A 72,089-nucleotide genomic window follows, 5' to 3' on the forward strand; every position below is an offset into this window, starting at 1 on the left:
ACTTAGACAATTTTGTCTCTCTAAATGCATAAATGAAAACCATCAAGACATCTATTTGACCATATTTCTAACAATATACCCCTTTGGAATTGATGATAAAATTTTGAAAAATTGACCAAGTCCCAAAATGATGTCATGCATAGTAACTACACAAAGTTGCTTTCAAAACAAAAAAAATTATTCATGTTTTGATGGATCATTACATTTATTATATTTGCTTTACATTGATACATAATTATACTCCCTGTTACATATAAAATATACAAATTACAACTATACAATTCTCTTTTACATATTGCTCCCCCTTTGACATCAATGGCAAAGGCATAAAAAACTATATCAACAAAAATTGGGTGGCCTATTACTGATCAACTTGATACTCTGGAAATGTAATTTGAATATACAAATTTCAATCTTTCCACTTCCTTCTTCTAGTTCTCCTTCACTATATATGAAACATAAATTAGTGTGCATGGTTCATAAGATTCCACTTCAATTGTGCTTAAGTCAGCATAGGAAAATTTTTCATAGGAAGTCATTGCTACAAGACATTCCTCTAATTGCCTCTACAAAATATTAATCTTTTCTAGAAAAAATTACCTATGAATAGTGAATCTATTTGCTTCCTGCTCCTTATTAGATTCCAAGCCTTTGATCACATCATGTATATTTTCAAATTTGGCTCCACATCATCAATATTGGTGTCTAGGAGTTGTAACTTAGTAGTGAGTGTTTCAAATTCACTCAACTTACCCTTTATTCAGCTCTCAAAATTATTTAGGTACTTGTACGACAACATGCGCTATCCATATAACCTTTTTTCCTTCATTAACATGCTTTCTCAATTCCTAGATGCTTCCATCAAGTGCCTTTAGATCATTCCTCACATTGGTGCATACTGTATTAAATATTGTTGGATCATGTTTTTCCCGTGCTTCCATTGAAACAAATCCAGCTGGAGTTGTGAATTCCTCATCAAATAATTTCACCAAATCCTTAGCCTTTAAATGCAAGTCTTGATTTTCTATAGTTGTAGTAACTACCTTCTACATTCCTTGCAAGACTTTAGTTAATGTCTTCTCCAAAGACTCTACTTATTTGTTCTTCTCAAACAACTTTCTTAGTGAGCTCATCAATCCTTTCTGATCTTTATCATCTGATATTGTTGTTGATGGGCTAACTAGTGGTACTGAAACAAACATAACTATTCAGGCTATATAATGTATGTTAGCCTCATGCTAGATCACTACCTTCCCAATTCATGAATCTAAATGTTTTAGATTGGGCAAGAATGACAATTTTCCACTTATGCTTGAGTTTAGAATCTTCCTTTTTCTTCTCTTTTTCTTATTTCTTCTCCTCTTCTTCTTTATTTTTCTTTTCTTCTTTCTTTCTCTTCTCATATTCTTCCTTTATTCTATTTTCTCCTGCTAACCTTTCTATTTATTTCTTCTTCGCTTCTTCTCCATCATCATATGAACTAGAGTATGTTATAATATTACCAAAAATAGTTTGGCCATAGGCTACAAATGGGTTTTATTTTGTGTCTGGAGTTATGTGCGTACTATCCATTTGCATGGATTTAGTACCCATAACAATGTGTAGTGGTGAAAGTTCCTATTGTGTCTCCTCTACTTCTTCCTCTTTAGTAGAAGGCATACTTTCTTGTACATAGATTTGGCTCATAGGTTTGGACTCCACACATACCTCTAGAACTATGGTCATGTATTTAACAATTTTTTCTTCAATCTCCTTTTTGACATCCTCATAATTTCCTCCTATTAGAAGAATTTCTCTTCTTTGGTCCTTAGTAAGGGCTTAGTACCCTTCAAAATTTTATCTAAATCCTCCTTGGAATCCACTTCACATAGTTTATCATAGTGATTCTCATGTTCATACCCTCTTCCAATACTCTCTTCTTTCTATTTATAAACCTATTATACATATCTTCTAGTATCTCATTCTATATATTCTCAAATATCTTATGTTTTATAATCATATTTCTCACTATGGAATTTTCTAACTACCTTCTATCCATATTAGTATACAATTTATAATACTTATTCAATTGTACTAAATTATCATCACTTATTATCCTCATGTTAAGGTTCTCTAGCTTTTGTTTCCATGCTCTTTTTCCAGCTATAGTTTTTCCTTCCTGCACATCTTGCACTACAAGCCTAGCTCTAGCTTCATCCTTAGAACTCTTGGATTCACTTACTTGCATAGTCTTCATCCTCTTGCCTAGTCCAAAAGTGGTTTTCTTGATGCTTTCCCTTGGTAATGATGCAGGTTCTTTGTTCACCTTCACCAATCTCTTTAATTTTCTCGGCACAATAGGTGCTTCCACCTCTTTCTATGTTCTTGGCTACTTGCTTCTTATCCTTACAGGTTGCACTTCCACAACTATTACATATGGTTCAATGGGGTCCTACACACATGGTTGCACTATTGTCACACCTTCTAAAGGTTGTGCTACAATAATTGGAGTTGCTTCTATTACTTTAGACTACCCACTTGCTCTTATTTTCATTGCAATGCCTTTTACCTCATTGAATTCCTCGTGACTCATTCCTGATTCCTTAAGGATGGAATCAATTAATTTTTATACTTTCTTCTTTCTCTCTTTTTTGTGTAGTTCAAAGTGAACTATTCTCATCATTTCTTCATAGGTTCCCCATCTAGGGCACTCTATTTACTTCCTCGACTAGAGTATGATCTGCACATGCACTTCTATGAGCTCTGCACTCATCTCATATCCCATGGGCTTTATGAACTTTACCCTTGGTATCACAAAATTCATACAAGTATTATTAGTTTCCACCATAAAGCATATTTTATCCTTACATTTATTCAACATTGGAGGTATTCTATACCTCTATTTCATTTCTATCTAAAAAAAATTCATCACCCTGTCTATGTGATTATCTTTGACCTTACTTTAACTTGGATCTGTAGCGTTGAGTCACCATTTTCATTGGGCACTGGTTGCTATCCCAATTTTTCATTCCAAGATACTTCTTTATAGCATAAAAGACTAAGTTAGTTAGTAGGGACTCAAATATAAAAACTATTCTCTTTGTCTTCTTCAATTTTGCAATGTTATCCAAAATAATCAATATGATAATCTCACATAGAGTAACTTTTCTCTCCTGAATTATTGTTACGTAAGTTGCATGTAAAAATCCAACTGGTATTGAGTTAACCCTTGATCCATGGTTAAATTTCTACCCTAATATATTGCTTAGTAGCTTTACTCCTTTTTCTTGAATATAGTTTACCTTCATGTTTCTTCCATCAAACTTGTCTAAAACATCTTAACATTCTTCTCATTAAGAGGATTACAAAATTCATTACTCAATCATGTGACTTTATTAATTAGTTTTTTTTCAATAACTATCAAGACATTGCCTACCCACAACATATCATCATGTACCCTACTCAGAATAATTTAGGTCTAATCATGATAATCAACCTCTGTATAAAACATATACTTCACTAGATTTAAGCCATCTAGGTGCACATACTCATATTCAAGGTTGGGTCATTGTTACACATTTTCCCCTAATCCTAATGAATATCATCATTAGCTATACTTTCTATCTTGCAATGAATATAGCTTCTAATATCCTCAAAATGAAGCACTTTCTCTAGAACTTGAAAAAATGCTCCCAATAGGTCATCCAAAAGAGAAACAAATGGATGTTTCTTAAACACATATCGTGGTATATCACTTAAATCATAGATGGTCTGACTAGACAAATAATGAAAATCTTGATTCAAACTTAGTAAAATACCTTTAAAATGTGATTTAGGGGTTCTGCAACTTTATGCTTCACAAACTTATCATTACACTTCAATTCACTGCCAAATCTCTCTTTAACTCACTCAAGACACTTCACATGAACAAATGGTACACACAATCTTGCTTGAAATACTTAAATCATTTCAAATCACATTGTTCACTAAATAGATATCAACCACAAATTAAAATATTGTCTTTATTTACTAGTAAGCTTATTTTCTAGATTCTTTCTCACTGAGATCATATCTATACTTGCATACTTGACCGTAGCTTTCTCTTTATGTCCTTAACCTTCTATTAATTGTGCAACTTCCAACTCTCTCTCTAACAGTAGTTCTGCCAATCTAATGCACTACCTCTTCTAAAAAAACTTAATTCAGGTCAGATGAGTCACCAAAAATTTGACTTCAATGTCTTGTTAGGTGTATCAAGATACAGTTCCTCCAAAAATGTATAAGAGATTTTTGGATCCTTAGCTATTACAAATATTTCTTTGAATTCATAAACATGTTTGTTAATTTCTTCATTCTGATTATTGCACTATCATTATCATTCCTTTTTTCATTTGGGTATGTGCAAGATCATGGTGTGCCAAAAAGTGGCGATCTGCAAATTTTGTAGTTCTAAAATATCTCAAACCATTTCAAAATCTATTCCAACTTTTTTTCCACCCACCCTGATACTAAATGAAAACAATTAATATCTTTATAAGGTCTACTGTATCTTTTTATACCAAAACTATATGGTCAACTTTAAAAACATCCTTAAAATGTGCTTTTGGCCTATTTTTATGTGATTTTTACTTCAAACATGTAGTTGACGATTTTTTTTTCACCAAAATTTGATGAAATGAAAAGCATTTCATAAGAATGTTCTTATCTTTCCATAAATGGAAGGTTTTTCAAATTATGATTTTAGTAAGTAATTATTACTTATTTTCTAATAGAGTTACGTATAAAGTGCTGACCGACACACTACTTGAAAATCAACTATAACTTTCAAATGGTACAACATTTTTTAAATCTAAAAGATGCATCACATTCTATGTTTCTTCTACTATAAGGAAGAAAAGTGAAAAAATGAATTTTGTAGAGTTTTGAATTAGTTAAGGTCATCAGACATGAGACTTTTTTTTTCCAAAACTACTAAAGTCAAAAATTTATTAATTATTATTTATTTAGAATAAAATAACCAAAAATATGTGTCACACCCAGGCATGAGTCTACTACTTATATCTAGAATATTATTAAAAAAATATTATCATTTCATTTTGATTAAGGTGGTCAGAGATACTTCTACTTCTTATTTTCATTTTGAATTTTTTGTAATATTACATTAAAATTCAAAATTTTGACAAATCACTTTTTATTTTTGTGAGATAAGTCCTAGTAATTTAGAAACTAGATTCAATTTTCTTTCAAATTTTTGATATAATGTTAATAAAATGTAGAAAATTGCACATCAATTTGACATAACCCTGATTTTCTGATTTTTTATTGCCACTTAAGAACATAGTTTGGTTGACCATGATCCTGCACATACCCATTTGTGTTGTTCCTTCTATTATTAGGATTCCTATTAAAATTCCTTCTCATTCTACAATATCTCACTGTGTTTTCGAATTTATTACATAGTTGACATATTGGTACATTTTTTCTCTAATTAGTTTAATTCTGATTCTTAGGTGCTCTACAATTTCTTGCAATGTGTCTAGGATTGTTCCACTTGTAACACACAAATTGGTTCTTCTCTCCATTTGATTTCTCCCCATCATTGGAGTTTTCCTATAATCTTCTTTCAATACCTATAGGGTTAGTATTGCTAAACAATCTACTATTTGAATTATTACCATTGAACTTAGGTTTCTTATCTTCTACTACTTTATGTCCATAACAATGACAATTATAACAATAGAAATTAGTAATAGGTAAAAAAGACATACCTTTGCAATCACTTTTCATAGGTCTAACTTCATTACATATGAAGCATCTACCTCTAAACTCACATCTTACTTCCTTGGATAGTTCTTCTTTCTTAGGTTTATCAACTTTCTCTATGTTCCCACTTTTCATAGGTCTAACTTCTACATATGAAGCATCTACCTCTAAACTCACATCTTACTTCCTTGGATAGTTCTTCTTTCTTAGGTTTATCAACCTTCTCTATGTTCCCACTTTTCATAGGTCTAACTTCATTACATATGAAGCATCTACCTCTAAAATCACATCTTACTTCCTTGGATACTTCTTCTTTCTTAGGTTTATTAACTTTCTCTATGTTCCTAGGTTCATCATGTTTCTTTAATAAATCAATTAATTCCATTTCTTTTACTTCAATAGATGTATTTGATTCAACCTTACTTACATCATATTCCTTAGGGGATTGAAAAACTAGATCTAGTTCTATTCCAATTTCAATTTTCTTGACTAATTTCTCTTTAATGAAATAACCAAGTTATATCTTGTCATAAGAAGGTATTTGGTAAAATATCTATTGATCTCTTTTCTCACCAGTGAAATAAAGTTTCTCTAACTATTGCTTAGCTTGTGTCAATTCTCCTTTCACAATGATATTATACTTTTCTAATTCTACATGCTTAATCTTGATAGTATCTAGTTCAAATGTAACTTGACTTAACTGGGATCCAAGGTCTACATTCTTAGTTTTCAATTTAGGTTCATTGTTGCCACCATTTTTCTTAACGCTCAACTTAAGCTCAATGATTTTCAATTCATGTTTCAAAATTTGATTTTCATTTTGAAGATCTCCTACTTCATCATTGTCACTAGTCTATGCAGTTGATTCCTTGCTAGATTTTAGGTCATCAATATTATCTTTCAGTTTACCAATGAAAACCTTTGCATCTTCATATCTATCTTTTAGGTTATCTCTTTCTTTAGTAAGGAGGTCAATTTGCTCAAGAGCTTCTTCAAGGTTTTTCTTTAACTATTCCATATCTATAGGGATCTTATTCAAGCTATTAAATTTCTCCTGAGTAACTGTTCTCTAATACGAATTGTTAGAAATAGATAATACTAAGGGGGGGTGAATTAGTATTCTAAAAAATTTTGCCCACAACTAAATATTTTTAATTACTTTATAACTTGTATATGGAAGTAAACCAACAATGCTGAATAATATATATAAACATGCATATAAAGAAATAAAAAAACCATTATTTGTTAAGTAGGGAATCCATTGCCAAGGGAAAACCTAATGGGGACGATGCCCACCAGATGATTCACTAAACAATAAGATCCTATCAAGGGTATTGACCTTGTTAGGTGTCTATGAAGTACATATAGTGTCTTGTGTCCTTGTTAGATGACTAGGCCTTGTTAGAAGCCTTATCGCTATTAAGAGTTTCTTTAACCCTATTAGGAGTTGGTGGATAAAATAAAATGTATATAAGTGTTAGAAAGGTTAATCTTTCCTTGGATATATTAATTGGGATATTCCAAGGGTCCCTAAATGTAGTTTTTCCTCTTGTACACATGTGGAGGACATGTCATTGTTTGTCCTTTATTCCACATGTAAGGACAACTCTTGTTTATTTCTTTATTTAGTTTATCCTCCTTAAGAGGATTGTGACACTTTGCACAAACCTATTATGAATGTGGCATTCATAGAAATGGGAGTTAAAAATGCAACTCCTCTCTCATCTCTATATAAGAGATGCTCCTCCTTCTTTCTTCTACACTCTTAGCACTTGATGTTATTGTATTGAGCTACTTTTGCTCCAACACTCTCTCTCTCTCTCTTCTCTAGGCATTTTCCTTCATTCATAATACTCACAAGGGGTTTTCTTTGCTTTCCCCTTATAAATCCTTGTCTCCATTGTTGAACCATCTTGGTGTATGCTCTTGGAGTTTGCTTATCTTATGGTAAAATTGTTTCACACTTTGTTTCTCGTTCCTTGCTCAACATTATCATTTCTTACATGGTATCAGAGCTTGGCTATCTAATCCTTGTTTTAAGTTTTGTGTTGAAGGTTGCCATTCATTGGAGCACACCTTATTTGGAGATGTTATTGAGAGAAGAAGTTTGTGTTGTGATTTTAGCTCTTTTTTAACATATCTTGTGTATGCAGGTTTCATATTTTTTTTACTAACCCTCTTTGGAAGGCTTTCCGCCAAAGGGTTTTCTTGTTAAATTTCAATTTTTTTTCTTGTTTTGGAAGGCATGCCGCCAAAACAAGAAGTATTACATGAGTAAATTTTTCAATAATTCTCTAATTTTCTTACTCCTTTAAATTTTTTTTTTTCGTTCTCTTTAAAAAAACTTCTAATATATTGTTCTATATCTATTTGTTATATGCTCTTGAAAATTTCAAACATAGAACATAGATATTTTCATAGGATTTTAATCCTTATAAATCTATATACATTGCATTTAATTATTTTTTTAAAATCACGCATTCACATTTGTTTGGGTGGAAGCGCCACTCGCGCGCCACCCACGCACCGCCGCAAGCCGTCAGCGCCACTGTGCACCATTAGCGCCGCTGCGCGCCGCCGCGTGCACATAGCTCTGTCGCATCACCGCCACGCGCAACCTGCGCCCAACACTGCGTCCTCTGCCGTGCACATAAACCTCTGTCATTTTTTTTTTCATTTTTCTTCCACCGCTGATCCACCGCTTCCGCCGCCCCCTTCTCACCCGCGGTAAACCCTAAGGCACGGCCTGCGTTCAGGCCACGCGTCAACCGCTACCTATGTAGCCACGCCAGCGGCTTCATCCATATCTTCTTTGAACCATTTTTTAAAAACTAAAACTCCACCCTTTTCCACCGACCAGGGCCAACCAACCACCTCCACCGCTTTGACCATGCGGCAGCCATCCCCTGCGCTCCGCTCCCCTGTCATCCTCCACATGCGCACTACGCATTTTAAAAAAAAAAAACTCCGCCTTCTTTGCCCGCCCTTTCACCGACATTTTAAAATCTTGTTTCATTTCTTAAAAAAAAACAAAAAACCATACAATGTTTATTATATCACATAATTTTTTATTCATTTTGTTATTAAAAAAAATAAAAAAAATAATTTTTTTTCATTTTATAAATTTGTTTTGTTTTCTTTCAAATAAATAATTGAAAAAAAATATATTATTAATTTTATATATAAAAAAAAACAAGATTTTTTTTCTCAATTAATTTGATTTTCAAATTAAGGAATTTTTTTTTTAAAAAAAAGGGAATCTTTTTTCTAATCATGTTAACCTTAATTCCAAAAATAAAACTTAATTATTCTAATTATCATTCGTGGAGAACTCATATCTCATTTATTTTTCATTTTAAACACCTCTTCGAAATAGCCACTGATCCTTCTCTTGAACTCGGTTCAGCGGCTACCCAAGACGAGAAAGATACTTGGAAATCTAAAAATGAAGAAGCTTTAGGGTTAATTGGTATTTCCATTATTCTAGATTTATATGTGTTAATTGCTCACTGTTCTAAGGCTCATGATGCAGGGTCCATCTTGAAAACCAAGTATGATAGTGGAGATGAATACCACAAAATATAGTTACAGGATCAACTTGAAGATCTCAAGTATGCAGATTTTAAAAGTATGGATGAATTTCTATTAAAATTTGATTCTCTTAAAAGTCAAATTATTGCCTTAGGTGTTCAATTAGAGGACATTCGTTTAATTCATCTTATTCTTAAAAAGTGTCTTCCTAGACAATTTCAACAGATTATAACTAATATTCATGCATAGCTTGCTATTCCTACTTTAACTTCTCAGTTAACTTATATTATTTTTCAAACTTTATTAAGACAGGAAGAAGCTAAGCTAATTCAGTTTGGTACCCTTAAATCAACTGAACATGCATTTGTGTCTAGAAATTCAAATAATAATTCTCGTTCTAATAGTAATAATAATCACCACAAACAATATAATACTAATTCACATAATTCCAAAAATAAATTTCATGCGAAATATAATAATAATACCAATCATCCTAATAACACTCGTAATACTAATAATCAAAGGAATCATTCCAATTCCAAACCTCATTGTTCTTATTGTGGCAAAGATGGTCATATTGTCAATAACTGTTTTAAAAAGCAAAATGATAAAAAACCTATGAATAATAGTACCAATAATCAAAACTCAAATCATAAAAAAGGTAACTCTACTGGTTTTAATCCTCGTCATGCTTTTACTTGTAGATTTAATCTTTGTAGACCTTTAGAATGGATTGTTAACAGTGGTGCATCACATCATGTCACTTCTCATAAAGAAAGTTTTGATTCTTTACAACCTGATATTGCTAACATTCCTATTCAGTTAGCTAATAATCAGACTTGCAAAGTTGAAGGATTAGGTGATGTTACTATTCCTAATGGTAAATTGCATGATGTATTATATGTACCTGACTTGAAAACTAATCTGGTTTCTATTTCACAGTTATGTCAGGACTATAAAGTTGAATTTTACAAAGATACATGTTATATCATAGATCCTCAAACTCTAAAAGTGATTGCTCATGCTAAAATGGATAATGACAATTTTTTTAAATTCCATGAATTTGCTAGTTCACGATATTCACTACATACTTCTATTGATTTCAATATATGGCATGAGAGACTTGGCCATTTAAATTCTGATTATATTACTTTCATGCAAAAGTATAATATGGTTGATGGCTTGCCTCACATTATTCCTTCCAAGATTGCCTGTACAGGTTGTATGAGTGGTAAGATGCATAGGGAGCCCTTTCCAAGTGGAAAATCATGGCAGGCAACTCATAAGTTGCATCTTGTCCATAGTGATCTTTTGGGCCCCATGGAGAATAACTCCATCCAAGGTTCTCGGTATGCACTTACCTTTGTTGATGATTTTTCTAGATGAACTTGGATTTATTTTTTGCATAGCAAGGATCAAGTTCTTGACATATTTATTGAATTTCAGTAATATGTTGAAAGGCAATCTGGTTTTAAACTTAAAATTCTTAGAACTGATAATGGGAAGGAATATGTGAATAATGCTTTTCATTCTTATTTGAAATCATGTGGAATTAAACACGACCTTACTATTTCTTATACACCACAACAAAATGGTGTGGCGAAAAGAAAGCATCAGACCATTGTTGAAATGGCTAGAAGCATGTTGCATGCTAAGAATTGGCATTATAAATTTTGGGCTGAAGGCATGTTTTGTACAACTTATATCCTTAATCGGACTCCTACCAAAGCTCTCAAGCTTATCACTCCAGAAGAGGCTTGGTTTGGTAGGAAACCTAATTTACATCATTTACGAATTTTTGGTTCTATTTCTTATGTTCATACTCCTAAATAGAAAAGGCATAAATTAGATGCTAAGTCATCTCCTTATATGTTTGTTGGTTATGATGAAAACACTAAAGGTTATCGTGTTTATGATTCCATTACTAACAAAGTTGAAGTTGCTAGAGATGTTTGTATTGCAGAAAATGGAGTCCATGATTGCTCTACTACACATGATGCAGAATTCAGTGGCACTAAAATTGTGCTGGTGGAGGACCAACCTCCTTCTCTCAACCTTACTCCTCCTCTTAATCCTTCAAATCAAGTAACACCTATTATTTCTGCACCTACACCTCATGATATTCAAGTAGATACTAATGATACTTTTATTACTAATGATTCTTCCTCTAGTGATAATTCCATTACAACTAAACGTAAACCTAAATGGGCTCAAAACTTAATCAATGAAGGTGATGATTACATTTCTAGATCTGGTGGAATTAAACATAGAAGGATTAATTATTGTAATTATGCTTTGATGACTAGTATTATGAATTCTAACGATCCTAAGTCTTTTGATCAAGCTAACTCTCAACCTCATTGGCAGAAAGCCATGCAAGAGGAATACGATTCTTTAATTGCTAATCAAACTTGGGACTTAGTCAAGTTACCTCATGGAAAGAATATAGTTTCATGTAAATGGTTATATAAAAAAAAATTCAATACTAATAATGAAATTAGTAAATTCAAGGCTAGACTAGTTACTAGAGGTTTTTCCCAAATTGAAGGATTAGACTATAATGAAACTTTTGCTCCTGTTGCTAAAATGCCTACTATCAAATTAGTTCTTGCTTTAGCATCTAAAATGAATTGGCTCATTCATCAAATGGATGATAAAAGTGCCTTCTTAAATGGTGACTTACATGAAGAAATCTATATGGCTCAACCTCCTGGATTTGTTAAGAAAGGTAGTGAAAATCTGGTTTGCAAATTGAACAAATCTATTTATGGTCTTAAACAATCACCTAGAGAATGGTACTCTAAAATTAATTCTTTCTTTATTTCTCAAGGTTTTGCTAGAAGTCAGAATGATCCAAATTTGTATATTGAACATCCTAAAAATGACATTATTATTTTTATTGTTTATGTAGATGATCTAATACTCACTTCTAGTTCAGACGCTTTGATTTCTGATATCAAATTTCAACTTAAATAGAAATTTCAGATGACTGATTTAGGTATCTTACATTACTTCTTAGGTATGCAAATTTTCCAAACTCCTAAAGGTATCTTTCTTTCTCAAAGCAAGTATGCTTATGATCTTTTAGAAAAAAATTAAGATGAATGAATCTAACCATGTTTCAATTCCATGTGACTTAGGTACTAAATTAATGACTGATATGAATACTCCTTTTGTTGATGAAACTTTGTATAGGCAATTGGTAGGAAGTTTAAATTATTTAACTCTTACTAGACCTGATATTGCTTATAGTGTTGGTTTAGTTTCTCAATTTATGTCTAAACCTCAACAAACTCATTTCAAAGTTGCTAAACGCATCTTAAGGTACATTAAAGGAACTATTAATATGGGATTATTTTATGATGCAAATTCTGAATTTATTTTACATGGCTATACTGATTCTGATCTAGGTGGAGATCCCAATGATGGGAAATCCACTTGTGGTTATTTTTTCTTTGTTGGTTCAGGTCCAATTTCTTGGAAAAGAAAAAAAGAACACTCTATTTCCCTATGCTCAACTGAAGCTGAATACAAAGGTTGTACCAATGCAGCTAAGGAAGCTTTATGGATTAGAAGACTTATTGATGATTTGGGTCTACCTCAACAATCACCTACACCTATACATTGTGACAATCAAAGTGCTATTGCCTTGGCAAAGAATCCAGTTTATCATGCACGAACCAAACATATTTCACTTCAACATCACTTCATTCGAGAACAAGTTGAAGACAAGAAAATTATTCTTCTTTATTGTAAAGGAGAAGATCAAGTGGCTGATATTTTAACCAAACCACTTTCTAAAGAGAGATTTCAGTTCCATTGTAAAAATTTGGGTTTACAACCCATTGATGTAAGCTCCCCAAGTAAAGATTAAGGGGGGGTGTTAGAAAGGTTAATCTTTCCTTGGATATATTAATTGGGATATTCCAAGGGTCCCTAAATGTAGTTTGTCCTCTTGTACACATGTGGAGGACATGTCATTGTTTGTCCTTTATTCCACATGTAAGGACAACTCTTGTTTATTTCTTTATTTAGTTTATCCTCCTTAAGAGGATTGTGACACTTTGCACACACCTATTATGAATGTGGCATTCATAGAAATGGGAGTTACAAATGCAACTCCTCTCTCATCTCTATATAAGAGATGCTCCTCCTTCTTTCTTCTACACTCTTAACACTTGATGTTATTGTATTGAGCTACTTTTGCTCCAACACACACTCTCTCTCTTCTCTAGGCATTTTCCTTCATTCATAATACTCACAAGGGGTTTTCTTTGCTTTCCCCTTATAAATCCTTGTCTCCATTGTTGAACCATCTTGGTGTATGCTCTTGGAGTTTTCTTATCTTATGGTAACATTGTTTCACACTTAACTTACTTGGATTGTTTCTCGTTCCTTGCTCAACATTATCATTTCTTATAGGGATGATACCCACCAGATGATTCACTAAACAATAAGATCCTATCAAGGGTATTGACCTTGTTAGGTGTCTATGAAGTACATATAGTGTCTTGAGTCCTTGTTAGATGACTAGGCCTTGTTAGAAGCTTTATCCCTATTAGGAGTTTCTTTAACCCTATTAGGAGTTGGTGGATAAAATAAAATGTATATAAGAAGATCTCATTGACCTAACATGAAATTATACAATTCATTTCTTCACAAGAATAAATATACATACTATTAGGATTAACTACAAATAGAAATAATAATTACATGCAAATATAAAATAATCAAAAAATAAAAAATTACACAAAAGAGAACACAAGACACCAAGATTTAATGGGGTTCACCCAAACCCTAGGCTGTGTCCAGCAAATAAAAAGTCCACTATTATTACGATCCAATGATTACAATTTTTAATCCCTTATAGCTCAATACCATTGCAAGAAGAAATTATTGCATCACACATATACAAATCCCTAATCCTAAGCTCCTTTGATATGAGTAGTTTTTCTACTTTAGGTTGTAATTAATTATTACATCCCAATAAAATTATGAAGTATGTATATTACTTCCTTGATCAGTTGTTACAAACTAATAGTCTCCCACTTGGGGACTGATCAGGCTCCACACTAAATAATAATGTCCCACATGGAGACTGATCCTATAGCTATGACTCTACTCCATATGGATCCCACTGGATTAAACCGCCCCAGACCCTATTGTTCTTTTATTTTGTCCAATCTAGAAGACCAACTGAAGTTGCAAACGAGTTTAGCTTCTCCCTTGTCACTACCTTTGTAAACATACTACTAGATTTTCATCAGTATGTATCTTATTTGGCTTAAACTATCCATCATCCAAAATTGACCGAATGAAATGGTACTGCAACTATATGGTTTTTTTCTTTCAATGTAGATAAGAATTCTTCATGAGATGAATGAAAATTTGACTATCTATAAAAAAATAGTTATCGCTCAGAGGGTGTCCCAATTCTTGTAGGAAGACCTAAAGCCATGTCATCTTCTTGGCTACCTCTGTAGTAGCAACATACTATGCCTTTGTAGTGGATAAATCATTAACCTTCTACAAATGTGAAAGCCAACTCATTACTACCCTGCCAACAATAAATACATAACCTATAGTACTCTACTTGGTATCAATATCTCATGTCTAATTTGAGTCAACATATCCCTATAAATTAGTAGTAGAGCCCCCAAATTGTAGACACTTACTAGATGTTCCTCTCAAATATATGAGAATCTATTTTATTGCACTCCAATGCTCAATTTCTAGATGACTCATATACTTTCTAATGACACCCACTTCATGTGCAATATCTAGCCTTGTACATACCATAACATACGTCAAGCTTCCTATAGCTAAACATAAGGTATCTTGGAAATATTATCCTCCTCTTCTCATGTCTTTGGACACATTGCCTTAGTCAACTTCAAATGACTAGATAAAAGTGTGCTAACAACTTTATCATTCTCCATAGAGAAAAGTTGTAACACCTTCATAATATAATCAGCCTAAGATAATTTCAATTTCATTGATGCAGGAGCATCTTGGGTCTCAGGGAAATTTTGCATCAAAAAAATATATTTTATTTTCAGTCTTTTCTATTTTAATAAGGATTAGTAGAAAAGGTGGTTACTATTTATGGGAACTTGCTATTTTTAATAAGATTGTCATACGAGCTCATAATGTTTTCATTTTCTATAGGAGGGTTCATTTTAGAGATATAAGTCTACCATAAAAATCTCATTGCTCTAGCTTAAGTATTGGAGAAGTTATTGCAGATTTTTAGAGGAAAAATTTGTACAAAAATATATAGGCTCACTGTTAGAGGCCTTAGAGTACATGGATGAGGTCCAAAAACTCAAAAGAAGGACACTAGCATGGTTCTAAGCCTATATATGAAGAGCTAGTGTTTCTAAAAAGTGGTTATAATAGCCATTCAGAGTAACGGTTTGAGTTATGGCCTTCAAAAGTTGGGCTACTGAAATTTCTAAACTAATATTTGTCAAAGATGTATTTGGTTGACTCTATGTGTATCATTAGGGTTTTTCAGCCCTACGTATTAAGTTTGAGCATCTAGAACCTTCCCAGGTAGCATAAAACTACCTATTTAAGAAAGGCCTGAACATTATCTAGGACAACTCTCGATGATAGTTCATAGCACTATCTTGCAAATTAATGTAATGAAGGAGCACATTTGGGTTAGCATATTGTAATTGAGAATTCTACAATTCCACATTTGTGATAATAACAAGAAGTCCATATTTTTGTCTCGCATTTGCTTTTGTTATGACTTTTTGGTATTAAGTGGAGTCTCTTGCATCAAGTGATATTAGAGCTAGAATTCCTAAGTTTGTGGATAGATCACCAATTGTGAGTCAGTTTGCACTAGGACCATGGTTTGGGCTGAGCATGTAGATAGATCACTAATTCTAAAGTAGTTTACACTAGGGTTTCAATAGAAGTGCAAAAATGCCTCCACAAAGAGAGTGTGGCAAAAGAGCTATAGGTGTTACACCTAAGGGTTTCAGAGCCCTTCAAAGGAAAATGCTAGCATTGGAAGAACAAATGTAAAGAGGAAAAAATATTTCCATAAGAGATGAAAAAGAGGATGAGCATGAAGTAGAAGAAAATGCAAAAGTAGAGGTAGTTCTAAATCTAGAGGAAGAGAGGCTTTTTAGGGGCATCTCCAAGATTGGAATAAGACCTAAGTTTGAGGTTCCCACATTTTTAGGAAACCTTACCTAGAAGAGCTTATCGATTAGATCAATGAACTAGAGGAGTACTTTGAGTATGAAGACATTGAGGATCCAGATAGTGTATGGTTGTGAGGAAAAAACTAAAGGGACATGCAAAGAGCTAGTGGCAAGAGGTTCAGTTGGAGTGAAATAGAAAGGGAAATGAAAAAATCACGAGATGAGATTGAATGATAGATAAAATGAAATGATAATTTATTCCTATGGATTATGAGCTTGATCTATTAAAGGAGACGCAAGGAATGAAGCAAGTGGGAAAATCTATTCAAGAGTATACCAAAGAGTTCTATCGACTTCTTATTAGAACCACCCATGCAGAAGCTAATAAGGAAAAAGTTGTCCATTACCTTAATGGGTTAAGGCCAAGCAATTAGGATGAGGTAAGTCTTGTTCGAATGAGTAGTATTGAGGAAGCATACTAGTTTTCCCTAAGAGTTAAGGAGAAATGGAGCAAGAAGTCTGTCAATAAGAATAGTGGAAGAGGTCATGGTGGAAGATCTGGTAGACAATCTTATGGAGGCCATAATGATGATCAAAAGAACAAGGATGAGGCTAGAATTAGCAACCAGAACCAAAGGGGAAACAATTCTAATAATTTCCACGATTAGAATAGTAGAGATCAAAGAGGAAGAGGTAGAGGACAAGGATCTGGAAGAGGAGGCTTCTATGGAAAATGTTTTCACTGTAGAGAAGAAGGGCATAGAGCATTTGAATGTACCTAGTGCCAAGGAAGGATAGATCAAAGAACAAAAGGTTAGGTGAGAGTTGCACATGTTGATGAAGATGCCAGATCCTCACATTCTGAAGATGCTTAAAGAGAAGTCATAATTAACAGAAGAGTCCTACTGAGTGGTGAGAATGAACCTGATCAAAGAAGGAATTTTTTTTGAACAAGGTGTGGATGTGAAGATAGGTGTTGTAATGTGATCACTGATCGTGGAAGTAAAAACAATCTGGTATCAGAAATGATGGTCACCTAGTTTAAGTTGAAGAGACTAAAATACCGACATCCATACCATATTGCTTGGGTGCAAGATGACCACAAAATTATGGTCAATGAACAATGCTCAGTGAAGTTCAAGATTGGGAGCTACTAAGATGAGGTACTATGTGATATCATACCTATGAACATATGTCATATGTTGTTGGGTAGGCCATGGTAGTTTGATAGACATGTTGTGCATGATGGATGAGCAAATACCAACACTCTAACTAAGGATGGAGTGAAGCATAATTTCAAGTTGTTGAAGAATAGAGAAGAAAAGGTATGCAATGCTACCAAAATATGTTTTGTTGATGGAAAATAGTTCCTTAAATGTATGAAACATGAGCACATGTGTTTTTCTATAATTCCTAAAGATAGTAAAGAAGAAGTAGAGGAGGTATTGACAGAAGTTGTAGATATGTTGGAAGATTTTTTGATATTGTATTAGATAATGTACTTAATGGATTGCCCCCAATAAGGAAGATCAGTCACCAAATGGATTTGGTTCTAGGAGCTAGTTTACCAAACAAGTTAGTGCATAGAATGACACTAGTAGAAAGTGAAGAGTTGAACAAGCAAGTTAATGATTTGTTGTAGAAGGGGTTGATTCGAGAGAGTCTGAGTCCATGTATTGTACCAACATTGTTAGCACCAAAGAAGAATGGAGAATGGAGGATGTGCATAGATTCTCGTGCTATCAACAAGATCACAATCAAGTATAGATTTCCTTTGCCAAAGATGGATGATATTATGGACTATTTGAGTGGAGCTTAGTATTTCACAAAGATAGATCTGAAGAGTAGGTACCATCAAATTCATATCAGATAAGGTGATGAGAAGAAGACTACTTTCAAGACAATAAAAGGACTATATGAGTGGTTAGTCATGCCTTTTGGGCTAACCAACACACCTAGTAATTTCATGAGGCTCATGAATGAGGTACTGAAGGAGTTTCTTGGTAATTTTGTCATTATTTACCTAGATGGTATATTGATCTTTAGTAAGACATTGGAGGAGAATTTGATTCATATTCACAAGGTGTTTGAAAAGTTGAGGGAAGAAAAGTTGTTGATAAACTTGAAGAACTGTAGTTTTGTAAAGAAGGAGCTAGTGTACTTGGGATTTGTAGTCTAAGGAAAAGGTCTAAAAATGGACCCAGAGAAAGTGAAGGCTATCCTTGAATGGCCTACTCCAATTAGTGCGATAGAGGTAAGATCTTTTCATGGACTAGCTACATTTTATAGAAAGTTCATAAGAAGTTTTAGTAGTATTTTTGGACCCTTGACTAAAACAATGAGAGGAGATCGGAAAAAGTTTAACTAGACTGTAGGAGCAGATAAGAGTTTCAATATGTTGAAACAAAAAGTTATTGGGCAACCTATTTTAGCACTTCCTAATTTTAACAAGGTGTCTCAAGTAGACTGCAATGCTAGTGGTACTACAATAGGAGTTATTTTGAATCGGGAAGGTAGACCAATTGCTTATTTTAGTGAGAAGTTGAATGATGCAAAAACAAAATATTTTGTTTATGATCAAGAATTTTATGCTATAGTTCAAGTATTGAAGAAGTGGAGCCACTATCTTCTTCCCAAGGAGTTTTTTTTGTATACTGATCATCAAGCATTGCAATATTTGAATAGTCAAGGAAAATTGAACTAAAGGCATTTAAAGTGGGTTTAGTTTTTGTAGAGTTATACATTTGTTTTGAAACACAAAATTAACAAGTCTAACAAAGTTGTAGATGCTCTTAGTAGAAGACAAATTTTGCTGACAGAAATGTAGATAAAGGTGATTGGGTTCAAGGAACTTAGTACATTGTATCTAGATGATCTTGATTTTGGTGAAGAATGGAAGGCTTGTACAAAACTTGTTACACTTGATAGGACAAAGTGGTTGGATTTTATGATCCAAGATAATATGTTGTTCAAAGGAAGCCAGTTGTGCATTCCAAGAAGTTCAATGAGAGAGAACCTCATCAAGGAGAAGCATAGTGGAGGATTGGCTGGACATTTTGGTAAAGATAAAAATATAGCTTTGTTTGCTGAAAATTATTACTAGCCATAGTTATAGCAAGATGTGAAAAAGTTTGTACAAAGTTGCCAAGTATGTCAGATGGCGAAAGGAGTGAAGTAGAATATAGGGTTGTATCAACCATTACCTATACCAGAGAAGCCACGAGAGGATATCAAGATGGATTTTTCTCTTGGATTACTGAGGACACAATGTAGACATGATTCTATTTTTGTGGTGGTTGACAAGTTTTCAAAGATGGCACATTTTATTCCTTGCAAGAAGACTAGTGATGTTTTTCATGTAGAAGAGTTGTTTTTCAAAGAAGTGGTCAGATTACATGGTCTGCCAAAGAGTATAGTTTTAGATCAAGATACCAATTTTTTTTTAAATTTCTAGCATACATTGTGGAAGAAGTTGAAGACATATTTGAAGTTTAGTTCATCACATCATCCATAGACTGATGGACAGACAAAAGTTGTGAATCATAGTTTGGAAAACTTGCTGAGATGCTTGGTTGGAGATAAACCAAAAGGATGGGATATGATTTTACCACAAAAAAAAAATTCATATAATAATTTTTTCAATAGGAGTACTGGTAAATCACCTTTTTAGATTGTATGTGTGAGTAGTCCCAAAAATGTTTTTGAATTGAGGAAGTTGGATAAGGGAGAGATAAGTAGTGCTAAACAAAAATATTTTGCTGAACACTTGAAGAAAATCCATGAGGAGGTGCAAAAGAACATCATAAAGATGAATACACAATAGAAAAAGATTTTGCTAAAAATTTGAAGAACATCCATGAGGACGTGCAAAAGCACATCATAAAGATGAATACAAAGTATAAGGCTAAGAAAGATGTGAAAAGGAGATATAAGGAATTTCAAATTAGAGATGAAGCCATGGTTCATTTGAGAAAGGAGCATTTTCTAGTAGGTACATATAATAAGCTAAAGATGTAGAAGTTTGAACCATGCAAGATAGTGAAGAGGCATAATTCTAGAAATGTTTATGAAGTGGAGTTTTCCACTGAATTGAATATTTGATTAGTATTTAATACTTTATACTTGATAGAGTATTATGAAGGAGGTCATGAAGACGAAGTTGCAAAAGTGTTGTGGAGAATTATAGCAGCTAGTTTGGCTACCAAGGAGATTAAGGAGATACTAGATAGTTGTATTGGAAAAAGTACCAAAAATAAAACTTATGAGGAATATCTGGTCAAATGGAAAGGGAGAATAGTTGAGGATTCATCATGGCTAGAAAAGGAGGAGGTCAACCATCTTGGTTTTCCTTTGAACACTTGAGACATGATAGGGTCACTTCTCAAATTACTTGGGGTGTCTAATGTAGGAGCATCCTGGGTGTAAGGGAAATCTTGCATCACCCAAAATATTTTATTTTCAGCCTTTTCTATTTTCATAAGGATTACTAGATAGGGTGATTACTATTTATGAGAACTTGCTAATTTTAGTAAGTTTATCATACGAGCTCAAAATTTTCTCATTTTTTATAAGAAGGTTCATTTTAGAGATATAAGCCTACCATTAAAAATCTCATTGCTCCAACTTAAGTATCAGAGAAGTTATTGCAGATTTTTGGTAGAAAAATTTGTAGAAAAATCTTTAGGCTAACTATTGGAGGCCTTAGAGTGTCCAGATGAGGTCCAAAAACTTGACAGAAGGGCACTAGCATGGTTTTGAGCTTGTAGATTATGAGCTAGTGTTTCCAAAAAGTGGTTATAATAGCCAATCATGGCAACGGTTCATGAGTTGTGGCCTTCAAAATTTGGGCTACCAAAATTTCTAAAATAATTTGTCAAAAATGTATCGAGCAAACTTTATGTGTATTCTTAGGGTTTGCCAGCCCTAGATATTAAGTTTCAACATCTAGAACCTTCTTAGGTGGCATAAAACTACCTATTTAAGAAAAGCCCAAACATTATCTAGGGTAGCTCTAGGTGATAGTTCACAACACTGTCTTGTAGATTACTGTAATGAAGGCACCCATTTGGGTTAGCATATTGTAATTGAAAATTCTATAATTTTGCATGTACAACAATAATAAGAAGTCCATATTTTCTTCTCACATTTGTTTTTATTTCTTTGTTTCTGTTATTAGTTTATGGTATTAACAGGAGTGTCCTGCATCATTCTTAACTATTTTTTTAACCCTTTAATAGGATCCATGTTAGACCTATCTACAAGCATATCCTCAACACATAAACACATTATAACGTAGCTATCATCATCCAATCTCTTAAAATAAAGACAATGATTTGAATAACACCTACTCTATTCATGCTCATGCATAAAACTCTCAAATTTTAGATACCATTTCTGATATACTTGCTTCAAGCCATTTAAACTTTTCTTCAATCTGTACACCAAGTTCTCCTTAACTTTGACCTCAAATCCCTATGGCTATGCCATATATATCTCTTCATCCAAATCACCATGAAGGGAGGTTGTTTTAACATCAAGCTACTCCAAATGAAAATCTTTAGTAGCTATAATACTTAAAATAGTACAAATAGAAATCATTTTAACATCAAAAGAGAATATCTTAGCAAAATCAATGCTCTTTTCCTATGCAAATTCTTTTACAATTAACCTGGCTTTAAATATTTTCTTACCTCCATCCTCTTCTTTCAAAGTATAAACCCATTTATTGTGTAAATCATGTTTACTTGTAGGCAGCTTGCATAAATCCCAACTCTAATTTTTCAACAAGGAGACCATTTCATCTACCATTGTAGACTGCCTCTAAATATTAGTATCCACCTACAAAATTTCATCATAACATTTAAGTTCACCGGCATCTACTAGTAAAATACAATACAAAGTAGAAAATATATCTAGAGATCTACTTAGCCTTGTTAACCATCTAGCATTCACTAGGGTGTGTGCTATTTGTTGTTATGAATGTTGAAGATCATGAGGAATTCTCAAACATCATCTTTTGGAGTATTTGTTGACATAAAGGTCAATTTGTCTATCAATGACTCACCACTTAGTCAATTGGTTACATTGCTATCAAGCTCTACAATTGCTACCAAGCTTATTATTCAATTTGTAGTGTTTACCAAATGATTTAGTTGGTCCCAAGCTAAGTAGTCTGAATACATTATCTATCAAGCACCTCAGTCAGTTTATAGTTTCTTTGAGTTACACAGTGTTTACCAAGCTTGAAAAACAAAGTTTAGTGCAAACTGAGTGTAGCAGAAGCTACTGAGCTAGTAAGTGGAAGTGAAGAAGATCGTAGTGTTAATTGAGGTCTATAGTGTTAATTGGGTCTAACAATGTGTACTGAGCTCATAGGGTTAATGAAGGGGATCTAGTATTGACCAAATCATGTAGTGTCAATTGAGTGATTCAATTACTATTGAGTTTCTTAGAGTTCACCAAGTCACATAATGTTGACTGAATTCAAGCTACTTGGGAGTGATTAGTATGGATTGAGCTTCAAGTTCAACCAAGTGCCAAACATAGTCAAGCATTGACAATGCTTTTTGTTTATCATAACAACACCTAGTTAGTCTTCAATACCTGAGTTACAATAGTTGGGTTGAAATTATGAATTATGATGAAATTGGTATTCTAGTTGACTCTAGCAAGTTATAATTTGGATATACATACATACATACATACATATGTAATACATTGTATCATATCCAAATAAGAAAAGTGAATACTATATGATGAGAAAAAGTGAGAATTGAAGAAGGTTACAAGTAGTATAAGGGACAACAAAGGTTTATCTATCATAGTCAAGTGATTATTGCAATACAAGGAATCTCAACCAGCAAATTAGAGTTGCAGATCAAAGATCAACCACTAGTTCATTCTAAAAAGTGCATAGCTCGAATCCTTTAATAGGGTAAACTTAATAGTCTTTTCTAAATCTCCAAAATGAGTGCATAATTCATTGTATTTATGTAAATCCTTTGACAAGGTGGATCTCACAGTCCTTATTGCTCCTAACAGGGTAGATCACTAGAAGTGATCAATTGTAAGCCTTAACAGGTGAAACTTTGTATTGCAATACTAAAGCTTGTGGATATCATCCCCACCCTAGTTTTACTTTCTAATTGGAAGGTTTTTTGGTCACAATATCTTGTGTTAGAGTTTTATGAATGTTTGTTTTCTTTCATTCTTTCATGCATACAATTAAATCAAAATAGTATATGAACAATTAATTGGTAAAGTAAGATAAAGTTTTATTGGTTCTTGATTCACCCCTCGCCTCTCAGTAACCTTTCCTACCTTATATTTCAAACTTTTGGTATTAAAGCTTTCTAGGTTCTCATATCATATCATAAGTTTAAAAGCTTGAGAAAAAATTAGAGGCAATGGAGGTATACAGGCTAGATAAGTATATTGGCAATGAAAAGTTGGATCTTGAATTGGCCATTGCTAAACTAAAGAAAGCAAAGGAGAAACTCTCTTAATCATTGAAAAGAAGGAATGATCTTGTAGTAAAAATGAATGAAAATCTCTACATTGAAGATATCTATCCAGAAAGAAATTCGAATGAAGCTAGCAAAGCATTCAAAGATCTATCAGAAAAGAATTCCAATCTTCAAATAAAAGTCACAAAGCTAAAAGGAGAAAAAGAAATATAATCGATCAGATTATGTGAAGTCGTGTAAGAAAAAGATAAATCCAAAAAAGAGATAGAAGAAAAGAACAATGAAATTCAACATCTATCCCTTCAGCAAGGAGACTTCATTGATCAACTCACTAATGCAAATGAAGATCTTATGAATCTAAAGTCAAAAAATGAAATACTACATAATGATCTCAACACTTTAAAAGTAAACCTATGTTCAAAAGAATGATGAAAACTTAGGAAATCATGAATCAATTGAATGAAAAAATTCAATAAAGAAAAAAAGAAAATGTTGGAATAGGATATACCAAAGAAGATGAATCATCTTAGCAAGGAGCTCAAAATAATCAAAGAATTACTTGCAATCATTGTGATAAGATAAGTCATACATCAAATACATGTTAGAGTAATGGTATAGAAAAATTTAATGGAAAGTATTACACTTGTAATAAGCATGTTCATAGAGAAATTGAATGTAAAGAGAAACCTAAGCTTGAAGGTAAATGTCATAGTTACAAGAAATAATGACACAAATCTTCAAAATGCAAAACCAAGTAGTGAAACCCAGAAGAACAAATTGTGAAAGCAATATTTGGATAAGATTAAAATACATGGTGTAGATTTCACTATGATGGTGATTTTTGACACATTGAAGAAAATTATGTAAAACATCATATGAGAAAAAGAGACAACACCAAGAGATGTTTTATCTATGTAGAACTTGGACATCTTTTCAAGAATTGTATCAACACAGGTAGATTTGAAGATGAAAAGAAGGCCAAAGATGAAAATATAAGAAAGAAAATGAGGTAGCACTAGGTACCAAAATCTCCAAAGAATACTAAAGCAAGATCATGAAGTGGATGACACAAAAGTCAGTGAGTTGGGTGGTCCAAACACTTTAACTTAGTTCCCTATAGTTGTCACTAGAGCTATGACTCATAAGAAGAAATCTAATACTAGTTCCAACTAGTAAGAAGAAGGATCCAAATCAGCATTCAAGATGCAAGAGGATCACCAAGCATGATGAAAAGTAGGAGACCTTATCAAGAAAGTTTGGGTCATAAGACCTTACCGAGCAAGGTTGGGTTACATATTGTTGTAGACTCAAGTTGATAGTTCCTATTGAGTAATAATGACTCCACCAAGTTATAGATGTCTCCCAAGAATTAAAGACTAAACTAAAGGGAGGACACTCTATCATTGAGTAAGTGTGAAGTATGAATCATTTAAGGAAATCAATCAAAGGAAATTTGTTACAAGAAAGAAATTGAAGGGATTATTTCCACTACAAATTTCTAGAGTTATTAACGTAAACCAATTTTAGAGCCCCTAAGAAAATTGAGCATTTGTTGATTGAAGAATTTTTGAAGTTTTCAGAAACCCTACTGAGCATGGCATCTTTGAGTAGTAAAGAGAAGAAAGGGTTCGAAATGTGTTGGAAATATTCAAGACTATGCTAAGTTACTGAGGGGAGGGGTGAATTAGTAACTTCAATAATTTCAACTCTTAATCCAACAATCCAATTAGCCCATAATAAATTACATATAATCTGATCTAATTGCATGCATAAGAAACTAAAAATATGAAAGCATTCATAACATTGTGACACAAAGATTTGATGATCTAGAAACCTTCCAAATAGAAAGTAAAACTAGGTTGGGTTTGATACCCACAAAGTTTAGCACTATAGTATAAAGTTAGCCTGTTAAAGCTTACATTGATCACTTCTGATGATCTATCCTATTAGGAGCAATAAGGACTACTAGGTCCACCTTGTGAAAGGATTTACAAACATACAATTAAGTATGCACTCATAAAGAGATTTACAAAAGACTATTAGGTCTACCTTGTGAAAGGATTTGACTAATCCACTTGTTAGCATGAAACAACAGATGATCTTTGATTTGCAATTTTGTTTGCTGAATGAGATTCCTTTAAGTATTAATCACCTTCTTGTGATAGATATGACTTTTTTGCTCCTTATACTATTGTAGCCTTAGTAATTCGCTCCTTCTACTTTTTATTATTATTTCATTCACATTCACATCTGGAAACTACTAATGTGTTTTGGATATGATAAAATACATTACGTATATACCAATTCAATTATATAAATTACAAAGTCAACCACAATACAAGTTAACACAAATATTACATAGTTAGCCCACATGAAGAAGCTCAGGTTTTGAAGCTTAACTCAGTGAGGCTCTGATACTCAACATCCATTGTTAATGCTTGGGATGATCATGCACTTGGTAGACATAGAAGCTTAGTCCATACTAATTGCTTCCAAGTAGTCTTGAACTCTGTCTCCACTGGCGACTAGGTAGATATAGTGAAACTCATCATATAAACTAAATTGATTGTTTACCATGACATGACTCGGTAAACACTATCACACTAAGTCACTTGGTTAACACTGAGAAGCTCATTTAACACTAGACTCAGATCATGTACACTACAAACTCAGTGAACACTACATAGCTCAGCTTGTACTAGTAAACTTGGCATACATTGAGATGCACTATTTACACTACTAATGTTCACTATAATTGAGACTACTTGATAACCAATAAGATTTTTCCAAAGGACTCAGTAGGAATTTTAGAACTTGGTGACAACTAAAATACTTGGAAAACACTAATGGTTGTACAATGAACTTGGTAGTTGTATACAATTTGAATAAGTGTGTCACTAATAAAAAACTTGACTAATATGTCAGCAATTTCCCTCTTTGGCATTAGTGACAAAATCACTTATCAGCCAAAACTGAATTCAAAAAGTTTCTTGAATACCTCTTATCCATCACCTTATAATGCTAGCTTGGTAGAGCATACTATTTTTGAGATTTTTTAAAATTTATTTAGTAAGTGATATATTTGTACATGGTAAGATTCTTTCATATAGTACACTATACATCTTCTTTCTATAAACAACATATTTCTCTATACATATCTTATTCCCCCATTGATTTATCAACTTATTGCATGATCTCCCCCATAACATATGTCTTTTCTCCATACATGTATCTTTTCTCCCCCTTTTTGACACTAATGCCAAAAATTTATTCTATTTCTTTACATAGTAAAACTAAAATAAGATAAAAATGATGAATGTACCTTGAGAATGATTGCCAATGTGTTATCCCAATTGTCTTGCAGGATCTTGCATGTGTGAAGTGCAATTTGGACTTTTGCTCATAATTCTATCATATGATCCGCAATGGAGAAGTTATTGTCATGGATGAGAGATTTTAAATGTACAATATGTTTCTAAAATGCATCCATGATGGGAAGAATCATATTTTGTATGTCTATCAATATGGATCTAATCCTCTCTTCTTCTTTAAGAAAATTTTCTTGCATATCTGACAAAAAACTTATCCTTTGAAAATATGTAGAGCTTGAATAAGGGCCAAGTTGTAGTTGTTGAGCACTAGCTTTGAAATCTCCATTATTTTGGACAATTTTTCCTTTATTTCTTTAGTAAACTTAGAAACATCACAAAGCTTTCCAAAAGCTGATGACACATTTTTACAAAATGCTTCTAAATTACCCAAAATTGTAGAAAGTTTAGTTGATAAATGGCTATCTGCTGAGCAATGTTCTTTAGGACTTTATTAAAAAACTTCTTCTCTACTTTTTTTACTAACTTATCGTGTCCCTTAGTGGGGTAAAAGCACAAACCTGTGTCACCTTTTATAAAGAAAAGTGATATCAGAATGTGACAGTTCAACATTAATGACAAAAAAAATGGTATTTGCGTTTAAAATATGAAGATGATGTAAACTGATGAAATGTGTAGAATTGTATGAATTTTATGCCTATAATTTTTATTATTTTTTTGGCTAAGAATTTATTCATTTTATTTTATTTTGAAGTCCCTTTTTTAACTATAAAAAATATAGGATGTAGTTCCCGTCGAACAAGTATGTGCAAATCATCTTTTTTTGTTATGATTTGAAAATATTTTATAGATGACATGTATAGCTAGTGCACAAAAAAAGAAATAATTATTTTTGATGTATATTTTCTTTGTTATAAGTACTCAAGTTCGACCTTGTCAGAATCCAATAGTTTTATCCTCCCGTCAAAACTTCCCTATCAAATCTATACCTTCTTGAAAAAAAATTACATATTAATGAAGAGGATTCTCTCCTCTAGTGATAAATATATATATTTTATTTTTTTGATATGATTTACTATTTTTTTCATTTTTTGAGAGAGCATCTTCTGAAATGTTGAAATATCAACTTATAATATTTTTAGATTATAGCATATTATAACCAATCAAAACACTCAAAAATTTATATAATGATGATATTGAATCTGAAATCTATAAAAGGGTATTTTTAGTTTTTTTTTTAAATTGAGTTTTGATAGAGAAATGAGATTTGACCAAAATAGGTTTTTGTATCACAAATGGTGACACAGATCTATGCTTTTACCCAGTGTTGTCATTAAATTTCTATACTTTCTCTACTAGTTGATACAAAATTAGCTGAGAAGACTCAACCTCAATACCTATGGCCTCTACCAAAATGTTCTTTGCATCTTCAATTATTTTAAATTCCTTATCTCTCTCCTCTCTTAGTTTTTTCTGTTTAGCCTTCTTCTGGAGGAGTTCACCAAATAAATGTATTTGGTTTGAAGTAAGCTTGTAAATGTCCCAATTTGGGATTACAATTTCCAAATCTAATTCAATTTCTTCCTCTAGATCTTTTCCTTTACTCAAAAAATTTGTGCTTGGTTGAACCTTGGGCTCAACTATCCTTACACTTATTGCATTTGCATGTGGAATATAAATAATAGTAAACATGGTAGGACTAGTTGTAAAAATTGGTACTGTGCTTATTAAAGGAATATTTATAGAAATACCTAAAGCATCCAAAATTGGTGTGCTCAAAACTAAAGTAGTCAAAACTGAAGTAGTCAACTTGGTTGATGAAGGAAGAGTCTATAGCTCAGTAGATAAAGTGGAGGTTACTTCTATTAGTGATGTACTAAGTTGAGTAGGAGAAAAGAGTGATTGGACGATTGGATTGGCATTGGTGGTCACAATCAAACTTGTTCCAGGGCCATCTCCATGCTTGATGTAGTCACTAGTTTTCTTGGAGAGTGAGGGAGTGAGGCAATGACTATTGTAGTTATCTTAATTGGATTAGTCTCCTCATCCTCTTGCTTAGCTTCCTTGGTATCCTCTTGTCCTTGATCTTCTTCATCTTCTCCATTTTCAAAATGACATACTTCTTCAATATTCTCTTCTTCATCTTTTTCCTTATCTTCATCATCATCATCATCATCTTTAACACCAATTAAAAAATCACTTATTTTATCTAATAGATAAATATTCTTCCAAGTGTTTTTTGCATTCCTTAAAACATGTTCAATGTCCTTAATCAAAACTAGACAAGTATTAAACTTTAGAGTCAAATTTTCTTCATTTTTCTTTGATGACTCTTTTACCTCAGCATCTGGTATGATCACAAATAACTACCTCAAGGTTTGCCCATATATGTCTTTGATAGTTTGCATGTCCAAAAATCCTATCTTGGCTTTATCTTTTCCAACAAAATATTAGGGTCCTAAGAAGTATTCTAGTCTAGTGAGTATTTCCACTTACTCATTTTGTTCATTACTAGGTCTTCAATTTGCTTCTTTTATTCCTAGGTCCTAGTCTCATATTTCAATTCTTTAAGGTTTGTTATGCTTGCTCCTTCCTAAAGTTATTTTATTTTATCTTTGAAGGTGGGTAGAGGTTTACTAAATATAATGTCTCCTCCTTGTTAGATTTTTTCCTTGAAGATCTCATGGTGAAAACTACAGTGGATGGATTTTGGTGTTTGGTGATAATCACTTTTCCTTTCTTCCTTAATGGCTCTTCTTCCTCCAATTCTATCTCATCCTCTACTTTCACATCTTCTACTTCCTCATCTTCACCTTTTCCCTTAGTTAAAAAAAGGGTAGAACTAGTTTTCAATTTAGCAATCCTCTTCTTTCCTTTGTTCACCACCTAAGGGAGCTTTATTTCAAGTTCAATCCTAGCTTTTGCTTCATCATATGTTTCAAAATATGTATCCTTAGGATCAACTAAATCATTGACAAGAGCTTCAATTATATCTTTAGTTTCATCAATATTGACCTCATAACCAAGAGGTCTTACCCACGCAATTCTGGGCTTAACTGCTTGAATGTACACTTTGTCACAATCAACCATGAAACATACATCACTTTTGTAATATTCAACTAGTTTCTTGGGGATTCTAAAGTTATTTTTTATTTTCTATTTGAATGCATCAAAATAATTATCCATAATAATATTATACTTTTCACCCATTTCAGCAATAAACTTATTTATCTGATATAACACAAGAACATCCTTCTCCACACAAAAATACCTTTTGAAGGGAAGAATTTATGAAAATAAAAGAATAGGAAATTTAACAGGGAACCAAACTTACATGGGTTATTCTTTGAAGTCCTTATGCTTTCCATTTTTTTCTTGAATTGTTTCAGTAATAGCTCAGCAAGGTCAAATGACAAATTGATCTTTACCACCTTGTATGCCAAGTCCACAACTTCACATGATACACTATTCAACTTGCTAGAGCTATAAATTTTATGTGCAATGACATGAATACCAAATGTCCATTCCATAACAAAAACACTATTAATTTTCATTCCTCTACTATCCCATTCTACAAGGGTTTTCTTTTCCAACTCTGTCTAACCTAGGGTTTTTTTCATTTTGGCCTTGGCTAGCATTGGGAGGCTAGTGATTCATTGAATCACCTTCATTGTGATCATTGCTAGTTATTCCAACCACAACAAACTATTATGGACCCAATTAAGAATAAACCTAATCCATTAACTTGAAACTTGTGAGGCATGTGAGGGATATGAGTTAACCTTTTGGTTTCTAGGTGTTGGTGCTCAGGTTTCAAAACTCCATTTACACATAGTTTTCCTAGGGTATCATCCATTTCTAAATTACCAATTTCTTGAATAACACATTTGAAATGAGTGCAAATTTCATTGATCAGAAGTACCTTTGGAGAGATTTGACATTGTGCTCCACTCGGATCTAGGGTTTGAGAGATCATAGGAGTGAGCTTGAAATCAGGTGCTTTCCATTCCACTCCATGAACCAACATGTCAGATCCTTGTATACCCTTACTTCTGCTGGATGCCATCTTCACTTGGTATGGTTTGAGGGAATTCAAAAGCTTTTGCTAGAAATCTGCTCAAATCGCTTAGAAGCTCTAAAGATCACACTTTCGCAATAACACTCAAAATTTCATGGTAAGAAATGATTTTGAATTCATGCTTTGTGTTAAAAATTATCCATAAATGCTCAGTATGAAAGGTAGATTGACTAACATGATATTAATAGATTATCATCCACTATGCTTGTATTGAACACTTAGTGAAGTCTTCATGACTCTGTAATCGTAAGCATCTTTATCACTCCTGACCTTACTTGGTAGAATCTGTGACCCAACCTCACTCAGTAGAGGAGATAACTTGGCAGACACTTGTACTTTGTGATCCCTTTATATCCTGAATACTAATTTGGATCATTTTTCTCTTTCAATATTGAACTATTTTGGATGTCTTCTTTGATAGCATAGTTCCGGTTTCTTCTTTGAGAATCCAAGTAGAAATGATAGAGTCACCCAATTCTTGAGTGACTTGATCATCATTACTTGGACTTGCATCCTCGGTAGACATAGGAACCCATAGTTGTCTCATCTATTTTTAGATGTTATCATCTTTTACCTTTTTCTCATCTTCAATTCTACCAATATTCATGCAATTATTGGCAATATGACCAAGTTCTATACAAATGAAACATCTTTTAGTAGTTTTTGTTTTCCTCAAATGATGCTTTAAACAATTTATTCCAATGTATTTAAATTATCCACAATAATGACATCCACACCAAGTTTTGTAGCCCCAACCAAATATTGCTTTCACAATTTGCTCTACTAAAGTCAATACCTTGCTTTTGCATTTTTATGACTTGTGTCCATGTTTCTTACATTTGTGACATTTTTCTTCAAATCTTAGTTTTTCTTTGCATTCACTAGCCTTATGATCATGCTGATTGCAATTGTAGTATTTTCCATTGAATTTTTCTTTTCCACTGCTCCAACATTTGTTTGATGTATGACCTATCTTACCACAATGATTGCAAGTAGGTTTTTGATTATTTTGAGCTCCTTTCTTGGATGATTCTCCTTCTCCTATATATCCAACTCCTACTTTTCCCTTTTTTGTATAGAGTTTTTGCTCATTCAATTGATTCATGTCTACTTGAGACTTCATCATTCTTTCATTGATTTGCTTCTCAGAGTTTAGATCATTTTGTAATATTTCATTGATTTCTCTTTTAGATTCATTCTTTCATTGATTTGCCTTTTTGAATTTAGATAATTTCTCATTCTTTCATTTTCAAATTGTATGCTGATGATTTTCTCATTTGCATTGTAGAGCTGATCAATAAGGTCTACTTGCTAAAGGGATTGGTTTTTAATTTCATTGTTCCTTCCATCTATCTCTTCTTTTATCTTATTTTATTATTCCATGACTTCACACAACCTTATTGACTGAATTTCTTGTTCTCTTATAAGTTTTCTTACCTCTTCTTACAATGATCCATTCTTTTCTAGGAGTTCTTTGATTCTTTGATTGGCTTCATCTGAATTACTTGAATGAAGGTCTTCAATTCTTTCTGTAATGTAGAGATGATCATTCATTTGAATTGCAAGTTCTTTTCTTCTTTTCAATGATTAAAACAGTTTCTCCTTTTCTTTCTTGAGTTGGGAAATGACCATTTCCAAATCTAGCTTCTCATTATCAATAGCTTTTTCAATTATGAATATCTCCATGGCTTTGATCTTTGCTCAAGTTGTTAAGCTTTCTCTAGAGAACCACAGTGCTTTGATACCAATTATTAGAAATATTCAAGACTATGCTAAGTTACTGAGAGGGGAGGAGTGAATTAGTAACTTCAACAATTTCAACTCTTAAATCAACAATCCAATTAGCACACAATCCATCACATATAATCTAATATAACTACATGCATAAGAAACTAAAAATATGAAAGCATTCACAACACTGTGACACAAAGATTTGGTGACCCAAAAACCTTCCAAATAGAAAGTAAAAATTGGGTGGGGATCATACGCACAAACTTTAGTACTGCAGTATAAAGTTAGTCTATTAAATCTTACATTGATTGCTTCTAATGATCTATCTTGTGAGGAGTAATTAGGACTTCTAGGTCCACCTTGTGAAAGCATTTACAAATATACAATTAAGTATGCACTTAGTAAAGAGATTTACAAATGGTTGTTAGATCTACCTTATGAAAGGATTTCACTAGTCCACTAATTAGGATGAAATAATAGATGATCTTTGATCTGTAACTTGGTTTGCTGAGTGAGATTCGATTAAGTAGCAATCACCTTGTTGTGATAGATATGACTTTTCTATTCATACTATTTTAGCCTTATTATTTCACTCCTCCTTTTCTTGATCTCATTCGCACTCACATCATCACACTACTCATTTGTTTTGGATATGATGCAATACATTACATATATACCAATCTAGTTATAAAAATTAAAAAGTAGGCCACAACACAAGTTAACAAAAATATTACAAAGTTGGCCCACACTAAGACATTCGAGTTCTAAAGACTGAGTTGGTTTGGTTTTGGTACTCGACATCCACTATCAATGATCAACATCATCATGCACTTGGTAGATGTACAAGCTCAGTCCATGCTAATCACTTCCAAGTACTCTTGAACTAGATACTATGGAACTCATCATATAAATTAAATCACTATTTTACCATGACATTACTCAATAAACACTATCAGCTTGAGCTAGGTTAACACTAAGAAGCCCAGTTAACACTAGACTCCCATCACATACACTGCAAACTTGGTGAACATTGTGTAGCTTGACTTGCACTAGTAAACTTGACATGTGTTGAGATGCTTGATTTACACTACTGATCTTCATTGTAACTATGACTGCTTGGTAGCCACTTAGATTTGTCCAAAGGACTCACTAGAAACTGTAGAACTCAGTGACAACTGAAATACTTGGCAAACACTGATAGTTGTACAATGAGCTTGGTAGCTATATAAAATTTGAATAAGTGTGTGTCACTAATAACAAACCTGACTGATATGTCAACATAAATGTTGATTTGTGGAGTTGATTGCAAGGCACCAAACTTCATGTTTAGTTGAGCAATTATAGAGGTCCTTGACCCAACTAGTGCACAATCTCAAATTCTTCCTAAGGTATTACTTGTCCATGACATATGCTCTTTTATTATTACTCAATTTAAGAACTCAAAAGCCTAGAAATTAATGAAACATTCAAGGAATTATGTGTGGATGGTGCATTGTAAACTAAGCATTAGCATTTGGAAACCAAGGGCTTGACTCATATCTCTCATATGCCCAAAGACTTCTATATTAAATGGATGAGATATATTCTAAACCGTGAACATAATGGGCAACTATGGTTGGAGCAATGTATTTAGATAATGAAGAAAATGATTCATATAATTACTGGACTCTCAAGTCTTAACAAATAAAAGACAACTAAAATCCTAGGTTGGGTAGAATTGAAAAGGAAAATTCCTACCAAGTGGGATGGAAGAGGAATGAAGATTAGCAGTGTAACTAACATCAAACTAAAATTTGGCATTCATATCATTATACATAATATTTGGGTAAAAGTACAAATTTGTGTCATCTTTCAAGCTAAACTATTAGAACAACTAGATTTGAGTATTTCTATCTAAAAAACATTTTTTTTCGAACATAAGATCTTGATAAATTTATTATATCTTAGTTATATATGGTCTCTCACTTTTCTAATTGGAAATGTCTATTAAATGCATGTTTTATTCTAGTTAGTATCCAATTACTAAATAAATACAATTACTTTAGAAAACTAACATTTCAATAACTCTTACTATTTGTTATGATTTTTTTTAATAACATATAAACACCATTTTAGAGAGTTTAAAATCAAGATATTCTCATATGGAGTTGGTAGTGTTTTAATTAGATATAGCTTATTATAGTTAAAAAATTCTACAAATACATATTTTACCACTTGAGAAGATGTTGATTTTGAGAAAGAAAAATATAATAAACCATATTAAAAATATTTAAAATTATATGATGTTCTAGAGGACAAAGTTCTCTTCCAGAGTCTATATTTTTTTAAATTTTTTTTTGGAATAGATTAGTTTTGAAAAATTTCATGGGAGATGAAAACTATTGATTTGAATAAGTTTAAATTTGAATTGTTATAAAATAGAAAATATATATCTAAAGCCAATTTTTATTTTTCATTGCTCTACCTACATAGCTTATCTATAACATAATCTGATATCAAAGGTAAATAATTTTATTTCCATGTAGTTTTGTGTTGGGAACTAGACCCCTAATTTTCAACATTTTTCATCAACTAAAAGTTATCTTCAAAAAATAGAAAAATATATAATTTCTTATTCCAAATAATTACTGAAAATTATAATCCTAAACTTCATCCATTTCTACACATTTCAATAGTTTATTTCATTTTCAAATTCTGAATAATAATACTAGTTTTATGTCATTAAAGGTGAACAACTATACTTTTGTTAGCCTTTTCATTTGTAAAAGGGTGACACAGGTTTGTGCTTTCACCGATTTATAGTTCAAGAAAATTAAATAGTGTATCATATGAAGCTATCAATAATACTTAAAAGGTTGTGAAGAATAACCTATCCTTTGATCTTGTTGAGGAGTTGTTGCATCAATTCAACAAGAATGTAGAGCATCAGATGATCAAATAATAATCCATGTATGTTTAGATGTCTTATAAAATGTTTACTCTTCTTTACTTAAAATTTATTCCCTTCCAAAGGTACAATAGTATGAAGGAATATGTTCCTATTTTGTAATGGATTTATGAGTATATAACAATGATGGGCAAATTTTTTAAAATTATCCTATATAAGTACTTTGAAACAGTCAAGGAGAAGATGAATAATTGATATAGGACCCCCAATAACCTTGTAAAAGATCAAAAGGATGATATCTATATCATGGTGGACTGTGACAAAGTATACATTCAAGTAGTCAAACCTAGAGTGGCATGGGTTAATCCTTTAGAGTATGACGTTAACATTGATGACACCAAGGATATCATAGAGGCTCTATTGAATGATCCTATAGATCTGAAAGTGACATAATTCTACACATATGATGAAAAGAGTAGAAAATATACATAAAAGAAATCAATAAAGGAAGGAAAAGAGTAGAAAAGATACTAAAAGGCACTAAGAAAGCATGTTGCCCTCTAATGCTTATCGAGGGAAAAGATGATGATATTGAAGAGGATAGTGCAAAGGATGAAGAAGAAGAAGAAGAAGAAGAAGAAAAATATGAAGATGGAAAGCCTCTCAAGAAGAAAGGAAAGGTTATCATAACCAAACTTTCCAAGTCATCCCCTGTTGTATTCACAAGAAGGGTAGCCAAGTCAAGAAAGAAATTAAAGTTAGGTGAAGATGAAGCTGAGTAGATAATTTTCAAGAGATCTCCACTAACACTTGAGGAAAGAATAAAGGAAATGGAAGAAGGACCTAGCAAGGAAAATTTGAAATATTTTAAGTATGATACTAGGAATGTAGATGACAAAAATAAGATTGAGGATATGCTTATGTAAAAATTGGTAAAATGGGAGAACTGACTGAATCATCTTGCACAATAGATTCCAAATTAACTTATGTAGGTAATAAAACCATGAGGGGAAAATGCAAAAAAAAAATTCAAGGATATCTATGAACAGATCTTGAGGCAACTGATGTCAGGTCTCTATAAAAAGGAAATGAAGGAATCATTTAAGAAAAATGAAGATATGTTCACTCTTAAATTCAACATATATATGATATTGATGAAAGACATTGAATATGCAGTTAAGGCAGCCACAACTACATGGAAAAACATTTACAGGTTGCATCAACCTAGCGATTTTATTGTACATGTTAATGAAAAAGATGAAGATGATGAGGAAGAGGAAATATGTAGAAATAAAAGATGATGAACTTGATGATTCCCATTTGCATGATGAGGAGGAAGAACATGAATCTACTAGAGGAAGTCTTCTAGAGATATAAGGTATTAAGGAGACTAATGCAAAGAAAATTGTAGTAGTAGTCATGGCCTCATTTTCTCACTATTTGAGCATAGCCTTAGTGAATTCTAGCTTAGAGATAGCTTCTACCGAGTTGGTTGTGGATAACACTACTTCACCAAGCACCCAACCAAACTCTAAATATATTCACCTAAATGTTACAATGACAAAAGTACTTCCTCTAATGATACAAGGTATTAAGGAGACTAATGCAAAGAAAATTGTAGCAACAGTCATGGCCTCATTTCCTCACTATCTGAGCATAGCCTTAGTGAAATCTAGCTTAGAGATAGCTTCTAATGAGTTGGTTATGGATAACATTGCTTCACCAAGCACCCAACCAAACTTTTAATCTATTTAGCTAAATGTTACAATGACAAAAGTGTCTAGTACTTCATCCATCAAACAATAAGGTCCTTCATCATCAAGTTTGACCGAGTAGCAACTATAGAAGTTGATGAAAGTTAACTTCACAATGCACCAAGATCACTGGCATGTAGATACCTACTGAAGGGAAACCAAAGAAGGAAGAGGTGGAGCTTGGAAAAACTAAATAGACTAAAAGAGAAGATATTGCAAAAGAAGAAAAATGTATTGCTATACAATATGCCTTGAAAATGAGTTTAGAAGGCCCATTATAGTTAGGATCCATATAAAATTTGTCCATTTTGGACACAGTTGATCCAAGATGCAAATTTTTTTTGGTTGGAGGTTGGCTTTAATCAAATTCTACATACTATCAGAGCCTCCCTACTACTTCTTAGTTGAAGGATTTTTGAAACTGTAATTTGGAGACACAAACCCTAGTTTGTTTGTGATTTTTTTCTTTAATCAGGAGGAAGATAAATTTTTCAAAGCACTTTGGACCTAAATAGATGCTTCCATTGAGTTTAGAAGGCCCATTACAATCCATTTAATTTCTTTGAGCTCCACCCTTCCTTCTTTGGTTTCCTTTCCATAGGTTATTTGCATGTAGGTGATCTTGGCAAGCTGTGAAGTTAGATTTCATCAACTTCTACATAGTAATGGAGCAAGGTTTTCTTATGTGTCCCATATTTGTTTTTTGAAAATGTTATATGTTTGGAAAGCTAGTTTTCTCATCTTTTCAAAAATTTTGTCATTTCCTTTAGATTATGCCCCATGCTCTTTCTATCATGCTTTCGGCATTTTTTCTCTATGGTGGATATCTTGGGTGTTCCAGGTTTGGGGATCATTTTCATGGCATGGGATATTTTGTTTTGGGCTATACTATCTTTTGTATAGCCCAAAACAAAAGATCACCTACATGCAAATAACCTACTAAAGGGAAACCAAAGAAGGAAGAGGTGGAGCTTGGAAAAACTAAATGAACTGAGAGAGAAGATATTGCAAACAAAGAAAAATGTATTGCTATACAATATGCCTTGAAAATAAGTTGAGAAGTACAATGAGAGGGCATGAGTATAAATGCCTCAAGGAGACTTCTAGAACAAGCTAGAAGATTCTATGAGATAAGGTTGACAACTAAGCATACATCCACAAAAGGTGGAATATCCTTGATCAAGGTGAGAAGATAAGTATGACTTAGATCGGAACAAACTCCCATGTTGTCAACAACTCTTAGACTAAAACTAATAAATAAATACATTAACCTAAGTAAACTTAAGTAAAAGCATAAATAATAATTATTTACTCTAACAATAACAAGGTATTCATGTTGTTTGTGTCATTTCAAATTTTACTACTAGTCAATCATTTTCAATTATGACTTCTATTCCAAATGTATCTATATCAAGTACAATGATAGTTGAGAAAGAGTCTCAACTAAGAAAAAAAGAAAAGAAACTATTGATCTTGATGAGGATATAGTTCTTTCAAATTGGAATATCTCTACCCTTAGTCTTGATGAAATGAATACCATGGGTTAATTGATGAAGAAAAGAGCTAAGCAGTAGAAACATAGATAATAAAAGAAGAAAGAAAACCAAGTCTTTGTATACATAAAGAGAATATTTGTTGATTCTTGAGGTTGATGGCACTGAGCCAATTTTGGATCAATTAGCAGATATTCTCCACAAATTCAATGAAGACATGAATGGATAGGAGAAACTACTTCAGAGAGTAGAAATGAATTTCAAAAAGAGAGTGTTGCAACATTTTTCACTAAGGATTGCAATAGACCAAGTAGAGTTAGCTACTATTCTTGGTACACTAGAGACAACTATTAACAATATTGTATTATTATTTGTTAAGTGACACATCTATCTTTACCCCATATCAAGGAGAAACTATACAAGATAGATGAATATAGTAAGGCAACTGCATACCAGCTATCACTTGACCCAAGAAGTAGCTCTGAACATTATACAAATGTTAGATATTTGACCAATCTATAGGTAGAACTATTGAAGAAAGAAGCTAGGATTAGGGCCACACTTGTAGAAATCCAAGGCATGATTCTTCCACACATGGATGCATTGCAGAAACACATTTCACATGCAAATAAAACCATCCATTATAACAACTTCTCCATAGCTAATTACATGATGGAATTATCAGAAAATGTTCAGATTGTATTCTACACAAGCAAGGTAGTATAGGAAAATTGGGACAAGACAACAATAATTATTTTGATAGTATATTCTAAATTCTTGCCACATTTTGGTATTAACATATAGTTATGATACACGTTTCACATTTATGTCAAAATGGACAAGTAGTGTATATAGTATGTAAAGGAGGAGAAATATACTATATTGTATATGTATATAAGGAAGATTTATGTATGGGGGAGCAATATAGTATAGTATGAATAATAAATGAATACCTATACAACATCCATTTTGAAAAATCAAAAAAATAGAGTATGTTACCAAGCCACAGTAGATGGAATTCAAAACTGAGTTGAAGACATAGAATGATGGAAAAGGAAGATTTGACATAAGGTTAAGAATGATCAAATTTTTTTTTTGAAAGTGTTTTTGTCACTTCCAAAGGGGGATATTGTTGACATAAAGGTTAATTTATCAATCAGTGGCTCAACACTTAGTCAATTGACTACATTGGTACCAAGCTCTATATATGATATCGAGCTTATCATTTAGTTTACAATGTTAGTCAACTGATTTAGTTGTTCCTGAGCTAAGTAGTTACAATATAGTGTCTACCAAGCACTTGAGTTAGTTTGCAATGTTTGCTAAGCTACACGGTGTTTATTGGGCATAGTATAATCTATTGAGCTTGTTAATGGAAGTAAAGAAGATCATAGTGTTGATTAAGCTCTATAGTGTTAAGAAAGTCCAATAGTGTCTACCAAGCTCATACGGTTGACAAAGTTGATCTATTGTTGACCGATTCATGTAGTGTCAACCAAGTGATCCAATTGCTACTAAATTTCTCAAAGTTCATTTAGTCACGTAGTGTTGACCAAGTTCAAGCTACTTGGGAGTGATCCTAGTATAGACCAAGCTTCAAGTTCAATCAAGTGCCAAGGATTTCACAACATTGATAGTGTTTTCTATGTATCAAAACATCAGCGAGTTTTTCTTCTAAACCTAAGCTACAGAAGTTGGGCTAATGTTATGAATTATGATGAAATTGGTATTGTAGCCAACTCCAGTAAGTTATAACTTGGATTGATATATATGTAATACATTGTATCATATCCAAATATAAAAAGTGAATAGTATATGATGAGCAGAAGTGCAAATTAAAGAAGGCTATGTTAAGTAGTATAAGGGAAAACAAATATTTATCTATTATAGTTAGGTGATTATTGCAATAAAAGGAATCTTAGCTAGAAAATTAGAGTTATAAATCAAAGATCAGCCATTGGTTCATCATAATAGCTGCATCAACCAAATCCTTTAACAAGGTAGAGTTAATAATCTTTGTTAAATCTCCTAACGAAGTGCATACTTCATTGTATGTTTGTAACTCCTTTGACAAGGTGGATCTCATAGTCTATTGCTCCTAATAGAGAAGATTAGCAAAAGTGATCAATTGTAAGCCTTAATAGGTTAAACTTTATACTAGACAATACTAAAGCTTGTGGGTATCATCCTCACCCTAGTTTTACTTTCTAGTTGGAAGGTGTTTGGGTCACCATATCTTGTGTCAAAGTGTTATGATTGTTTATTTTCTTTCATTATTTCATGCATATAATTAGATCATAATATTATATGAAGGATTAATTAGTTAAGTAAGATAATATTTTATTGGTTAGTGATTCACCCCTCCCGTCTCAGTAACCTTACCTACGATATATTTCCAACAATATCATCCAACACTATATAGCCATCTTCTTTCTTCTTATGTTGCTGCAATATATCTTTCTACAACACTTTCTTATTGAATATTTCATCCCCTCTTTTTACAATTTTATAATTTTCAAAATCCCAAAGCCTATAGGTTATGTGGAGGATCGGTGTCATCCAAACTATGCCCTTAAGTGGCATAAAAATAAAACAAATCAGGGTTATCTCAACTTGATGTGCCATTTTCAACTTGTTATGAACTTTGTATCAAAAAATTAATAGGAAACAATCTCTAGGAAATTAAATTTAGTTTCTAAACTATTAGGTCTTATCTAAAATAAATACAAATTGATTGGTCAAAATTTTAATTTTAATGTAATAGTACAAAAATTTTATTACAAAAATAAGAAATAGATGTATGTTTGACCACCTTAATCAAAATCAAATGATAATAATTTTTAATAAGTTTCTAGATATAAGAATTAGACTCATTCATGGATGTGATATACATTTTTGGGTATTTTTATTTTGAATAAACAATTAATTTTTAATTTTCTACTATGGTTTTTTTTAAATTAAAAAACACTTGTTTCTGACCATCTCAACTAATTCAAAACTCTACAAAATTTAAATTTTCGTATTTTTTCTTTATAGTAGAAGAAGCATAGAATGTGGTGCATCTTTTGGATTTCAAAAATGTTGTACCATTGAAAGTTATAGTTATTTCTAAATCAATGTGAAATCAAAAATTTATATATAACTCCATTACAATATAAGTAATAATTACTTACAAAACTCATAATTTGATAGACATTACATTTATGGAAACCTAAGAATATTCTTAAGAAAACTTTTTTTTTAATCTAATTTGGGTGAAAAAAAAGTTGCTAGCTACATGTTTGAAGTAAAAAACACATAAGAATGTGTCAAAAATATATTTTCAAGACATTTTTAAAGTTGACCATGTAGGGTTTCTATCCAAACATTTAATAGGTCTTATAAAAGTATTAGTTTTTAATTTTGGTGTTAAGATGGATGAAAACAAAGTTGGAATATATTTTCAAGACATTTTTTAAGTTGACCATGTAGGGTTTCTATCGAAACATTTAATAGGTCTTATAAAAGTATTAGTTTTTTATTTTGGTGTCAAGATGGATGAAAACAAAGTTGGAATATATTTTGAGGCATTCCAGAACTACATAATTTTTAGTTTGCCACTTTTTGGCACAACATGGTCCTACACATACCCTATAACAAAATTCATCAATTCCATATCCAACAATTACACATTTTTTAACTTGGCTTTTAGCTTGGTTTTATTTTTAGAATCTATTTGAGCAAATTCTTCGCAACTAAAGGTTTTGAGAAAAGAATAACTCACCTTCTTCCCAATCCATGCTTCCTTTGGAATACTACAACCCAAAAGAGTAGATTAACTTCTATTAATCAAATATACAATAGTATTGACATAATGTACATGCATGTTTAACGGAAACCCTACATGCAACCTCATGCTCCTTGAACACTCCATTATATTCCTGGCCATGTGTTCAACCACTCCATTTTCCTATGGAGTCCTTGGAACAGTTTTGTGTCTACAAATACCATTAGTGGAGAAATATTCTTCAAATTCATGACTACAATACTCACCACCATTATAAGATCTGAGATATTTTAATTTCTTACCAATCTCATTTTCAGCCAAGTATTTCCATTTCTTAAAAGTTTGAAATACATTAGATTTGTGTCTAAGGAAATAAGTTTAAACTTTTCTAGTTGCATCATCAATAAATGTAACATAATAATGAGAACCACCAAGTGAAGATACCTAAGTTGGTTCCTATCCATTGGTATGCACAAGCTCTAATCTCTCACTTTTCTTTTCCTTCTTACTCTTCACAAAACTCACTCTTTTTTGTTTTCCACACACACAACTTTCACATAAATCCATATTAACACATTTCAAACTTGGTAAAACATGGTTTGAATGAAGCACTTTGATGTCTTTCTCACTCATGCGCCCAATTCTATTATGCCATAACGTTGTATCATAATCTATAAATATTGTTTGTTCTTCCTACTTAACTACAACAATTGTTCTTGAACATTCACTTTTCTCTTAAAAAGTCAAAATAGAGGGAAAAATATGACTTGTACAAAGATATAAGGTGCCTAGTTTGACACCTTTTGCTACTAAAAGGGAACCTTTTGAAACTTTCCAATTTTTATCATTAAAACTAACTACATGATCACTAAGTTTTCCTAACAAAATTAAATTCCTACTCAGCATTGGAACATGTCTTACCTCATATAGTAGCCAATGATTCTGATTCTAGAACTTGATCTTAAATTTTCACTTTTCAACAATTTGATAGGTTTCATTATCCCCAAAATAAACAAGCCAAAATCTCCTTGGACATAATCAATAAAATAAGCTCCATGAGGTGTAGCATAAAATGAAGCACCAGAATCTAAAACCCATGAATCATAAATACTTTCTAAAGATGGAAGAAAAGCATCCTCTTTAAGTTTTTGACTTACCACATTTTCTTCTTTGTTCCCTTCTAGTTTATCTCCTTCAATGCTTTTTTGAATATAGAAATCTTTCTTCTTATGGCTTGGTTTACTGTAATACTACCAATCTCTTGCTCCTATGGAATGAGACCTCTTTCCCTTCGACTTTTCTCTTGATTGCCAATGATTTCTAGAATTTTTTACTCTCTCAATCATTTTACCTAGGATTTGTCTATTTAAAGCACTTCCCAATGTAGATCCACCTAAGGATTTTCTACAAGTTTTCTCTCTCAAAATAGCACCAATCACATCATCATATTTTAGGATATTAGATCTAGAAACAAAATTACTCATAGTCAATCTAGCTTTTAGGAAAAGAACACAAAATAAAGAGAGCCCTAATTTCTTCATCAAAATTAATACCAATAAAAGATAACTGACTACTAATAATATTAAACTCATTTAAATGATCTGCAACAAATCCAACTTCTGCCATCTTCATATTAAATAAATGCTTCATGCAAAATGCCTTATTTGTAGTGGAGGGCCTTTTATACAAATTTGCTAAAGTTCTAGCAACTCTTCCATCATCTTCACTTTTGTAATGTTAGATGTTGCCAATGGTGTTAGGAATAACTAAATAGTTTCAAGTTATTTTTTGGCTAAAATCTCCTAGTTTTCATCTATCATAGTTCCCTATTTCTTTATTTTTCCTTCCAGCGGCTTCAATAAATATTTTCGATAAAGATAGTCCTATGTTTACATATTCCATAACTAAAAGTTCTACCCATTAAACTTGTCAACCTTCAACTTACCCTCATCTATCATCCCTCCCACTCAACTATGAGACTTTCTTGCAGACAGTAGTTGAAAAACAACAACCTGACTCTAATACCACTTGTTAGGATTAACTAGAATTAGAAATAACAATTACATGAAAATATAAACAATAAAAAAAAAATCACACAGAAGAGAAGAAAAGACACCAAGATTTAATGTGGTTCACCCAAACACTGGGATATGTCCACTAAACAACAAGTCCAATATTATTATGATATAGTGGTTACAACCAGATTACAATCTATAATCCCTTATAGTTGAATACCACCACAAGAAAAAATTATCACATCACACATTATAAAAGTCCCTAAACCTAAGCTCAATTTGTACAAGTATTTTTTCCATTTTAAGGTTATAATTAATTAGTAAATGTTGTCCCGAAAGAATTATGAAGTATGTACAATACTTTCCTGATTAGTCACCACAAACTAATACATAAAATACTTTTTGTCTATTGTATTCCATGCTTTCTGTAACCATACATTAGATGTAGTTCACATATCATCAATCAAAAATCTCACATAGATCATATATATGTCGCATAATTTATCATACATCACTCACTTATCTTCTCAATATAAGATTTTTACTTGTACTTATCATATTCATAAATCTCTATTTAGTTAGCCTTCATGTCTTCACATGCTTGGAAAAATATAAAATAACCTATGGAATAATATCCACATAGTTAGCTCATGATGACTTTGTAATTATTTCATAACAAATATAATTTCTAAAGCCTTACATTATAATTCTCTAATATGCTCTATTTTGTACTATAAAATACCCACATTGGTATTTTACAACATCTCCTGCCATACTATTTGTACACATATGCACACCGACATATGTCATCATGACACTTTCATAGATATTTCCTCAACTATGAATAAGGTAACTCTCAATGTGTCATCCATACACTTCACACCTATGCTTTTTGCTATTACAAATTGTCTAACACTTAGAAGGAAATTATCTTTGAATGCATAAATGAAATGTTGAATATATATTGCCATAAATGGCAACCATTGGGACATCTATTTGAACATATTGCCAACAATGAAGATTGGTTCAAATTACATATTGCCATCTATCACTAAATATATCTTTTAGACAATATTTCTAGAAAGATGGTGGTAATATTTTTTATTCTATCTCCTCATGGGGATGTAATTTGATTAGGATAATTGAAGAAGAGGTGGAAGATATTATAGAGATGGCTTTGTTAAGAGGGCATAATCAGATGATGAAATTATACAAAGTTATAAAGACCGCCAGAGGATGATTTGTTGATAATATTGAAAATAAGGTATATTTTAGTGGCTAAATATTTGCAAATTGGCTAATTTTAGGTTTTTTTTGGCTAGTAATTTGGCTAATAATTTAAGATTTGATACAAACTAAATCACCATAGTTTTATAAAATTAAGTTCTAGAATGTTTAAAATCACTCAATAATTTTTTATTGAAATTTTTTAACTCGGATATTTGCCACAATATTTGTTACATGATTAGATTTGAGTCACATAAATATAACATATTATTGGAGAAATTAAATTGAACTGAGCAATAACTATTGTAATTATTAGTTATTTTAGGGATATATCACCAATATTTAGTTTCCACTATTGATTTAAAGTATATATAATGATCCTCAAAATATTCTATAAGGTAAAATAATGTTCAATTTTGATATGTAATATTCCATGGTGATTAATAAACTTCCTATTATTATTGAGATTTGTCAAGATTTTATACAAAAAAATTATGATTAAAAAATAATCACCAATATTAATTATATTTAGGATAAAAAATTGAGAGATTTGCCAATAGAAATAATTTAGTTTTTTCAAAATAATGAAAGATTCACCAATATTTTATATCTTTTTTTGGGGGTGGCTTTCTTAAAGTTTACCCTAATTGAAAAAATGTATAATCATAATTAAACATGTATCGTAATACCTTAAAAATGCCCTCTATTATTATTGTAAATGGAAAAGTCTCAATACCAACTTAGTAACTTTTTATTAGGACTCATTATTAAAAGAAAGGTCAATTTCTTGTGGATTGTCATTCTATGTGTACAGATATTTTATAAGAAAAATTTAATGCAAATATATTTTGATCAGAACATGGATTAATGAGGATTAATGTGTTGTGAGATTCAAAGTAATTATATTGGAAAAGGATTTGATGTTTAGTCATTTCAATGACCTTCAATATACTTATCTAAAAGATTTCCTAGTGAAGACTATTTTTGAGGCTATTTGGCTAGTGGGTTCATATGTCCTCCATTCCACTCCTAATAGGGTTGGCACACTAGTAAATTTGGACATATTTATTCACAAGGGTTATTTGATAGTTCGATAGATAATGATTGAAAAAAAGTGTCACTATAATTTCATCAAAATCTTTACATAATCTAGAGTCGATATATTGATAGAGAACCCTATCAAAAATGATCCCAATCTCTATCATGAGGCCATGTTAGACAATTACTAGGCAATGTTGAAACCTTAACAATTATGACATTGTTATTGATGATAGTTGTCATCTAAAATTTGATGTTTAGGAAATTCTTAATCATGAGGTTGTCATGCCCTTGATAACATGCCACATTGAAATATCAACGATTAGGAGATTGTTATCAATGAACTTGTCATGTAATGAACAAAAGGCATTGTCTAAACATCGAGTAATAGTCATCAAAATTTTGATGATAGGTTTTGTTTTATATATATATATATATATATAATTAATGAAAAACTTTCAAAGAAGGAACTCTCCCGGTCCCTCTCTCTAAGAACATTATTATCAAATTCCACCACAACACCTAATTTCTTTGGCCTTCATGAAAAAGCATGTTTTTGTGGCTTCTTCCAACTTTTCCCTATTAAGACTCATGTGACCATTACCACATGGGGAAGACCCTAGAAACTATTTGATTTGCCAATATACCCCCAATATTACGAAGGGTTCATTCCATGAAGAGAGAGAGAGAGAGAGAGAGAGAGAGAGAGATCTAATAGAATTCATGAAGTGGGATACTAAGTTTCAAGTCAAGGGGTTGAATCAAGATACAACACAATTACCACATAAGCCAGTGTCGATTGATTTTCATGGTTTGTGTAAGCACATTATTTTGCTTCGTAAATGCAGCTATATACCTTGTAGTTGATAAATGAATAGTTTGATATTTTATTTTCTAATAATGCCTAATTCTACAATTGTGTGGAAATGGTTGATGATTTGATATTTCATAATCCAAGCTATGAATAGAGAGCCCTTCATTTTCTTAGCAAAATGAAAATAATAAACCATTTAATTACACTTGATAAATTATACAGTATGGAACTTTATTGTTAGTATGAAAGTATCTTTTGACCCAATAATTTTATGAAAGTCTTGCACAAATTGCAAGCTAATTTCTTTTATAGAGGAAAACTAAGATTGTTATGAAAGTGTAAGTGAAACAAACATTCTAAGAAGCAACACATGATTCACCACACATTCTTCGATATATAGATTAAAGTCATGATTATGTGTAGTGATGGTGCTTTCAACATTTTTATGGGGAGAGTGATTGATCCCTATAATTTTACAAAAGTGATCCAACCATGTTGAAAAATTCAATATTGGAGCATCCCCATCTACAATAATGACAATAATTCTTGTGAGAGACAACAATGACATGACACAAATATAAGTTATAACTGAAGTGTTTTTAATAGGCAAATTAAAATCAGTAATATTTTAACTAGATGATGAATTAAAAAAAGGAATTGTTAGTGTAGTAACAAAACACAAGTGTCAATATTTTCAAACTCAGTCACTCAAGCTTAAGTTTCTCAAGAACAAGATAATAGTTGAAGTAAAATTATTCATCATACAATATAAGATGGGATTCAAACTCTTTTCAAGGGGGGACCAACCAGACATTATCCTTTACAGATTACTACAATTAGAGTAGCCTTGATAGGATTCTATTTGATTGAAATAAGAATTAGAAGGTCATTGATTGATGTCTCTCATTTAGTATCGAAAATGTAACAAAAGAACATTATGCAAGTGTTGGTACCCATATAGACACGACAATTAAGTTTTCAGTCTATGGTCTTGAACTCCTTTGGATAATGGTTCAAGGTGTTTCAAAATGTTTCATGTTGTAGGTTCATTGGTTCAATATGGAATAATAGGTGTGTTAAAATAATTATTTCTAGAATGTGCAAGACTATCATCAAATCCTCATGTGCAATGATTTAGAAGTTCTTAAGTGCAAAAGTCCAGTGCAAATTCAAAATGAGGTTCAAGTTTGTGCAAATAAAATTCCCCAAATTATGAATTTGATCCCAACCGAAGATCCAATTAAAGGAGGAGATGATCATAACATGTCCAAATTACAATGTAATAGATTGGGGGAGAAAAATTTCAACAAGCTCAACATTGTGAAAGGTTGACATGTGTCTTCAAAGGAGAGACCTTTTTAATCAAACTTGATGAGACAAAAAGAGAGCAGAAAGACTATTTTTGGCATCATAAAAAGAAGACACCTGCTAATAGAGAGTCATTTGGTTGGTTACCATAAAATCCAAGCTAAAATCCAAATAGATGCTCTATTCTAAAATGTCTCTACGAGACATCAGAGAACTTAGAATTGTGTCTTTGACTCTTCTCCTATTGAACAAAGGTTTTTCAACACTAAGATGTCGTATACACAAGGAGAATGCAAAACTCAATGTCAATGTCACCAGAAGAATGGACCCAATCAAACACTCAAAAGAGAACACGGAGCCCCTATGAGAGATTTTCATTTTGAACATAGTAGATTTTTCTTAATCTCCATGGTCCTAGTGTGAAATTTACAACCTTAGCAAAAAAAAAATAGAGAAAGGTAAAACACAAATCTATGTAAATAAAGAAAACAAAGCATGTAATATTGAATAGAGCAGAGCTCAACAAAATTACATCTATTATACTTTTTTAGTAGCTCTTATTATTAAAAATTGAAAAACAAAGTCTCCTCTGCATGTATGTTGTAGTTAATGATGTATTGGTAGTTTTGGAACAGTGAATCAGCATGAAAAAAACTCTCCCCTGCATGTACATTGGAGTCAACAGTGAATCAACATAAAACAACCTTTCCCTTGCATGTATGCTAGAGTCCTATTCTACCACTGGAGATTTAGAGTTGGAATTAAACACTAACACCCCCATCAATTCTAACTAAAGATTAGATAATGAGGAAAGAGGGAAAACCTAGTGGGATGAAAACCCCCCTTCAAGAAAGAAATGCTAACAAGACAAGAAAACTATTGTGCTACAATATCTTTCACCCCAAGAAGATCTTGGAGAAACTAAAACTTTTTCTCAGTAAAGGTCTTTGTAAAAATGTCAGCAATCTGATGAGACATGGGACAATACTATAAATCAATTATGTCATCATGGATGACATCTTGGATGAAATGCATATGGATCTCAATGTGCTTTGTCCACGATCACTGTATTGGATCTTTGCAAACCTTCAGTGTACTTTGATTGTCACACAAAATGATAGTCAATTGAGGAAATGAGATTCCCAACTTAGTGAGGAAATTTTTCATCCAAATAGTCTAAACAGTAGCATTGACAACACCTTTATATTTAGCTTCTATGGATGAGAGAGCAATGGAAGATTGCTTTTTGCTTGACCAACATATGGGACTAGAACCCAAATTGAGAACATACCCTGAAGTGGACTTTCAATCAATGCTATCACTAGCCCAATCAGAATTAGGATAACCAATAAGAGCCAAAGTACATCTAGTTGACTAATGAATCCCATAGGTAATAGTTCCTTGAACATAACAAAGGATATGCTTGGCATCTTTCTAATGTAGCTCATGAGGCTCCTGCATGTATCTTGATACAACACCTGCCGAATATGATAGATTTGGATGAGAATGAGTGAGATATAGAAGACTTCCCACAAGCTAGTGATAGAGTGTGCAATCAGTCAATGGTATATCTTTTCCATCTTCCAACTTGATCCCAGATAGAAAAGGTGTGGGTGCTGATTTACAATCACTCATGTGAAATCGAACCAAGACATCTCTTGCATACTTGGATTGAGCAACTATGACACCTAATTCACTTTCATTGATTTCAAGACCAAGAAAGAAATTGAGAAGCCCAATGTTTGTCATAGCAAAGATATCATGTAAAGATGCCTTGGTTTCTGCAATTATTGAGCATGAATCACCTGTGATTAGTAGATCATCGACATAGAGTACTATGAGTAGCAAAGAGTCAGATGTTCCCAACATATAAACATTTGGATCAAATTTACATCTCACAAATTGTTGAGACAGAAGATAAGAATCCATTTTAGCATACCAAGCACGAGGTGCTTGTTTGAGGCCATAAAGTGATTTCATGAGCTTGCATACTAGTGAGGAATTATGTACATACCCTTTTGGCTGCTCCATGTAGATCTCCTCATCAAGATCACCATGAAGAAAAGCATTTTTCACATCCATGTGATGAATCTCCCACCTTTTTGCTGCTACAATGGCTAGAGCCAATCGAATGGAATCCATTTTTTCCACATGAGCAAAAGTCTCATCATAATCAATGCCTTGAACTTGCTGAAAAAATTTGGCTACCAACCTTTCTTTGTATCTACTCACTTGACCATTTGCTGATTTCTTTGTTCGATAGATCCACTTGCACCTGACAAGCTTGCGATTGGATGGAAGTGGTACCAACTCCCAAGTTTGGTTTGTAATAAAGAATTGTACTCCTCATACATGGAAGCTTTCCATTAGGATTCCCTGTAGCATTTGCATAAGTTAGAGGATCTGATATTTGAAGAAGATAAGCATGCATTGGAATAATAGAATTGGTAGCTAAAAATGCATGAGAAGCATCATATATATTAGCCAAGCTCCTTGTTCTTTTTCTTCTCATAGGAGATGCTAAATCATCACTTGAATCCCAATTGAGACTTGCATTTTCATGTACATTAGATTTAGATGAATCAAAAATTAGATTTGTGGTATCTCCATCATCTTCAAGATCTATGAGAGGAGGAAGCATAGAAATGGTAGTAGGTTGCATTTGAGATGCTAGCATGGGACTTTCATCAAAATATACACTCCTCTCAATGAAGAGTTGTTTTGTAGAAAGATCTAGCAATCTATAACCCTTTACACCATTTGGATAACCAACAAAGATACATTACGTGCTTTGAGGCTCCAAAGCCTTCCTTTTATCAGTAGGAATGTGAGCCCATGTATGAGATCAAAAAATACGAAAAAATGAGTAACTGCTGGTTGGATACCTCTCCATGCTTCAAAAGGAGTTTTTCCTTTAACAGATTTGTGAAAAGATCTATTTTGGGTATATGAAGCATAGTTGATTGCTTCAGCCAATAGTTTTGAGGGACGTGACCTAGCATGCAAGATGCAACTAGCCATCTCTTTTAAAGATCAATTTTCCCTTGGGCCAGCTACCCCATTTTGTTGTGGAGTATATGGAACTATGTTCTACAACTGTATTCTTGCTTCATCACAAAAATTTTGGACATCATTGTTCACATACTCACCCCCATTATCTGCACAAAGAATCTTACCCAATTTTCTAGATTGTTTTTCTACATGGGCTTTGAAACGCTTGAGATTCTCAAACACTTCAGACTTTTATTTAAGAAAGTATAACCATGTGTACCTTAAGTAATCATCAATGAATGTAAGGACATATCTGGCTTTGCTCATGGAAGGCTCAGGAAAAGGACCCATTAAATCACTGTGAACAAGCTCTAGAGGAGAAGAGGCTCTCCATGAGATTCCCTTGGGAAACTTTTCTTCTAAATGTTTTCAAAGAGCATAACCTTCACAAACTCCATTAGAGAATTCCATGGTAGGCAAGCCTTTTACCATTCCCTGATTGCTAAGTTGTTGCATGCATCTAAAATTCAGATGTCCAAATCTTTCATGCCAAATTCTACTTTCATCATTTGCATGTGTTAGAAGTAAAGCAGAACCTGATTTTCCAACAAAATTAGAGAAAGTGTACAAATGAGATTGATGATTCACCTTACCAACAACAATTTTGGAGTTGTCTTGCATGCCATAGATCATGCCTAAATTTGGTGTGAATTCAACTCTCCTCCCAGGTCTAGTATGTGTTATTTGATACACAGAAAGTAAATTTTGTGATATGCAAGACATTCTCAAAACTTCCAATTCTAAGCTCTACCTTCCGAATTCTAGTTTCTTCTACAAGAGATCCATCTCCCATGAGAATAGGAGAACTAGAATATGGTTTCAAAGATGAAAGAGCATCATTTGTGGCTGCCATGTGGTGTGAGGCTCCATAATCTATGATCCATGCATCTAAGGAAGAATGAATAGCTATTAAGGCATGAGCATTGTCTTTGGTTTCTGGTGCTTTTTCTTTCTACTTCTTGGCACTCTCAAGAATAAAACCACCAAGATTATGCGGTTGAAGTGTCTATACCATGAGATCAATGGTGTTCTTCATGCATGATGATTTTGGATGATACTCGCAATTGCAATAGGTGCACTTTGATTTGCCCTTTGTATCCTTTTCTTTTGAACCCGTGGACCCATTTGAAGGTTGATTACCTTCCTTTCTTGGATCTAAATCATTCTTCCATTTTCCTTTGGATTGTTGATTGGATTTAGAGCTATTCTTCCTGGTGGTATGCACAATGAGTGCATGAGCTTTGGAATTCTTCAGGTACCCATCTTAATAAGCTTATCCTGCTCATGTATTAAAGACTCAATGAAGGCATTGAGTGTGGGCGTCTTCCAATCTACTCTTGTTGTGAGTCTAAATGTGTGGAAAGAAGAAACAAGTACTACATATTCTGGACCCAACTTTGATGGAATGGCAAGAACTAACTTACTTTCTTCTTTGGATTTATCAATACCACATCCTTTCAGCTGAAGCAACAAAGCTTTGAACTTTGTGAAGTAATATTGGATATTGTCAAAATTCCTTAGATCTAATGAGATGAGCTCATTTTCAAAGATGTGACCCTGCATTTTGTCTTGCTTTCCAAATAGTGTCTCCAAGGTATCCAAAACTTCGCTTGGAGTTGTTCATGCCTCAACATGGAACAACAGTTCTTAAGACATGGACAAGCACAACAGACCAAATGCTTCATCCATAGGGTTGAAGTATTTAGATATCTCTACTGCCGGATTGGGCTCAACCTCTTTATTCTTAACTATTCGATATAGACCTTTACTTCAGAGCTGAAGTAAAATTTAGGCTTCCAATCAAAGTAGATGTATGGTGTGAGAATAATAGAGGCTGGAGATTCCATTTTCCAGTTCTGATTTTCTATACCTGTAACAGAGAATATTATATTTTTCCCTTTCCTGTAACGTGCTCTAATTCACAGCCTCAGCAGAAAAAAACCGGAGAAAGGTAAAACACAAATTTGTGCAACTACAGAAAACAGAGCATGTAATATTAAACAGAGCAGAGCTCAACAAAATTACATCTGCTATACGTTTTCAGCAGCTCTTATTATTAAAAACTGAAAAAAAAACTGTCCTCCTGCATGTACGCTTCAGTCAAAGATGCACTGGCAGTTTTGGAACAGTGAATCAGTGTAAAACAAACTCTCCCCTGCATGTACGCTGGAGTCCTATTCTACAGCTGAAGATCTGGAGTTGGAATTAAACGCTAAAACTTAGGGATCTCTTAAATTCAATCCATAAGGATGATTTCACAATCCTCTCAAATGAGCAATGATTATGGTCAATATCAGAAGTTTCAAGCATGATTTGAGTCGTATGGTAAATGGGGATACATTGCAAGATAATAAGTAAATTGTTCGACAGGATGCTCATCCAGATGGCGATGAAAGCTTCAAAAAAAGGATCTAAACTTTGAAAGCACCATTCAGGCCTGCAACAAATGCACAAAATATCGATGATCATAACAGATAGGGTCAATGACCGACCACAAACATATAAATGAAGGCATGAGTTTCATCAGTTGTAGAGGTGAACGCAAAGGACGTATGATCTAATTGGGTTGTGTAAAGATCTTTTCAATCATTCTCAATTGAATGATCTCATAAATGGCAGATTCACTCTTTTGATTATTTGAGTCGTTGATGGTTTTTATCTCGCTCCCTGACAAGATAAATGTGGATGATAGTGGCCAAAGCTATGCTAAAATAATGTATAGATTGTCGAGCTCATAGTTTGAAGGCTCGGGTCATACTTCTATGAGATAGTACACCAGTGGCATGGAGAATTCCAATGGGCGCCACAATCAAGTCTAATGCAATCAGACCCCATCTTGAGGAAACATGGACTGATGATTGCCCAGTTCATCTGAGAATAGTAGTAAATGGCACGAAGCAGGCCCGCATGGTAGCCTAATTAAGAAATTCAGGCCATATACTGAGGGGGATTCTTAATCAAGGAAGAGCATCAAATAATAAAAGACTCATATGGCGCAATCGCTTTGGATAAAGAAACAATATAAAATCAGTACTAACACTATCAATAAGGACAACTATTAGGTCTTTCAAGAGTCAGAGCTTTCGAGAGCATTAGATAAGAAAGGCTTGATCAAAAGAACGGTTTTTCATCTGATCAATACACTCAACCTGAATGGTAGACGCCTCCGATTTCACATCCAAGCCACACCATGCAACCTTGAGAGAGCTCGAGCCAAATGTGCACAAACTACTTCACCAGAGTAGCCTTTGACTTCAATTCACCTAACGGATAGAGAATCTTGACATATGGATAAGATCAGGGGCTATGAACTTCAGGTGATGGGTACCTGATAAAACAGCCAAAGGATTGTCTCTCAATCATATGATAAAATGTGAACATCATCAACATGAATGGATCTAAGACCTAGTTCGACTAGCCATAGAAATCACCATAAAGATTATATGCAGTCAGACCTCAAAATGAAGTTGAGTGAGTCGCTCCAATAGGATCAATATGATCATCACATCAAGATTAATACTCAAATATGACTTACGTCAAACCAACCCGACACCCAAAGTTGATAATGGAATATCAGAAAGGGATCAGGCTATGTCGTTTCTCCAATTTTCTCCGCATACATAACGTGAAATTGAGTGAACCATATAAAGTCCACAAGCCCAATGATTAGTTGGAAACTTTAACAATGTTATAAGTTGTGATGTTTGATTATTATGAAGGAGATGGACATTATGTTTTCGGGTGATGAGGATACAAGGAAAATGGAAAGATACGCATTCGCAAGAATCAGTTATTCAAATTGAATGGAAACCAATAAGAAGAGAAGATAAATATGATGGAGGAAGAAGAGTAAAGGGTTCGAGTTTTGCGGGTTTTTTTTAGAGACTTGGTGCTATAGGAGAAGAAGTTCATCTTCGCTGCAGAGGAAGGAAATGTAATTTTATTCTAATTGTAATGCAGGCAAAGGGGTTATTTTATTATCACATAGTGATTAGTGTATAGGAACAATATAATTTTGTCATTTTGTTTTGTTTAAAGAGGGTAAATATTAGTATATTAAAAATTTGAATTTAGATGCTTATTTTCTAATCAATACTCATTTCAGAATGATACTGATTTTCTCTGAATGTGTGTTTGTTACATCTGATTATCAACACGGTTATTGCTCTAGTTTTTCATGTATACAATCTATTTTTCTCTATACATTATTTCCGTAATGTAATGATTGAATAAACAGACATTAAATCATTTATATACTATTTCCTTTCAATTAGTTAGTTCCTTCACATCTATGTCATGTTTATGTATAGATGTTTACAGTCCTTTCTTGCTTTTAGGTTAAAAACATTATAAATTATAGTTTAACTAATTCATTGGAAATCTTGCATGGGGAGCTATACTAAGAATATTTAGATGAAGATTATTAGTCCCATGATAATCTATCCAACTATTAGTATGATTTGTGCTTCATTTTGGGCATTCGGGGTTATTTGATGTATTTGTGTTTGATTAAAAAATATGTTCACTAACAACAAGAACCATATAAAAAAATTATCATCGATACTTTCTTTCTAGATTCAAAACATAAAAGGATTTATTTCTTACCTATAATTAGCCTCTAATGATGGAGACATGCTTTATTTATTGTACAACTACAATTTCTCATTTAGTTATGTTGCTCAGTACCCTACAACCAAATATAACAAAATCATGATCAATTGGCGTTATAACAACAACTTTAAGAAGACTAAGATCAGCATGTTACCAATATGGTTACAATTAGTAGAGATCAATTTTAGCGAATGAAGACATGCCATATTTCAAGAAAGGAAATAAAATATTACTTTTAGTATCATCCAAATGTAGAATGTAGCAATAGGAAAAAATGAACTCGACAATAGAACTACAATGTAAATAGTGGAGAATCACTATCTATAGCCATTTAATCATCCATATATCTTTTGTTTCTTTCCCTCCCATCCAAAATAAGATTCAACTACTCTAAATTGAGAATGCATGTGCAAAAGCATTCCATATGCATGGACAATAGGTGAAGATGAAAAAATACAACATGTTTACATTAATGACTAGTATCAAAAAATGCAAAAATGTTGCATTTTTTAGCTCCACTTAATGTCCTATGCATACAATTGAGATTTCATATTGAATGCATGTGCATCATTGTTCCTTATACATGAATAGTAGGCAGAGTTGAAAAAACACAACACATAAATTACATTAATGACCTATATAAAAAATGCAAACATGTTGCATTTTTTAGCTCCACCTAATATCCTATTCATATCAATTGAGATTGCGTATTAAACTATGACCTCCTTTTGCATTGCCTGAAACCAAGACAGATGAAACAAATTAATCCAAAATACAAATTTATGGAACAACTAATATGTAATAATGACCCAAATTGTAAAACAATTAGCTTGAGTTGCATATATGAGTCATCATGGTCAGATTGGTCAAGGGGGTAAGGGTAGAATTTGGGGTTCATAAGTGTTGGGAATATTTTCAAGTCATATTGCACCTATTGTATGAGGTCTGAAATGGTTTGGGTGTCTAAATGCAATCTCCTTAAAAATCTCATCAAATACCTCTCTCACTGGCTAGATGGTCCAAATTTCAATTTATTGAGAGGGTATTTCTATATTTACAATCCAACGGGTAAAATTTAAGGACATATATGTATGAAGGGTTCGTGCAAGGCCTTTAGAGGAACACTACTGTTACACGGTGATAAAAAAAAAGCATGAAAATTGATTAGGACTTTAAGGTCATAACATACAGTAACAATGGACATTAGAGAAATTTAAAGGAAGTTTAATTAAAAAATTTGTCAAAATTTTAAAGGTTACCAATATGGGAAAATAGGCCTAACAAGGGCTAATAGATGATAGGCCTAACAAGGGCTAATAGATGGCTTCAAGGATAGCTTTAGAGTTTAGTTGATGTTTGAGCCTAAAGGGGTAATAAGAACCTGATGCAGGAGCATCTAGAGGTATAAGGGCAATCCTATGTCACCCAAAATAATGTACTTAGACTTAGTTTCTGTTTCATGTGTTTTCATTTTTGGATACCCATTTGGGTCAAATAAAGGTTCCAACTCTCACAATTCCACTATCAGTGTGTTAGAAAATCCTGAAAAAATAGGAGCATGTAATTGGGCCATCATTTTGGTATACTAGAAGGTGTGAATTGGCCAGATCAATGTAATTGTGATTTAGAGCATTCCAGAAAATGAATCAGGTCAAAAGGCCCCACAATTTGAAAGTTATTGTAGTTTTTCGAGTTTTGGAGACCTCCTAAGAATGCTTCAAAGTTAGGTTAGGGGCATTAAATTGTTAGGATAAACCACGGACAGAAATAAAAACTACATGCAAATATAACCAATAACAGAAAATAATAGAACACACAGAAATGAACACAAGGCACCAAGATTTAACGTGGTTCACCCAATCCCTGGGCTACGTCCACCAAACAGCAAGTCCGATCTTATTACAATCCAGTGATTACAACCTGATTACAATCCGTAATCCCTTACAGATCAATACCGTCGCAAGAACCAATTTCGTATCACCACATATCAAAAATACCCAACCCTAAGCCCTTTTTATACAAGTATTAAACCGCTTTAGGGTTATAACATGTCGACCATATGTCGGCCATAATATGTCGGCTACCATGTCGATGTCGGCTACTATTTATGAAGTATGTACAGTACTTTCCTGATCAGTCACCACAATCTAACATAAATGACCTCAAAAAGGGCCAAAAAAATGGGGGACAAGCAAAGCTGTCCATAGGGCTATAGAGTGTTTTAAGAGCTTTTTGAAAATGTAAACGATTCATCAATCAGAGCTATGGTTCAAAAGTTATGCCTCCTGAAAGTTTGGTTAGCATTTCTAGATTCTTCTAGATTTGCGCCGACTTCTAACGCAGCTTCTGGAGCCTTCTATTTAGTCAGTGGATGCCTACTAGCACTTTCTAGAATGTACTCCTAGTCCTTAACCCTCCGGGGTCTATTTAAGGAGATTTTTGGCATTGTAAAAGGCAATTCGGAGTGCAGTTTGAGAGGAGGTACTAAAAGGAGAAATTATCTCTAGATTTATGCTATTGTAAGCCTTAGGGCATGTTTTGAAGTTTATTTTCTCTGTACTATTTGTACTAGCTTAATTTTTCAGTTAATATAATTTTCCCTTTTCTGTTGTGTCCATTCTGTTCTTGGGTTGTGTCCCCCATTAGAACCTATTTGATGTAATGGAATAATAAATACATGTTAAAGTTGTAAAAATGGTGTAAGCTATCAAATTACAACATAAGAGATTAAGAAACAAAATTAGTCTATTATGTTTATAGGTTAGTTACAAAGGTGGAGATTGGTTTATGTAGATTTTTTTGTCTATAAGAGATGTCAAAGCTTGATGATAAGTGTAATGGTTGAAAGAGTTTTGTGCATTAATTAAGGGAAATTTTCTACATATTTATATGCTTTGACTTATATAAGAATGCTTCAAAATGGTTCTTTCATGGTTGATCTATTAGTACCTAAATCATATTTTTTGTTCTTGAAAGTATAGTGAATGCCCCTGAATGATATTTGTTTCTCAAGAAATAGTTGTCAAGGGTTCTAGAGTCATGTTATGTGGAATTAGGACACATTTTAAGGATGAAGTTGTGCTAAGAAGAAAGGGATGATAATCTATAAATTTTTATGTGATCGGTACTTACATGTGATAAGAGATTGATGGAAAACTAATATTTCAAGCATGATGGTTGGACAATGTTGTTTGTGATAGGCTTTAACCATTAATAGATCTTAATAGAGTTATTAAGTTATTGGATGATTAGTTAAGGTACTTGGTGTTGGTTCAATTAGTTTAGTGGTTTACGAGGATATGTTTCATGTCAGAAGTTTTATTTGTCCCTATACATCGGACAAATGTGTTGAACATATATGCTTTGCATCATGGGGTTATGATAACAAGGGATTAGATCCTTGTAAATTGGTGAAGGTTAAGAGAAAGTCTACAAAAGACAAATTTGGGTTTGATATTTTATTATAAAGAAATATTCTTGAAGCATACAAAGCATAAAAGGGATTGTTGAGTAATAGAAAGAAGAAAAGAGAGCAAGATTAGAAGAGGAAAAATTTGTGTGAGGAAAGAAGGTAGAGCTATACTACCAAGAAAGAGATAGATAATGAGGTTTGATTCTATAGAAAGCAAGAGGGGTTTGAAGAAGAAAAAGGATGAAGAACTTGAAAATTATCTGGTTCAAGATGGTTAAGTAGCGACTGATGGTGAAGAAAATGAAGAACCTAGTGCTAAAGACATTCAAGGTGTTGAAGCAGATGTGGAAGACAAAGGTGCTTGTGACGACAACATCGAAGCAAGTCTAATGGGGCTTGAGTATGATGAGTTAGTGGTTTTTGGGATAATGAAGAGTCCTTTGAGCGAGGAGAACGGTACAAAGGCTCATGATGCAACCTTGGTGATGAATGAAGACATAGAATGACAAAAGGAATGGCATGAGGTAAGTGACAATTTGGTAGAAGAAATGGTCTCACTAAAAAGGATGTAATGGTGTTTGTGATGGGTCATGAGAAGAACATGGAGGTTTTTTATGCTCTAAGAATGAAGATTGCATATCTTGTTGTTGCCAAGATAGAAGATTATCTTTGTGTGGACTACTTGGTCAATTTATAGATGTAAGCAACTAGGATGACGTAAATGAAGATATCTAACCAGATGAAGAACAATGAGCAAGATGGAGTGTTCACAATGCCAAGAAAAAATCTTCCCAACCCATCATCCCCTTAAAATGCCTTTGCATGTTTAGAATCTTACAATAGAATATTATCTTTAGGTAGTGAGATTGGATATTTTATAAAGTTGAGAAAAGTGTGTTAGGTGGAGTTTGGTGATGACCAAAGGAGTCAATTAGATATGTGAAGAAATGGTAGTCTCCTATTATTTAATGAAGTTTAATGAGATGAACCCTCACATTGGATGGAAATGGATTTTAAGTTATTTTGAGTCCTTTTGTAGAAAAGACATTATCATAATGTCTTAACCATGATAGTGATAGTCATAGTAATATATTTATTCATTAAAGTTTAGATCTAGATGGTCGGGAATAAAACATCAAGCTATTGACCTCAGAATGTATTGAGGTTATTTATTTGATTTGAAGTGTGCATTGGGAAGGTTTGGATCTTTTCATGTGTTACTGTTATGTCATAGTCATAGTGTGACATTCAAATCAGATTGTGATGCAAAGGGTGAAGCTTCCATTAGGGGTTTGTTCATAAAAAATTTGTAATCAAAAAATGAGTTTCATCCATCTGATCCTATTTAGAAGGTGTTATGATGATTTAGCAAAGCTTTATTCAAGTGTCAAGTTGGTAAGGCATTTGGGAAGAATTGAAGGGACCATATATTGGTGTTTAATTTTGATAGATTTAGTTTGAGCTTCACTTGATTTTGACAATCCTTTCATATGATCTACTTAACAAGGATGAAAGGATTTGGTATAGCTCTAATACCATGTAAGAATTTTTGTAAGGCAATAATTCAATGCCAAGATCAAGAAGCTCAATTGATAGCATAAGAGAGAAAAATGATGATCAAATGAGAATGTATATTAGATGAGTGGATTAATCAGATAATTGGATGAATATAACATAGAAGTGCCTTGTATATAAAGGCAACTCATATGTCTAAGAGTCATGTAAAGAGATAAGAAAAAACTAAGCACATGTCCACAAAGAGTGGATTATTCTCCATTGTGTATGAATGTACATGCAAAAATGAGAGGATAAGAATACAAAGGTGTATCTCATAAAGAGATGCAATAGACAACATGTGCTCAATTCGAGTGCAAACAACTATGTTTTTAACATGATAACTCATTTGAATATGAAAAATCATAGGTGCCTACATGACAATTAATATGAATATGCGTTATCCTAAGTAAACTTAAGTAAAGTGTAAATAGTAAATAATTATTTACACCAACAAAGGCCAACCATGTGAAGGTGGAAGCTCATTTGGCCTCTCCCACCTATAATCACTCTAAATTCCCCATTAAAAACTAAGTAAATATTTCATTCATTCATTTTAGAAGTATATCATTTAATCATTATAACCACATAATATTCATTAGCAACACATATAAGTGATTAATATGTATAAAAATTTATGATTAATTTGTGAACACATCAATCACTATATTCACATAAAATTCATTAAGATGACATATAACTCATTAATACATATAAAAAATCACCAATAATTCATTAATACATCAATCATTATAATCACATAACAATATTCAATAACATGATATAAAATTCACTAAAAAGAAATTTTCATTAAAAAAATCATCAACACATTCATCATTAAACAAGGTTTTTACATTCATTTGTTATTTTGTTATTTCTTTTGTTAAAGATAAAGGCTAATAGGCACATTGTGATCATCTTCAGTTTTCTCCTATGGCTCTTATAGTTTTGATCTTATGACATGAGGCTTCCATTTCTTTTTTTTGAGGACATCAGTGATGCATCCTTGCAATAAGAAATAAATTGGTTTAATTATAAACATTTTTAAAAATGTTATAAGTCTTTCATCAATCTAAAGAATATAACATGGATCTTTCTTTACCTAGTAGTGCCACATCATCTACTATCACATTTTCTTTATCCCCAACCTCAATATGCTCAACGCTAACATCATGCTTTGCATACTCAAAAATTATCACTTAAGGGTTGTGCCAATTATGATTGAAGATGTTAAATTTCATGAGTAATTACATATTTAATTTTTTTTTTTATAGAAATTGAATATGTACCTATATCATTTTGATTCACATCAAGGCCTTCATCATGTGTAGGATATGTGTCTTCATCATCCTAAATAGGATATGTGCTGGGAGTAGAAGGCCGCAATGAAATATTGTGCACATTGTTATCATTGTTTAAAATTAATATTAAATAGATTATTTCTCATGAAGTTCTTAATTTATATTAGTATTCATTAGGCCTATTTACTCGTGTGTGAACTGGTGCACTAGAAATCACTACAGCTCTTTGCCCATTAGAATATATGTCGTGGTAGCCAACTAGTTCTTTATTGCCTTGCTTGAAGCCAATTTGTTTATCATCTTCTATGGGTGCTAGATTAAATCCAATGCCCTACATTTTTTCCATAATATCATCAGTATTGAATGTATTGCTTGCTTGTAATTTAATAAAAAAAGTTATATGAGAATTCATTTACTGCTACTTACAAGTCATGAGTGAATTTTTGTATATCCACTACAGCCAAGATGGTGTTGACCAACCTTCTCTTTCCTTGCTTGTGTAGGATTTGATGTGTCCTGCAACTTGTATATGTAAACCTTGAAATATGTTAGAAATATTTTAATATTATATAAAAATAGAGATCATTAATTTGTGCATAATTAGATTAATACTACCACATACCTATTTTCATTAGGTGGTGGGTTAGTTCCTCTATTTACTAGTATTTTCTCTTTTGCATCTTCAATGATTTCATTCCACTCTAGCTTTCGATCCATAGGAGAATTCTCATACTTTGGGTTGAGCTCTAGAGCCCTTATGTATTGGTCTCTGATAGTCTTTAGTTGTTTGCAAGAATTTTTAAGAATTTGGACTCTATTCAAAATATTTTGACCAAAGAGCTCCTCCATAGTTTTTATGAGTTGATCTATAAATTCATGGTCTTGCTCATTCCACCTTTTAACAAAAAACAAATTTGTCAGATTAAAAATTTGTTCAAGCTATGTACCTTGAATATGTTACAACAAATGGGTGAATGGAAAAACGTAGCAACCAATTATATGAAGCTTTGTACCTTTTGCATAATGTGGTTCCAAATATTTTCATTGTTAAATCATAAAAGGTTTCATAAAATAGAAAGTTTCCTACAAAGTTATCATGGGATCATTAGTAAAAATTGAGTTATGAATAAGTAAACTATAAGTACACTCTAAATAATTTCAATTTAAAAGTACCTATAAGGTTAGGAAATTGTAAGAGAATCATATCTTTCTCACCCATCAATAATGATGCCTCCAACAATATAGTAGAACTGACACAGGCTTCTCCAAGAAAGGCTAGTAAATGATTACCAGTATTGGTATTTGTTCTATCATCATGAGAAGGTTTACCTATCCCTACATAATGATAACCAATGTCATACTATGATAAAAATTGGATCATATTTAACACATAACAAAATGTAGTAAAACATAGCTTTACCAGCTCTAGTTACAATAGGTGTGGATGTTTGCATGATCCTTGTTGTTGGTCCCACAATTGACAATGTTAGAGTGTTGGTCAGACTCATGGAAGGAGGCATATGGACATCATCAGCACCTAAAAAATAATCATATATAGAAAATTTATTGAATTTTAAAAATATAGATTGCAAAAATATGAAAATGGTAAAATAAAACTGTCAATAATAATCATGAAGAAAATGATGTCCCTTGTGATGATTAAAAATTAAAATTAGATACTTGTAGGAGATACATTAGTAGCCTCGTCAGGTAGAACAACTCAGTAAGGTCTCAAAAATATCTATAGCAAAACATATATTTTCCATTCATGATCCATAAATTAGTATAAAACATAAAGCTTTATTGAACTATTTTCCGAGCAAAAGATTCATTGTTGCTTACTTCTAGACAATGTTGTCTCTAACACAATTCAATTCTTGTGGCCTCTTTCTCTTTTAGTTGGATTTGGGTTCATCACAAGCCTAGGAATTTGTAGTTTGGTTCTCTAGATTCTCTTTTCAGACATGCTTATGGGGTCACTAGTATATGTGATATCTCGACATAATACTATGGTCACCATATTACCAACTATTTTCTCTTGTGTAATATGTTCTTTTCCATTTCTCTATGCATCACATTGTCACAAAAGCATCAGTAAAACAATCAAAACAAGTTTAAAACCTTAACGAACATAACATAATAATATGACATTTTCTAAAATTGTGATTGCACAAATTTTTGTACAAAAGGTGTACCTATGCTGAAGAAGCTGTCAAACCAACATCCTTGCCTCTTTCATCTAATGGATTAGCCATGTTTCTCGGTGACAAAGAATATATATAAAATCATCATTACAACATGAAACAAATAGTTGAATTAGCAAAAAAAAATTAATAAAATGGTATATTGTATATTGGAGTTCTAATTAGAACTAATTATTTTAAATATTACATATATAGTACTTACAAGTCCCATGATAATAACTTTATTTATATCTATGTGATTCAAATTGTAATCTATTAGCAGATCTTACCCTGAACTTATTTATTTTATAGCACATACAAAAACATGATTTCCCTCACGTGCCTCAAAAATGTAATTGTGTTGCTTATTATTTGACCAAGGATGTGTACTATTTATGAAACTTGCAATGTTACCTATTTCTTTTGGCCTTCCATCAATGTACACATCAAGTCTTTTTCTTTGATAATTTTCTTTCTAGTCTAGATAATTTGATAACCATGCATACCTACTACACATACTTTTTAAAAGAAAATTGAACTATCTAGATCCAATTATTGTAATTGTAAGAAGGTGCAACATACTCCATCAATTCAATTTTCTTTTTATAACTGACCTTTATACCATCCATAAAAAATAGGTCCAAACCATGTAATGGTGATGGAGCTATGCAATATATCCTCTCATTAACACAAAAAATAAGTTTCATTTGGAGGTAATTCCTTGGGTAACCATTTCTTTCTAAAGATGTGTGTACCTCAAGGGAACATTAATGTCACCCTTCGTCTCGTTGTCATAAGAATATGACCCTACTTGAGGGAAGAAAAATTGCTTGTGTTTATTGAATTTTATTCTTATCTTTTAACCTCTAGATTGTCTCTCTTTTGTAGACCTACTACATCTCTCACTATCACCTTGTATTCCTACATTTACCTCACTTGATGAACACAAATCTAACATATACCTATTTGGTAGTACTGGTAGCCAATCAAATGAGAGATATAGTTGAAGGAGAAAAATATTTTGCTATAAACTGAGGCTAATATTGATGAAGTTTACGTAAATTTAATGTTAAAGGTATAGAGAAAGAAAGCATGTAATAAACTTATACCTCCTGATCCATGTCACTGTGTATTATCCTCATCAAAAGGGTATAGTTTTATGCATATGTAAATTATTTTCCTTAAGTTAGTTATAAATTAAATGATACTTATGCTACAAATCATATAGAACATAATATGAGCAATACGCATACATCATAATCATTATAGACTTAAATTTAATTTGTTACCTCTACAAAAAACATATTATAAGTAATCAACACCAAGAATTCAAGATCATAAAAAATATTTCAAACTAATCAACACCTAATATATTTTCATTGATCATGTCATTGGTCATCTTCTTTTTCAATCTCATCATAATGAACATCATCATTATCGTCATCAACATCCAAATCATTAGAATGACCATTGTCATCATTAACATCTTTGCCATCATCATCATCATCAATGCCATCACGATCATTAAAGACATCTTCACCATCATCATCTCCTTCTTCATCTTCACCATTACCATAATATACTTCATCTTGCACTTCTTTGTTATCTTTTTCTTCAAATACATTATGGTTTACAAGTCTTCCTCTTAGATCGTGTATAATGTAAAATGACCAACCTAGTTTATGTGGAGCACCAGATTAAAACACTTTCTCATATTGTCTTCAAAGAACATAGGGCCCATTTTCAACTAGCTCAAATGACCTTTTATTAATCATTGTAAATCAATTATCATCTTCAATAATAGCTCTACCATGATCATTTTGATTTAGTTGTAGCCTACACCATTTGACATTGAATAAAACTAGTTTGAAGGAATTAAAGTTGCGCTCCATTATATCATGCAAAGTGCCATACCATCTATTCTTAGATTATTGGGGATGCATATCATTTATTGAAAAAATATTGGTGATTTCAAAGACTGCAGTTATCCTAGAATCACAAGTTCTCTTAGTGTTGTCCACTTTTTTAATGCAAAATTAATGGTCATTCTAGTACATCACTTTGTGGTGCTTAACCTATTATTTTTCAAAAATGTCAAAATTATACATCCATTTATGAGTTGATATTAAACATCTGGTTCATTATAGATTAACTTATACTTACCTTTCCACCTCTTAAACCATTTGCTAGATCAATTATCATTTGCATAACATTGGGATCTCCATTATGATAAGCTTCTTTAACCAATGAAGTAACACCTTCGCATGTTAATGAGTGATAATTTTATGGAGATTGTTCAATCCATACAATCATCCATTCAATATTGTTTGAAATATACAAATGAAGTGCATTCCACTCACAAACAAATATATAAAATAAATAGACTAGTTAGAAACTACTTATATTGATGATGGCTAAAAAATAGTTAATCATAATAACATCTTATAATAATATCTCACTTTCCTCAATATATCTTTCCCCATCAAGTACTCCCCTTACAATATGTTAATGGATTCGGGATCCCAAATGTGATCTACATAGATCTTTGATGCAAACTTGGGAAGATATTCACTAATATACACCACGATCTTGTATATCATATACCCCTTGACCATGAAACCCTTAGGAGACACTCTTTTTTGAACCAAGACCTTGAAAATTTTCAAGTGCTTCTCAACCATCCACATTGACCTAGATTGTATAGGCTGAGACAATTAAATCTTCTTAGCTAAATGTATGAGGTAGTGTTCTTGCACATTGAAAAATATTTAAGGTAGACACTTTTGCATGTCACACAAAAGCTAAGGAATTTTTCTCTTCCAATACTTTATGTTTTTTATCAATTTATTTAGATGACAACCACCTATAAGATATTGATCATCACACAAAAACATGTCAATGAAACTCTACAAAAAATTATACAATAAACTACAAAAAAATAAGAGAAAGATGCAAAAATAACATCTATACAACAAATATAACAAATAACACTTCTAACCTCACATATTTCCCAAGGTCACATATAACTTGTTTGACACTCATGTTGTCGAGCTTGCGTGGGAGATATAGAGATAGAATGTAGTGGAATATTAATAAAACTATCTTTTCAATACATTATTAAATAAACAATCATAAGTACATAATGTTTTACAAATTTATTGACAATAAAGAAGAACATGATTTACCTTGAGGAAGGTATGATAACCATGCATTTTCAACCATGGTCCAAAATTACCTTTCTTTGATATAAGACTAGTTATGTTTGGAAAATATACTATGGGAAATTTAGTTTTTTTTTTTATAATGGCTTTAAATATGGCATCAGTTTGTTACTACATTAATAACCAAGGAATGACATTCGTATTAATCTAGTATCCATTTTTATTTGATTCAAAGAATAACTTCAATCTATGATTGGATTCAACAATGTTAGTACAAAATTTGACCAATTTTTCTTTATCATGCCTTCCATCAAATATTTTCCATAGTGTCTCTATTATATTCTTTCTAGTATGCATATCATCAAATAAATGCATGATTGAGAGGTGCTTGTTGTATGACAACCTATTAAAACTTCTAGGATAGCTTTTAAGCCCTTTTAGAAGTTTCTCATCAATTCCCTGACAACCTTCACAAACATCAATTACATCATTACTAAAAAAAATATAGTATCCAAATTTTATTTCATACAAAAACCTATATAAGATGGAATGACATTACCTCGAACATTCATTCTATTTCATTCCATGTTTCACATGTGAGGTGTCATTCTTCATGGATTTGATGTTGTCTCTTCTTTCGATTTGAAAATAAATTTTTAGTAATTTTATACTTATGAATTTTTTGGAGAAAGTGTATATGCTTATCGAACACCTACTTTCCTAATGTTTTTGAATGACAAGATTTCATCTTGGACCATAAATTGGACATGCAAATTTTTCCTTTGTCTAAAGACCTGCAAGATCTTGTATAATTGAATGCAATGTGTACTAAAAATTTCATATTTAGAATTATCACACACAATTTAAACATACAACGAAAATGCATTATCATTATTACATACTAAAAATATGAGTTACCAGTTTTGCATACCACAAAAATGTGTTAGTCCAGGGGGATCATGTATATTCCATAAAAGCATTGATCATAATTGAAATTATCTTTCACCAATTGATCTAGAGATCTCCTACATAGTGACCCCCTTGAATAACTCCAACACTCATCAATTAAGGGCTCAATATATAGATTCATGTCTTTCACTCGATAATTACCTAATTAAATGAACATAAAATAAACATAATTATTATGGTCATTTTAATACTTTGTTTATAATTAATTTAGATAACTATTAAATAAAAAAATACCTAGTACAATTATTGTGCTATGCCATTAATATTGATGTATATAGGGTTATGAATAGTCAACGTATGGCTATCTTAATCCTTAATTAGGTCATGTTATCATTATTATATCATTATTTAGGTAGGTAGGTCAGCCTAGGTGTTATGTAGGGTTGGGTCTATTCAGCCTAACCATAATTAGGTATGTATAGGAGGTTGTGACTCTTATTTCAACATCATATTATGAAGTGTGTTCTCGTTGGAGATATTTGGAAGTTGCCACTTCAAAGTGGCCAATTATTCAAAATTATTATCAAGTATTTATATAAAATTTTATATTATTTCTTCTATTATGCAAGTTATTTCATTACAAGTGGTATCAAAGCATGATTTTGGCACCATAAAGGCAAGATTTTTTTCTCAACATTGGAGAAATTTTGGGAGGAGAAAAACTTTTAGATTTTAGTGATGTTTTCAAATATTTTAAAAGGATTTTTGAAGACCATATTAAAGAAGCTATAGTAAAAAACTTAGAGGAATTAGAGAAAATTTGAAAAAATTAATATAGAAAATTACTATTTCTACAAAATTTATTGAGATCTTCACATCTCTCACATCCTGTAGAATTCGAGTATAACTTGTATTGGGTTTTTGAATACATAGTAGAGAAGCCTAAATTTCAAATCTTGGATAAATTAAAAAAAGAAGAAGCAAGATATTACAAAATTAGGAAAATTCTCTCACAAGGCAACAAATATGCTAATTTTTTGGGGGTTTTTCTGAGTAAGGATATAAGTGGCCCTAGTAAGTTATAGCAAAAAAAATTTTAAAAAATTAGAGAATTGTGATTTATTTCAAAAATATTGGTTTCCATAATGACAGGGCCTTCAACAAGAGGCAAAAAGAATGCTATGACACTAGGAAAATCCTTTGATCAAGATTGGGAAGCAACAGAGGATAGTAATCCTAATGAGGAACTTAGTAAGTTCAAGGAGATAGTTAAGAGGAATATCTGTGACCTACAAGGAGATATATTAGGTATACAAAGCATGTTAAAAACCTATTAGAATGAAACAAGGAAGGAGCTCTAAAGAAATCAAGGTGAAACCTTCAAGTCAACTAATAATGACACAAATTTTACTAATCCTATGAGATCTAGAAATTTTTTTCAAAGGTCGATATCCACAAATTTGATAGTAAGGACCCTGTAACACGAACAAATCAAATGGAGATTTTTTTGAAATATATCAAATCCCATATGGATAGAAGGTCATGATGGCTTCCATATATCTTGAACCAGATCAATTCATTTGGTATTGTTGACATTATACTCATAGGAGGAAAAAGGGTCTTGCTATATCATGGTCAAGTTTTACAAAAGGACTCCAAGCACAATATAGCAATAGTATGAGAGAAAAATTCTTTAACCAACATGCTAAGATTCAACAAACATGATCAATTAAGGATTATATTCAAAAATTCCAAAATCTATCCTTAAGAGTGGATGCAGTTATAAATTAGAATGCAAGTGATTTATTCTTAGGTAGTCTCAAGGATCACATTCAACATGAGGTATGCATGTTTTTTCCTAGCTTAGTAAACGAGTCTTTTATATTGGCATGTAAGGTAGAGGAGAACTTCTTGATTCCTAGAAAGCAAGGGGATAATGTGGCAAGAGATAAATGATATTCAACACCTTTTCTTCATAAACCTACTAGGTTGACTCCACAAGAAATTGAGGGGAAATGAGAAAAAGTGTTCTATTTTAGTTGTGATAGCAAATATAGTGAAGCACATAAATGTAGTGAAAAGAAATTTTTCTATATTTAAGGTCCAAGTGAGGAAGAAGAGGACTATTAGAGGATGATAGGGAGTCAAGTGAGGAATCACATGATTCTCAACCAATCATTCCTTTTCATGCACTTTTAGGCTTTAGTGCACCACAAAATCTCAAGGTAGTGGGTTTCTTAAAGAAGAAAAAAGTAACTTTGTTGATCAACTTAGGTAGTACTCATAGTTTCATCAACAAAATATTGGCAACTCTTCTAAATTGTTTTATATATCTAGCCTGAGAGTTTCAAGTTTTGATTGTAGATGGTGTCATAGTTAGCTACTCAGGGAAGTGTCATAGAATCAAATTATCCATGTGAGATTATCAATTTTATACCCCAATATATGTTGGCATTATGATACATTTTTGTCATTAGTTACAACACTTATTGGATTCTAAATGCTTACCGAGCTCTCATCGGAAGCCAAGCTTTACCTAGTTCTCAGTGTTTACTGAGTAATCAAGGT

This window comes from Cupressus sempervirens, chromosome 10 (genome assembly GCF_028749045.1).
Source record: "Cupressus sempervirens isolate cs-2001-9-10 chromosome 10, ASM2874904v1, whole genome shotgun sequence".
Lineage (NCBI taxonomy): Eukaryota > Viridiplantae > Streptophyta > Pinopsida > Cupressales > Cupressaceae > Cupressus > Cupressus sempervirens.